The 67,642-nt window shown below is 47.4% G+C and overlaps 3 protein-coding genes, 2 long non-coding RNA genes and 2 pseudogenes across 51 annotated transcripts; 1 reads left to right on the plus strand and 6 right to left on the minus strand.

The window, feature by feature from the left end:
• Window positions 1-24,126: 24,126 nt before the first annotated feature.
• Window positions 24,127-24,927, minus strand: LOC147998757 (vinculin pseudogene; annotated as a pseudogene).
• A 2,114-nt stretch (window positions 24,928-27,041) lies between these two features.
• Window positions 27,042-32,069, minus strand: LOC102556677 (uncharacterized). Of its 2 annotated transcripts, none has more exons than XR_015645978.1 (3): window positions 31,967-32,069; window positions 29,046-29,124; window positions 27,042-27,275 (listed from the first exon to the last, which is right to left on the minus strand). It is a non-coding gene; the product is annotated as an uncharacterized LOC102556677 (long non-coding RNA). The 2 variants fall into 2 exon arrangements; XR_015645979.1 differs by lacking the exon at window positions 31,967-32,069 and adding an exon at window positions 30,303-31,172 and having other exon boundaries at window positions 27,069-27,275.
• Window positions 28,856-29,000, minus strand: LOC147998758 (5.8S ribosomal RNA; annotated as a pseudogene).
• A 3,116-nt stretch (window positions 32,070-35,185) lies between the features above and the next one.
• On the minus strand, window positions 35,186-38,999 carry LOC147998759 (uncharacterized). Its single transcript, XR_015645980.1, has 2 exons — window positions 38,363-38,999; window positions 35,186-37,272 (listed from the first exon to the last, which is right to left on the minus strand). It is a non-coding gene; the product is annotated as an uncharacterized LOC147998759 (long non-coding RNA).
• A 194-nt stretch (window positions 39,000-39,193) lies between these two features.
• On the minus strand, window positions 39,194-42,126 carry LOC103694460 (uncharacterized). Of its 26 annotated transcripts, none has more exons than XM_087598731.1 (9): window positions 42,039-42,126; window positions 41,588-41,725; window positions 40,801-40,848; window positions 40,668-40,694; window positions 40,511-40,573; window positions 40,297-40,377; window positions 39,951-39,974; window positions 39,618-39,740; window positions 39,194-39,429 (listed from the first exon to the last, which is right to left on the minus strand). In XM_087598731.1, exons 1-9 carry the CDS (start codon window positions 42,064-42,066, stop codon window positions 39,404-39,406), a joined length of 558 nt encoding a protein of 185 aa, XP_087454857.1. In that variant the 5' UTR covers window positions 42,067-42,126; the 3' UTR covers window positions 39,194-39,403. The 26 variants fall into 26 exon arrangements, with proteins under 26 accessions (XP_087454857.1, XP_087454855.1, XP_087454850.1 ...); XM_087598729.1 differs by having other exon boundaries at window positions 39,939-39,974; XM_087598724.1 differs by having other exon boundaries at window positions 39,951-40,016.
• Window positions 40,979-50,537, plus strand: Dhrsxl1 (dehydrogenase/reductase X-linked like 1). 15 transcript variants are annotated; one of them, XR_015645968.1, is made up of 8 exons: window positions 40,979-41,083; window positions 46,637-47,637; window positions 47,951-48,087; window positions 48,501-48,569; window positions 48,924-48,983; window positions 49,199-49,295; window positions 49,382-49,480; window positions 49,970-50,131. XR_015645968.1 is itself a non-coding variant. In XM_087598747.1 (7 exons), exons 2-7 carry the CDS (start codon window positions 48,072-48,074, stop codon window positions 50,268-50,270), a joined length of 615 nt encoding a protein of 204 aa, XP_087454873.1. In that variant the 5' UTR covers window positions 47,169-47,637; window positions 47,951-48,071; the 3' UTR covers window positions 50,271-50,537. The 15 variants fall into 15 exon arrangements, 4 of the variants coding, with proteins under 4 accessions (XP_087454873.1, XP_087454874.1, XP_087454875.1 ...); XR_015645970.1 differs by having other exon boundaries at window positions 49,260-49,295; XR_015645971.1 differs by lacking the exon at window positions 40,979-41,083 and having other exon boundaries at window positions 47,169-47,637; window positions 49,260-49,295; window positions 49,409-49,480.
• Cd99 (CD99 molecule (Xg blood group)) lies at window positions 42,213-46,811 on the minus strand. 7 transcript variants are annotated; one of them, XR_015645037.1, is made up of 11 exons: window positions 46,730-46,811; window positions 45,981-46,016; window positions 45,563-45,616; window positions 45,088-45,120; window positions 44,822-44,899; window positions 44,180-44,243; window positions 43,971-44,077; window positions 43,136-43,186; window positions 42,882-42,926; window positions 42,582-42,695; window positions 42,213-42,378 (listed from the first exon to the last, which is right to left on the minus strand). XR_015645037.1 is itself a non-coding variant. In NM_001100804.1 (9 exon segments), coding segments are annotated over 9 exon segments (498 nt in total). In that variant the 5' UTR covers window positions 46,800-46,810; the 3' UTR covers window positions 42,213-42,361.
• Window positions 50,538-67,642: the final 17,105 nt, after the last annotated feature.

The raw sequence follows: 67,642 nt of genomic DNA on the forward strand, positions 1-67,642 counted from the left end.
GAACACTAGAATTGAAGGCACAGGAAATTATCGATCAGATTAAGAGACCTAAAGATGAAAGTGAAGGTGGGAGACAGGAGCTGGAAAAGATGTTAGAACAAAAGATACAACAGCTCATAAATCCGACTGCGTAGCAAAGAGAAAATAATGAGGATTGGAAGCAAGACTTGGAGAATAACCTTTTATTGTTCTTTTTTTTTTTTTTTTTTTTTTTCGGAGCTGGGGACTGAACCCAGGACCTTGCGCTTCCTAGGTAAGCGCTCTACCACTGAGCTAAATCCCCAGCCCCGAGAATAACCTTTTAAAATTAATCAATCAAAATAAAATGGGCAGCAGAGTATGAGGATTGCAATATAAAGAAAAAATCAAAATGTAGAGGCAGAAACTTGAATAGAGAATACAGGAACTCACGGGACAGGAGGAGCAACAAAAGGAGAGGTTGAAGCGTGGACATAGGCCTTAAGGGAGGAATTTAAAATTTCAATTAAGGAAGATACTCAGGTAGAGATAGAAGATGAAATTAGAGAAAGCCAACCAAAGGTGATTAGAAAAGAAACTTTAGTCTATTCACTTAATATACAGCAAAGACCTCCAGACGATGATCATCCACAGGGCTATCAGGAATTTGAATGGCAACCCATGGATGTGTTAGAACTGAGGAAATTTAAGGAAAGTGTCACTAATTTTGGAATGCATTCACCATTTGTAGAACAAATCCTGATTTCTTGGGCTATTAAAAATAAAATAATCCTCCAAGACTGGAAAGATATGGCAAGAGCAATACTAGAGCCTGCTGCAAACTTACAATGGATCTCAGGGTGGAGAGAAGAGGCGAGGGGATAGCATGACAAAATAGAGCCAGGGGTAGAGAGATTTCCACAAACCAGCTGCTTAATGAAGGTCATTTTGCTGAGGTAGAGGTGCAGGCTGTATGTGATGAAGAAACGCTGGCATTGTGTTGATTGTCAGCCTTAAAGGCCTGGGACAAAGTCACAGAATCAGGGAAAAGACTTGAGCCATTCACTCAAGTCATACAAAGTCCTAAAGAAAACTTCCCTGACTTTTTACAAAGTCTAACCTCAGCTATGGAAAGGAGTGTATCAGATTTAGCAGCAAGAAAGGCAATAATTGAATCTTTAGCCTTTGAAAATGTGAGTACTGAATGCAAGGAAGTAATCAGACCACTGAGGGCAAGGTCAGCATCAATAGATGAGTGGATTAGACATTGTCTTAGTCAGGGCTTCTATTCCTGCACAAACATCATGACCAAGGAGCAAGTTGGGGAGGAAAGGGTTTATTCAGCTTACATTTCCACATTGCTGTTCATCACCAAAGGAGCACAAGTCAGCAAGCAGGAGCTGATGCAGAGGCCATGGAGGGAGGTTACTCACTGGTTTGCGTCCCCTGGCCTGCTCAGCTTGCTCTCTTATGGAACCCAGGACCACCAGCCCAGGGGCAGCACCACCCATAATGAGCCGGATCCTCCTCCCTTGATCACTAATTGAGAAAATGCCTTACAGCTGGGTCGCATGGCAGCATTTCCTCAACTGGGGCTCCTTTCTCTGTGATAATTTCAGTTTGTGTCAAGTTGACACACGAAACCAGCCAGGACAGATATACAGCTGATTTTGGATCTTGCTCGACTGAATGAATGTAATAGAAGAAGCTGCCACTAGAAAGCTAGAGGTGACCTGAGATTTCAAATGTTTTAATTGTGGTGATCAGGGTCATCTCAGAAATAACTGCAGGAAAAACCAAAGCAATACCAAGAAGGGGCCTATGCCTTCTGAAATATGTCAAAGATGTGGCAAAGGCCAACGTTTGACTAGGGAATGTAGAGCAATAACAGACAAATGGGGCCACACCCTAACAAAAAACTCCCAGGGGGGGCTCTCAAAGGCCCCAACACCAGGCAGGAAGAGTTCTCTTCCTCAGAACAATTAAATGTCAGTTTCAAAAACAGATGTTCTGAGACCAGACAAGGCTGAGGCAAGTTCTGTAGACAATTCCAAAAACCTCAAAGGGAGCCAAAAACAAATATTGTGGCAAACTTCTATTGATGATCAAAGGCCAAAACTAAAAGTACTAGTAAATAATATTGAAATCGAAGGAATTGGTGACACTGGAGCAAATGTCACCATCATCTCTCCAAAATCTTGCCCTGCTAGTTGGCCACTTCAAGACCTGGATATTCAATTTCAAGGAGTTGGGACTTCGTCTCAAATAAAGCAAAGCACCAGGTGGCTTAAATGTATTGGACAGGAATTCAGGTAGGAAAATTGAGACCATATGTGGCTGATATAGCCATATGGGGAAGAGATCTATTACAGCAGTGGAAATCCAAATTAATATCCCCTCGGTTGCAGTGTCTGGCCATGAAACCTGTCAGGCTACTAATAAAAATTTTAAATTAGTCAGGGTACCTTATCAAAGGCAGTTACAGACTGCCCAAGCTGTCCATGAACAAGATACAGCAGGGGCTGACGATTTAGCTCTACACAAAGAAACCACCTTTGATAAGACACCAACAGCCTTACCACTAAGGTGGTTGACGGACCAACCCGTTTGGATTGATCAATGGTCTGTGACAAAAGAAAAACTACAGACATTAGAACAGCTAGTCCAGGAGCAGCTGGAGGCTCAGCATATAGAGGAGTCAACCAGACCTTGGAATTCTCCAGTATTTGTCATTAAAAAAAAATCTGGCAGATGGAGGATGCTGACAGAGCTCAGAGAGATTAATAAGATTATTCAGTCAATGGGTTACTTGCAGCCTGGGATCCCATGGCCTTCCTTGTTGCATAAGGAATGGCCAATCACAGTGATTGATCTAAAAGATTGCTTTTTTCAATATTACTCAGCTATCAAAAACAACGACTTTATGAAATTCGTAGGCAAATGGTTGGAACTGGAAAACACCATCCTGAGTGAGGTAACCCAATCACAGAAAGACATACATGGTATGCACTCACTGATAAGTGGCTATTAGCCCAAATGCTTGAATTACCCTAGATGCCTAGAGCAAATGAAACTCAAGACGGATGATCAAAATGTGAATGCTTCACTCCTTCTTTAAAAGGGGAACAAGAATACCCTTGGCAGGGAAGAGAGAGGCAAAGATTAAAACAGAGACTGAAGGAACACCCATTCAGAGTCTGCCCCACATGTGGCCCATACATATACAGCCACCCAATTAGACAAGATGGATGAAGCAAAGAAGTGCAGACCGACAGGAGCCGGATGTAGATCGCTCCTGAGAGACACAGCCAGAATACAGCAAATACAGAGGCGAATGCCAGCAGCAAACCACTGAACTGAGAATAGGACCCCCGTTGAAGGAATCAGAGAAAGAACTGGAAGAGCTTGAAGGGGCTCGAGACCCCAAAAGTACAGCAATGCCAAGCAATCAGAGCTTCCAGGGACTAAGCCACTACCTAAAGACTATACATGGACTGACCCTGGACTCTGACCTCATAGGTAGCAATGAATATCCTAGTAAGAGCACCAGTGGAAGGGGAAGCCCTGGGTCCTGCTAAGACTGAACCCCCAGTGAACTAGACTGGTGGGGGGAGGGAGGCAATGGGGGGAGGGTTGGGAGGGGAACACCCATAAGGAAGGGGAGGGGGGAGGGGGATGTTTGCCCGGATACCGGGAAAGGGAATAACACTTGAAATGTATATAAGAAATACTCAAGTTAATAAAAAAAATATAGAAATAAAAAAAAGATTGCTTTTTTCACAATTCCTCTCCATGAATGTGATATGTAAAGGTTGGCTTTCTCAGTACTTACCTTCAGTAGAGGTCACCCAATAAGAAGATATCATTGTGTCAATATTTTGTACAACAGCCATTGGAGATGATTTACAAACAATTTCCCCAACCCATTACTTATCATTATATGGATGGCTTCCTATTGGCTGATCCAGATATAAATATCCTGGAAAGTATGCTTGATGAAGAGAGAAAAAAAAACCCTTGTCTCTCTGGGGATTGCAAATTGCCCCTGAAAAAATACAAAGAGGGGATTCTATTAATTATCTAAGGTATAAAATAAGTCTGCAAAGGGTTAGGCCACCAAAGGTGCAAATCAGAAGAAACCAATTAAGGACCCTTAATGATTTTCAGAAGCTACAGGGAGGTATTAACTGGCTGAGGCCTGTGATTGGCTTGGCCACTCAAGAGCTAAGCAATTTTTGTCAAACCTTACAAGGTGATAAAGATTTAAATAGTCCAAGGAAAGTATCATCTGAGGCTGAGAAGGAGTTAGGTTTGGTAGAAAGGATATTGCAGGATGCACATCTAGATCCCATTGATCCAAAGAAGACCTGTGTCTTGGTCATCTTACCTTCTACGCATTCCCCCACAGGAATCCTTGTGCAGAGGGAAGATTATATCTTAGAATGGATTTTTTTAGCACATAAACAGAGTAAGAAGCTAAAAAAACTACATTGAGAAGGTCTCTAAATTGGTACAAAAAGGAAAAATGAGACTTCAACAATTAGTAGGAATGGATCTGGCTGAAATGTGGAAACTTTTACTAATGCAGAAATTGCCTCATTATGGGCACCCGATGAACACTGACAAGGAGCAAGCAGTGATTTCTTGGGAAAGAATAACAAAGACATCCTAGAACTTATGGCTTCAGTTCATAAAAAATTTAATTGGATTCTCCCTCGTATAATAAAGGGAACGCCAATATCTGGAGCCCCTACATTTACACTGATGCCAGTAAATCAGGAAAGGCAAGATATAAATTAAAAGATGTAAGCAAGGTGGCTATAAGTCAGTTCAAAAATCTGAATTATTTGCAATACTCATGGTGTTGTCAGAGTTTCAAGAGTCTCTTAGTAAAGTAACTGACTCTCAATATGCAGAAAGGGTTGTTTTACACACAGAGACCGCTGAACTTATTCAGGATGATTCCGAATTGACTTCACTATTTATTCAGCTACAACAAATGATTATAAATAGAATATATATATATATATATATATATATATATATATAACACAAAAGACCTCATACAGGTCTGCCAGGCCCTCTGGTGCAAGGTGATAATGAAACTGACCAGATATTGATAGGAAGTATATTAGAGGCTTCAGAATTCCATAAAAAACGCCACGTTAGCAAAGGTTTAAAGAAAGAACCACTTGGCAACAAGTCAAGGAGATTGTGAGGCAATGTCCTATTTGCTCATTATATAACCAAACTCCATTGCCTACAGGAACTGACCCTAAGGGTACCCAAGGAAATGAAATTTGGCAGATGGACATCTTCCATTTTACAGTTTGGTAAAGTGACATATGTGCACCATACTATCGATGCATATTCAGGATTTCAATGGGCAACTGCCTTAACGTCAGAAAAGGCTGATTCTGTAATTACACATTTGTTAGAAATTATGGCCATTATGGGAACACCCATACAAGTTAAAACAAAGAATGGTTCAGCCTATATCTCTATAAGATAAAGCAGGTTTTTGCATATTATAATATAAAACATGTTACAGGCATATCACCCAATCCTACGGGACAAGCGATTGTGGAGAGATCTAATCGAACCCTAAAATAGATGCTAAATAGGCAAAGGGGGGCAACAAAAAAACCCCAAAGAGATTGCATAGTGCTTTATTGACCTTAAAATAAATGCTGATGAACAAAACACCACAGCTGCTAAAAGACAATGGATTGTGGGAAAAACTACTGAACTAAGTCAACCTGTTTATGTTAAGGATAATCTAACATCAGAATGGGAAGTGGGAAATGTGTTACGCTGGGGAAGAGGTTATGTCTATGTTTCCATAGGAAAAGAAAAGCTGTGGGTTCCTTCCAAGTGGATAAAATCAGACATGACAAAGGGAGACCTGAAGACCTTGGCGACAGAGAAGAAAAGGGAGATGAACATAGTCTCCCCACATATACGTCACCTATTTGTGGGGATGTTTATGTCTCTGTGTATGGAGACAGCTCTGGAACCCGCTGAGACTAAAATGTCTATACACAGCCAATAGCATTTATTGGGTACAAATTTCTCATAACTTGTGATTGCATACCATCGTTTAAGATGGCATGTATACAAAATTATATTACAGTTTGATTATGTGATCAAACTAACCTGAAGAAAGGCGGTCATCTTTCTTTATTGATCTTCTTTAATCTTTAATATGTGCACCCTGCACACTCCATGAGAATGTCTTTGCAGAACCATATGACGCTTGAAAGCTTTGTGTACTACAGGATGAAAGAAAAGAAAGACAGCCCTGAAAAGATCCACACTCCGGATGCTGAAGTTCTGGGACCTTCCATTCTAGCTCCGCATTTGATTCTACCTCAACTACATTGAAGCTACTTCTTTTAAAATTTGCTTCCATAACTTTTCCAGAACAGCTAGCTTGCCTGTACAGCCTTTCAGACTGTCACAGTCAAGATGTCAGCTAAGCCATGAACTTTCTCAGCACAGAATGACAGGAAGGCAAATGATGCTGCTGGCTCTCCTTTGACAAAGGCAATTTTCCTATATCCCTTTGTTCCCCAGATGGAAATTCTTTGCCCCAATTCAGCTGAAGCAGACAAAAGAAGATCATCATCTCAGTTCCTTATGTAGGGGTGGATGGTTCTGGTTATTTTATGAGTTATAGACATGTTGTCATTTTAAGGCATACTTTACAAAGGGGGTGGAAGAGAAAGGGGAGATATAGTAATATCATAGAGGTTAGAGAAATGGACAAAGAGGGATAGGTTAGCAAATTTACTCTTAAACAAAATAGTACATAGCTATATCTTACATCGGTAGAATTCTTTGTAATTGATACAAAGTTGAAGTTATAATCTCTCACATTGGTACAGAGTTTATTTGATACAAATTTAAGATTTTCATTGGTATAAAAATCTTATACCAATCTTATTCTTTTTATATAAAATTGGAATTAATATTGTTACTCTTTTATAGGCATTGTGCCTATACAACACAGTGAAGGATACAAGGCTTAGACCCAATCCTATAACTGCTATTATAAACTGTTTTTAGATGATTAAGCAATACGAGTTAAGGACCAGATAGCAAACTCATGGTTCCGAATTAATTAAAATGGCATTTTTGAGATAATTCAATTAGAAATGGCCTGGACTGGAGAGATGGTTCATTGGATAAGAACACTGACTGCTCTTCCAGAGGTCCTGAGTTCAATTCCCAGCACCCACATGGTGGCTCACAACCATCTGTCATGGGATCTGATGCCCTCTTCCATGTGTCTGAAGACATTGACAGTGTACTCATATACATTAAATAAATAAATAAATAAATAAGTCTTCATTAAAAAAGAAAGAAATGGTTGAGAGTAGTCAAAGCCTAACAGTTCAGAAATGCTTTGCAGAGAAAGATATCTTCAAAGGCATCAGAAGTCCACAGTCTATGACATTTATGGACATTTCTTTATTAAAGCTTATTTGACTTGAGACCTTTCTGCTCCTGACAGCATCCCTTCCTTGGATTCTAAGAAGAAATTGAACATCAATGGAGCTGCTCCAATTGTGGCGAGACAGCCACTAGGCAAGAATTGCCTCAATTCATCTACAGACAAAATACTGTCCAGAAAAAGAATAAACTATGCAGAATAGTCAACTGATAATCTCTTCCAAGACAGGGTAATCAATCAGCCCTTCAAAATTCTGCAATACAAAGGTCTGTCAGATGATCCTGGGCCATAAGGCTGAAGTCTGATGCTCCAACTTTTTGAGGAATGCGGGACTGTCCAGGTGATCAGTGGTCTCTATAAATTGGCTTAGTATTGGGAGCTATGTTTTATGCTTCACATATTTTCAGGTAATATTAGTTGTTCTTGAATTTCTGACGGGGTTGAAGACTGGTTGAAACCCAAGCTGTTTAGCATTGAGAAAGATGATATAGATTTAAGAGGATGGTTTTCAGGTGACATACAATCTAAAACCAGGACATAGGTCAGGTGTAGAATTCTAAGTCTTTTAAGTTAGGATAGATGGCAGATTGCTTTCTTTAACGGACAAAAATGACAGACTGGGTGTTAAGTGTATCTTATACTTTATAAATTATAGAATAGTAATAGTGGTACTGGATTTATATCTAAGGGAAAAGAGTCTTTTAACTGGACAAAAAGGGGGGAATGTGGGTTGCCCTGGTCTGTTTGTATTTTGATGCTAATTACACTTCCCCAAGAGAAGCTGCCTAGGACAAGGAGTCAAACACTACTCAGGTCCCTTCATCTGGACCTTCTCCCCATTTTAAATGCTCGAGCCGGTGATTGGGCTTCCCTCTGGGCAAAGAAAATATCTATGTTTGAACTACAGACAAATCTATCTAAAACAGACAAATGGATATAAAGAAGTTGACTGCCACGCTCTGCCAAGGCAGAGTAAGCAAGTTCTTCATATTCCCTGCTAGGCTGAAAATACATGCTCCAACATGATAGAGAATATTGAGGACTGTCCAGGTGATCAGCTGTCTCTGTCTCTTTCTATAATTTTTGGAAGCTGCATCCCTGTACTTCCTGCATACTCAATATTTATTCCTTCACAGGTCCTCTTATGGGGTTAAAGACTAGAGAGTCATAGTTTTACTATAGGTTTGAATTGTTTATGACTTTAAAAAATGTTCTAGATCTAAGAAGGTGGTTTTACAATGGTAATACAAATTAAGATAGAAATTGTGTTAAAAACAAAACTTTGAACGTACCAAAGTAGGATAGATGATAGAATATGTTCTAAAGTTCCAAAATACATTAGACTGGACATTGTAAAAGTATATTACACCTTATAGTTTTCATAATTGTTTCCTAATTATTATAATTGCATTCAACTTATATTTAAAAGAAAAAGGGTCTCTTTGGACTAAAGGGGGGTATTGTAGAGAAAATATCTTGTGTATTTTATGGATGCATCACCTGTCAATTTAAAACCCTATGACTTAGGCAGGAAATAGAAGTGGGGCATCCAAGAGGCAGAAAAGATTCTGGGAATGGAATGAGGCAGGGTATTTAGGAGGAAGATGTGACCAGATAAATTCATGTACCTGAGCACATGTGGCAGAATGTAGACAAGAATAAATGGGATATTTTAAATTATATCTAGTAAGAGAAGAACCTAGCTACATGGAAAATGTATTTGTAAATTATTTTGAGTCTGAGTCTTATTTCTGGGATCATGGGGCTGGGAAGAAAAATTAGGGTTTAACTTTAACAAAGAAACAAAGATATTCCATAATGAAACCAGCTTTAAACAGTATGTATCTACTAATTTAGACCTACAGAAGATACTAGAAGGAAAACAGGAAAACTCCAACAAAAGGAGGGTAACTACATCCAAGAAAACACAAATCCAAAAGAAGAGAAACAACACACACACACACACACACACACACACACACACACATACACACACACACACACACACATACACACACACACACACACACACACACACACACACACCACTACCACCACCACCATCAAAATCACAGGAACTAACCACATTGGTCATTAATACCTCTCAACATCAATGGACTCAATTCACCAGTAAGAAGACACAGGCTAACAGTGTGGATGCATAAACAGAATCTGTCACTGCTGCATACAAGAAACACAACTCAGCAACAAATTTAAATACTACCCCTAAGCAAAGAGCTGGAAATAGGTTTTCTAAGCAAATAGTCCTAAGAAACAAGCTGGAGTTGCCTTTCAAATATCTACTTTCAACCAAAAGTAATTAAAAGAGAAGAGAAAGGACACTTCACATATGTATCAAAGAAACAATCCATCAAAATGACATCTCAGTTCTGAATATCTCTGCCTCAAATGCAAGGCACATTCATAAAAGAAACATTTCTAAAGCTTAAGTCACACATCAAAACTCATACATTAATAATGGTAGAATTCAATATCCCACACTCACCAATGGACAGGTTATTGAGACAGAAACTAAATAGAGAAAAAATGAAACTAACAGATGTTATGAACCAAAATGGATCTATCAGATACCTATAGAATGCTTTATCCAAACATGAAAGATTATACCTTCTTCCTGGTGCCTCAAGGAACTTTCTCCAAAATTGTCCACATACTGTCACAAAGCAAGAGTCAACAGATAAAACAAGACTGAAATAACCCCTTTGTTGTGGATTTGCCTTATTGCTTTTACTATGTTAATTGGGTTCCCAAATATCACAGGAATTAACATGACTGTACGTGATATGCTGAGGGACCCTGCCCCTAGCTGGTTTTAATTGGGAAATAAAGGTGCCAGTGGCCAATGGCTGGGCAGAGTCAGAGGAAAGACTTCTAATTTTCTAGACAAGGGAACTATGGGAAGAAGAAGGATTGAAAATTGTCATGATGGGGAAGCAGGAAGATCGGGCTTGATAGCTGGAGAATGGAGAGTGTACAACTATGGAAGAGCCAAGGAAGAATGCTCTCCACCACATGTTTGGGTCTAAGGTTGCAAAAATGGAATTTAGATTTTAGTAAGTAATAATTCAGGAATAATGGAGGTGAGGTGTTAGCAATGTGGAAGTTTGAAAGTGGCCTAATCATTGAATTGTTTAAGGCATATTAAAATAGACTGTGTGTGTGTGTGTGTGTGTGTGTGTGTGTGTGTTTCATTTAAGAATTCAGCACATTTTGGCGGGTAGGGAGGAATTCACACTGCATCTGCTGGCAGGATGATTTGAGTAGCATTAAGATATGCAACTCCTTGCATTTTATCATATCACCATTGACAAAAGTTGGACTTCAACAACAACAGAAACAACAGAAAGCCTACAAGCTCAGAGATACTGGACAACCCTATATTCAATGACCACGGAAATAAGGAAGAAAGAAAGAAAGAAAGAAAGAAAGAAAGAAAGAAAGAAAGAAAGAAAGAAAGAAAGAAAGAAAGGAGGAAGGAAGGAAGAAAGAAAGAAAGAAAGAAAGGAAGAAAGAAAGGAAGAAAGAAGTCAAAGACTCTCTAAAATTCAATAAAAATGGAAGCACAAAATACTCAAACTTATGAGACACAATGAAAGCAGTTCTGAAAGGAAAGTTCAGAACACTAAATGCCTTCATAAAGAAATTGGAGAGAACTCATTCTAGCAAATTAACAGTACATCTGAAAGCCCTAGATCAAAAGGAAGCAAACACACACTCAAGAGGAGTAGATGCCCAGAAATAATCAAATTCAAAAATGAAATCAACCAATTAGAAACAAAGAGAACAATACAAATAATCAATAAAAATAAGGGCTTGTTCTTTGAGAGAATCAACAGGACAGACAAGCTCTTAGCCAAACTAACTAAAAGGCAGAAAGACAGTATCTAAATTAACAAAATCAGGAATGAAAAGGGAACATAACAACAGAAAATGTATTAGTCCTACTTCAAAAACTTGTACTCCATGAAACTTGAAAATTAAACAAAATGGAGGATTTTCTAGAGAGATGTTACTTACCAAAGTTAAATCGAGATTAGGTAAACTACCTGAACAGTCATATAACCCCTAAGGAAATAGAAGCACTCATTAAAAGTCTCCCAACCAAAAACATCCCAGAGTCAGATGGTTTTAGTCCAGAATTCTAGCAGACTTTTAAAGAAGAGCTAATACCAATACTCTTCAAACTATTCCACAAAACAGAGACAGAAGAAACATTGCCAAACTCATTCTGGGAGGCCACAGTCACACTGGTACCTAAACCACACAAATAGTCAATTAATTCCAGACCAATCTCCCTAATGAACACTGATACAAAAATACTCAATAAAATACATGCAAACCAAATCCTGTACTATAAAATACTTTGGTGCAACTCCAACGAAGCAAGTGAAAGACCTGCATGACAAAAACTTCAAGTCTCTGAAAAAAAGAAACTGAAGGAGACATTGGAAGATGGAACGATCACCCATGCTCAAGGAACAATAGGATTAACATAGTGAAAATGGTCATCTTATCAAAAGCAATCTACAGATTCAATGTGAGTCCCATCAAAATTCCAAAACAATTTTTACAGGCCTTGTGTGAGAAATCCTCAACTTCATATGGAAATAAAATCAAAAAACCCAGGATAACTTAAACAATCCCTTACAGTAAAAGAACCTCCGGAGGAATAACCATTCTTGATCTCAATCTGCTCTACAGAGCAATAATAATAATGATAACTGTGTGGTATTGGTATAGAAACAGACAAGTTTATCAATGGAATTGCATCCCACATACCAAGGGACAAATGATTTTGACAAAGAAGCCAAAACCAAACAATGGAAAAAAAGAAAGCATCTTCAACAAATGGTGCCGGTCTAACTGGCAGTCTGTAGGTAGAAGAATGCAAATAGAACCATATTATTCACCCTGCACAAAACTCAAGTTCAAGTGGATCAAATAAAACTGGATACATTAAACATAATAGAAGAGAAAGTGGAATAGCCTTGAAGGCATTGGCGCAGGAGACGATTGTCTTAACAGAACACCAAATGGCTCAGTCTGTAAGATGAACAAATGATGAATGAAACCTCATAAAACTGATAAGCTCCTATACGTCAAAAAACACCATCATTAGGACAAAATGTCAACCTACAGACTAGGGAAAGATCTTTACTAATCCTACATCTGACAGAGAGCTAGTATCAAAAACATATAAAGAACTAAAGAAGTTAGGCCCCAACAAAACAAATAACTCAGTTAAAACTGGGGTACAGAGCTAAACAGAGAATTATCAACAGAGGAATCTTGAATGACCAAGAAGCAACTAAAGAAATGTTCACCCTAAACATCAGGGGAAAGCAAATCAAAACAACCCTGAGATTCCACCTCACACCAATCATTAAGGCTAAGATCGAAACCTCAGGGAACAGCACATGGAGAGAAGTGAACTCTCTCCATTGCTAGTGGGAGTGCAAACTTGGACAACCACTCTGGAAACTAACGTGGTAGTTTCTCAGAAAATTGGAAATAGTTCTGCCTGAAAACACAGCTATATCGCTCCTGGGCACATGCCCAAAAGATGCTCCCCCATACTACAAGGACATGTGTTCCACTATGTTCGTAGCAAGTTCATTCATAATAGTCAGATGTCCCTCAAGCGGAGATTGGATGCAGAAAATGTGGTTCATTTACACAGTGGAATACTATCCAGCTATTAAAAACAAAAACAACGTGAATTTTGCAGGCAAATGGACAGAACTAGAAAATATCACCCTGAGTGAGGTAACCCAGACCCAAAAGGGCTTACACGCTATGTGCTCAGTTGTATGTGGATTTTAGCCATAAAATACAGGACACCCAGGATACACTCCACAGACCGAAACAAGAAGGAAGGGCCAAGTGAGGGTCCTTGACTCTCACTTAGATGGGATAGTAAAATAATCATAGGAGACAGATGGAGGGAGAGAAATGAGTGGGAGCTAGGGAGTGGAGGGGAATGGGTGTTCAGGATCGCTTGTGGGGAGAGACAGAAGAGAGGGCCAACGGGCTGTGAGAGCGAATGGATCTGCAGCTGGTGGGTCTTGGGGTGGAGTTGAGGGGCGTCTGTAAGATGTACCAAAATCTAGGATGGGGGAGGCTCCCGGGCATCTATGGGGGGTGACCTTAGCTAAATCTCATAGCAATGGGGATGTGGAACCTGAAGAGGCCACCCCTGTAGCCAGGAAGGACCCCCATTGCAGGGATACGGACATCAATCCACCCACAAAACTTTCAATCCAAAGTTTGTCCTGTCTGCATGAAATGCAGGGACAAAGACAGAGCAGAGAGCGAGAGAACGGACAACCAATAGCTGGCCCAACTTGAGACCCATCCCATGAGCAGGTTCCTGACACTGCAGAAAGGAGCCTGAGGGTTCCACCCAGCGGCTGACTCAGACTGATGGAGAGACGCACAGCCAAACGGTGGGTGAGCTCAGGGACCCTTTTGGAAGAGTTAGGGGAAGGATTGAGGATAGGAAAGACACAGGAAGACCAAAGAGTCAACTAACCCGGACCCCTGGTGGCTCTCCAAGGCTGAACCATGGACTGAGGCCTTTGGCAGTATGTGCAGCTCAGTCTTCGCATGGGTTCCCCAAAAACTGGAGCCGGAGCTAACCCTAGAGCTGTTGCTTGCCCGTGGAATCCTTGCCCCTAACTGGGTTGCCTGTGTCTGGCCTCAGTGGGAGAGTTTAATGCCTACCCCTGCAGAGACCTTGATATGCCAAGGTAGGGAGATGCAGGGGCTTTGGGGAGGAACCTCCATGCTCTCAAGGAGACTGTGAGGGGTACCAGGAAGGCAGGCAGTGATTGGGATGTAAAGTGAATAAATAAAGTGATTAATAGGAAACAGCAAAACAAAGAAACAAACAAAAAAAAGGTTAAGAGTTCAAAAATGTTTTGTTGCTCACAGAGAACACCAGTCCCACGTAATTAACGTTTCTCCCATCAGCACTACCAGGGCTGACCCCGTATGTAAATCACCTGCTGCTGTCAGCATTTGAGGGAAGGGATCGGCTGCTACCTGCGCTGACTCCAGTTGCCAACTCCACACTCCACTCTCTGCTGACTTCGATCTAAACCCAGGCCAATGGTGAACAGAGGTGATCCTAGAGAAAAAGTCTGCAGGTTCCACTGAGTCCTGCCTTCGGCTAGGAATCTGCGACCAGAGCGTCCTCCTGGGCTCAGGATCCAGAGCCCTGCCCCCGGGACAGAGGGCTCTAAGTGAGAAAGCAGGGGTGAAAAAGGAAAAACAAAAATAAAAACAAAAAACAAGCAAAAAAAAAAAAAAACAACTCCACAAATTCCAGGGCAGGACTTAGGCTTTCTGATGGACCTGGTCAAGCAGCAGCACCATCCCCTTATTTTTCCCAATAGGGCGCTTAGCAGCTACCACTACCCACATAGATCGCCAGGTGTAACCTCCTAGATAGAAACCATTCCCAAACAGGACACCATCTAAGGAGGAACACGAGCATTGCAGAAAATGTCACCACTAGGTGTCGCCCGACAACCACCTCGACCATCAAAGAAACAACACAGATGCCCCTCAGGTACTCATTCCCTCTGGATGGTCCTAGCTCAGGGGGACGAGCACACACAGTGGAGCGGGGGACCCACCACTTCTCTGAGTGGCACAGACAGTGGCTGTTGTCTTGCCCGAACAGAGTGGATACGGGCTGGACTGGCACTACCCCCCTCAGGTCTGCAAAACAAAAGTATGACCCGAAGCTGTGAAAACGGGCGAAGTCACTAAGAACAAGGCTCAAAAAGTATGTGACTAAGGAATCAGTGAGTGGGACAAGGGACAAGTAGGGGAAGGAAGCTTCCAAACCTGGTGTGAGGGTAGGAAGGTGGTTACTTATGCCAGTGGGAAAGGAGCGCGGGTCGGGAGTGAAGCAAAGGATTAATTGCTAGGTCTTTTTTTTCCCTCTCTCTTACCTGGAAGCCTCGCCTCTCACTCACCAGGTGAGGGAGAGAATTGGAGTGATAAATCTTTTATTGAACCAGGAGAAGAGAGTCACACTAGCAAAAGGAAAACTTTTTACACAAGCAAATATGCATACACACACACATACATACATACATTCATATAGACATTCACACACACACACATACTCATACAGTCCTGTTGGGTCCCAATACTTATATTTACACACACACACACACACACACACACCACAATCTCTACGTGCATATTCACATAGAGCAAAAGCCCAAGTGCAAAAGAACTCGTTCTTGATGAAAAATAAGCTCCAACCTTTATAGCATAGAGAAAGAAAAAGTTTCTACCCTGTTATTGCTGAATGAATTAAACCCAGATCTGTAGGGGAAAGGGCTTTGTTTTCTTTAATAAGACTGAGCCTGCTTTGCTGTTAAGAAAAGCCCTGTTTCATACAGAAAATGTGGTACATCTACACAATGGAATATTACTCAGCTATCAAAAACAATGCCTTTATGAAATTCATAGGCAAATGGTTGGAACTGGAAAATATCATCCTGAGTGAGGTAACCCAATCACAGAAAAACACACATGGTATGCACTCATTGGTAAGTGGCTATTAGCCCAAATGCTTGAATTACCCTAGATGCATAGAACACATGAAAGTCAAGACGGATGATCAAAATGTGAATGCTTCACTCCTTCTTTAAAAGGGGAACAAGAATACCCTTGGCAGGGAATAGAGAGGCAAAGATTAAAACAGAGGCAGAAGGAACACCCATTCAGAGCCTGCCCCACATGTGGCCCATACATATACAGCCATCCAATTAGACAAGATGGATGAAGCAGAGAAGTGCAGGCCGACAGGAGCCGGATGTAGATCTCTCCTGAGAGACACAGCCAGAATACAGCAAATACAGAGGTGAATGCCAGCAGCAAACCACTGAACTGAGAATAGGTTCCCTATTGAAGGAATCAGAGAAAGAACTGGAAGAGCTTGAAGGGGCTCAAGACCCCATATGAACAACAATGCCAAGCAACCAGAGCTTCCATGGACTAAGCCACTACCCAAAGACTATACATGGACTGACCCTGGACTCTGACCTCATAGGTAGCAATGAATATCCTAGTAAGAGCACCAGTGGAAGGGGAAGCCCTGGGTCCTGCTAAGACTGAACCCCCAGTGAACGTGATTATTGGGGGGAGGGCGGCAATGGGGGGAGGGTGGGGAGGGGAACACCCATAAAGAAGGGGAGGGGGAGGGGTTAGGGGGATGTTGGCCCGGAAACCGGGAAAGGGAATAACATTCGAAATGTAAATAAGAAATACTCAAGTTAAGAAGAAGAAGAAGAAGAAGAAGAAGAAGAAGAAGAAGAAGAAGAAGAAGAAGAAGAAGAAGAAGAAGAAGAAGAAGAAGAAGAAGAAGAGCCCTGTTTCATGCCATGGTAAGGAGAAGCCGGCTCTCTGTTCTCTCTGCTCTCTTTGCTCTCTCTGCAGCTTCTTTATCTCTCTTCGTCTGTTTTTCATGCTTTATTACATTTGGCACTGTTCTGCTGTCTCTGTCTTCTGCCTTAGTTTCTAATTCTCTCTCTGCATTGTGCTCTCTCCTGCTACCTAATGTCTTTGTTTCTATTGTTCTGTACCTTTCTAAAGGAGAGTAGATCTCGTGGGATCTATCTCAACAGTTCTCTGTAGGTATTGAACATGAATTCAAATCATAAATGGGATAAGAAGCTTACAACAGAGATGTTTACATGTGCTTCCACGAAGACTAGTTATCTAACTAGACATTCATTTCCTGTCACTAGCTCCACAGGTTCATTGAGAGTTAAAATCTATAATTCTCATGTCTAAGTTAAGAATGAAGTTTTGTATAGATAAATGCGGTCTTCTTTTCTTAAAGCTACAATAAATCATCTCTTCCCTTTTATGATCCTTGGTTAATTGTTTTACAGTCCCAAAGGGAGGTGTTCGTAAATCATAAATCTGTATCAATGCCTGCATTCTAGCTAAAAGGCAATAAACCAGTGACAAATGAAGATTAGCAGAGTTCTAATTGCAGTTTTCATATCATAAAAGGCTCTAATTGCAGCCCTTATGTAAAGGGCTTAATTACTGCTAGTATAATTGTAGGGATTCTTATAGATCATCATTCAGGATTAAGAAGTCATCCATTTATCTGTATATCATCACTAGAAGAAACCACATCTTTGTTGGTCTGCAGAAAATCTGCCCAATAGTGTGGACTAATGCCCGGGGATTGTATTTTAATTTAATAATGACATGAAAGGCATATCAATAGCAGAAATCGATCCTAAAATATCATCATTTGTACCTTTCTCCAAGGGCTCATTCAGCACAGTTCACAAGCCACAGTGAAACTATCTCAAGAATATCACCTGCTAGCTTTTAATCTCTCCTAGATGGCTTCTGACAATCATCATCATCGACATCGTCGTCATCGTCATCATCATCATCGTCGTCGTCGTCGTCGTCATCATCGTCGTCATCGTCAGCGTCGTCAGCGTCATCGTCGTCATCATCATCGTCGTCGTCATCATCATCGTCGTCAGCGTCATCATCATCATTGTCGTCAGCGTCGTCATCATCGTCATATCATCGTCGTCATCGTCGTCATCACCATCATCGTCATCATCATTGACGTCATCGTCGTCGTCGTCATCGTCATCGTCATCATCGTCATCGTCATCGTCGTCATCGTCATTTTCGTCATCGTCATCGTCGTCATTTCTTCCCACCAAAAAGTAGAGGGAAGGGGGGCAATCTGGCTAGCAGATAATATTAAATCAAATTAAAAACTGAAGTACAGAGTTTCCCCAGAAAGCTGAAAAGGGGCAATTTTGGAAAGCAACAAGGAAGCAGCTTCTCCCACACCCCACCCCAATTCAACCAGCACCTTATCTGCTTATGTCCACCTCCTGAGAGCTGGGGCTGCCCAGTTTACGCAGTACAGCGTGTGGAGCCCAGAACTTCAGACACTCTACCCCGGGTGTCTCCCCTCCCTAGTAAGCCCAGCACACAGCGCTACCTTCCTTTGTCTGTTTTCTTGCTTGATTTTTTTTTATTCTAATCCAATAATTTTATTCATTTAGCTTTTCTATTCACTTATTTAGTTGGAACATGGGTTTCTCTACATAGCCCTGGAAATCACTAGCTAGATCAGACCTCACCAGCTGCTCTGTCTCCTGCTCTGTCTCCTTCCTGACTGACGAAATTAAAGGCATGTATGGCTACACCCAGTTTCCTTATTTCTTTAACCCCAGAAAGGTTTTCCTGTCTGTTTTGATTTCTCCTTCTCTTATTTTATTGCATGTTTAGTTTTTTTTGCTTTGTTTTGTTTTTTAATTTAATTTAATTTAATTTTTTTACTCTTCAGATTTTATTCCCCTCCTGGTCCACCCTCGGACTGTTCCACATCTTATACCTCCTTCCTGCCCCCAACTATATTTTTTGGCTAATATGCACTTATTAGTACATACTATGCATGTCCTTTCGGGTCTGAGTTACCTCACTCAGGGTGATATTTTCTAGTTCTATCCATTTGCCTGCAAAACTCAGGATGTCCTCACACTTAATAGCTGAGTGGGATTCCACTGTGTAAGTGAATCACATTTTCTTTATCCATTCTTTTGTTGTGGGACATCTGGATTGATTCCAGCTTTTGGCTATCGCAAACAAGGCCACTGTGAGTATAGTGGAACACGTGCCCCTGTGGAATGATGGGGCATCTTTTAGGTATATGCCCAAGAGTGGTAAACAGACAGAGTGAAACTAATAGACGTTATGAATCAAATGGATTTCCAGAGTGGTTGTACCAGTTTGCAATCCCACCAGCAATGGAGGAGTGTTCCTCTTCCTCCACATCCTAACCAGCATGTGTTGTCACCCCAGGTTTTGATCTTACATTCTGATTGGTGTAAGGTGGAATTTCAGGGTTGTTTTGATTTTCATTTCTCTGACCACTAAGGACTTTGAACATTTCTTTGGATGCTTCTCAGTCATTCCTCTGTTGTGAATTCTCTGTTTAGTTCTATACCCCAGTTTTTGACTGGGTTGTTTGGTTTTTGTTTTTGTTTTTGTTTTGTTTTTTTGTGTGTGTGCTTAGCTTCTTGAGTTCTTTATATATTTTGGATATTAACCCTCTATCAGATGTGGAGTTAGTGAAGTTTTCTTCCCAATGTGTAGGTTGCCGATTTGTCTTACTGACTATGTCCTTTGCCTTACAGGAGCTTTCCAGTTTCATGAGGTTCCATTTATCAATTCTTTATCTTAGAGCTTGAGCCATTGGAGTGCTGTTTAGGAAATTTCCCACTGTGTCAATGAATTCAAGGCTCTTTCCCACTTTCTCTTCTATTAGATTCAGTGTATCAGGTTTTATGTTGAGGTCCTTGATCCACTTGGACTTAAGCTTTGTGCAAGGTGACAAATATGGGTCTATTTCAATTTTTCTGCACAGAGACAGCCAGTTAGACCAGCACCATTTAATGGTGTTCTAGTTACTAGCCTCCACGTAGGACCAGAACATGAACCCAATTTGCATGTGCAGAATTGTGAGGAGGCTTTCCTGATCCAGGTAATCCGTATTTTTTACATGAAAAAAAAAAAACATAAATGTTGGAGTGAGGAAGAAATGAAGAAAGAAAGAGAGAGGGGGGGAGGAAGGAAAGAAGGAAAAATAGAATATGGATTTACAGACAGAAAAAAACAACAACATAAACAAAGAATAGAAAAACAGAAAGACCCTGAAGAAGAGAACAACAGATTCCTGTTCATATTGTTTATGCTACTATTTGTACGAAAGAATAAACAAATAAGCAATGACAACAAAATCCTTAAGGAAAAAATGGGGGAGGGGAAGAAAGACAGAGAATTACTTTGCAATCAGCACCAGGCTTCTTCTCATCCTAACTTCACCCCCAAACCACCAGAACTAGCTCTGTTCCTGTGTGTGTGGCAACATCCCACTTTTATGCACTGTGGAGGATATAACCTTAGAGCCCAGCTCAGCCTCCTGACCCAATACCACATAAAATCCCAATTCCTGCTTTTCTTTGCTTTTATTGTCATTTGTTTGCTAATCCCAGGCAAATTGATTGCTTTAGTTTTAATTCTTACTATTTTTAATTGTGTACATGTATGTGTGTGTATGCTCACTCTTACTCAAGTGCAGGTCCTCAGAGAGGCCAGAGGCTTTCCTGGAGTAGGCAGGCATGACAGATAGATAGATAGATAGATAGATAGATAGATAGATAGATAGATAGATAGATAGATAGATAGATAGATATAACAGATAGATAGATAGATAGATAGATATAACAGATAGATAGATAGATAGACAGACAGACAGACAGACAGACAGACAGACAGACAGATACCTTGGAGTAACAATGGATAGAAGTGCTGGGAATCTGAATTATGAGGGAAGAGAGAAGCCCTGGCCTAGGTGGCTGCCTGAAGCCTTCCTCTCAGTACTGCACCATGAACTGTGGATGTTAGCCATGTCACCAGTAATCCCACCACTCAGGTTCACGAAAGATGAAAATAAGTCACACTCCTAACCCCTAACCCTATCTCCAGGAGTTGTAATTTTTCATGTCTTTTTTTCCAGCAGCATGATAGCTAATGAAGGGCACCTGCAAACTGTGGCAGAATGCCCATCTATATGTACAAATAATGGGGCTCACTGTCTTTTGATTTGTTTGATTCTTTAATATCCGTGTGTGTGTGTCTGTGTGTGTGTGTGTGTGTGTGTGTGTGTGTGTGTGTGTGTGTGTATGCATATGATGGAGGTACGGTAGGTAGGCGGCATCCAAACTCTGTGTGAGTATCATTGCAGCAAAGGCAGCTCTATGTCATTCAGTTGTCATTATTTGCTTATTGTATTGTGTATGCATGCATGCATGTATATATGTATGTGTGTATGCATGTACATAGTTACCGTTGAGGCTTGCTCCTTTAAATAAAATTATACCCATTTTGGATTCAGTCTCCATTTTGTTCATAAGGTGAAATTAAGTTCAAGTTCTCAGACTCCATTTCCCAGAAGTAATTATCCACAGCTGACAGTGAAGAGTATTACTTCAGTTACACTGAATAACCAGTAAACCAGTAAAGTTATGGCTGAATCACCCTTGGTCGGTTATCTCAATGCACTAAAGTTCCTCTGTTCGCCATCCATCCACCAGCCCCTGTTCTTCACTCAGTGCCATACATCTGAAAGGTTGGCTGATAATACTTCGCCTAGTAGGCCAACTGCTCCCTTCTTGCCTGTTGCCTTCTAAACTTCGAACTTTTTTTTCTAAAATGTTTGCTCTGAGAAATGTTTGATGTCAGAATTTCAGATGCAATTCAGGACTACGTCCCTGGTCTGACCTGTATTAAGCCTTCAATAAGCTAATCTTGCTTAACTGAGATCGGGTTTACATGGTTGATGTGGCCCCAACACTTACTTTCCACTTACTTAGGTTTTATTTATTGAGAAAAACTTGAAACAATTCAGCAGGAGACAGGAGGACTGGTGTCCACTGAATTCTCCCTATTCTCCAAGCATCATCTATGGGTAAAGTTGTTAATTATTTTTTGAAACACTGGAATTCCCTCAGAGGACACTTGGAAATTAGAAACTTAAGAAATTAGAACACGCATGTTCTGTAGTCTGACTATGGAAGGGCGATTGAGGAAAGGTATAGCAGTGGACACTAAGGAATACTTTAAGGGACCAGATGACTTATTAGACTAGTAGTTATATTGCTGAAGATATAGATACAGATAGTAAGGAGTCTGACTCCATCCTTGCCTGCTAAAAGTAATGGCAGTGGCCATGGATCAAGAGCACAAGAAATTCAGAATCCCAGTGCAAACCAAAACAATTTCTTTTAATGAGAATAACTAAAATCCAAAACAAAATTTCAGAACATGGGAATCAGATGCAAGTCCAACAGGCAGATGAACAGCATCCACAACTCCAATTTCTGTAGATATGACCACCTTGTCTGGGTTCTGAATGCATCAGTCATGTACAGAGTTCAAGACAGAAAAGTACTCAAAAAATATACTTGTGCCTTACATTCTAGGTTATCCTGGAAGATATCTATGGTGAAAGTATTCCATGGCCCCTATATACTTACACCCTGAGAGCCCTGCTTACTCCTTCCATGAGCCTTGAGTTGACCTTGAAGGTCTGGATAGAACCAGATGCTGCTGAACGCCTTCTCCAAATGACTGTTCCTTGACATCCTTTGATGGCGTCTGTTGATAACATTGACCTAAAAAGCAAAGCAGCTCTCACTGTGACTGCTTAGTCCCACCTCTTTTCTCAAATATCTTTGTTTGTTGACTACTTGGAGATCGGTATAAATGCATATGCCTCGACATAAGACAATAACTTGCAGGAGTTGATTTTTCCACCATGTGGGGCCCAGAGACTGAACTCGGGTATGCAGGTTTGTCAACAAATAACTTTATTCTCTGAGTCATCTCACCAGACTTTTTTAAAAAGTAGCATAAAGTCGGCTACTTTGACTTTCAAAATAGTGTCTGTAAAAATTAGCCTTGCATTTTAATATTATTGCTTTTATTATTTTGTCTTTTTCTTCTATTGAAGATTTTTTTATTATATGTATGAGTGGTCTATCTGCATGTACACCTGCATGCCAGAAGAGTGCTTTGGGCTTCTTGGAATTGAACTCAAGGTCTGGGGAAGAAGAATAGTCAATACTTAACTACTGAGCCATCTCTCTAACCCCATTACTTCTGTTCTTATATGCCTTGTTGCTCCAGTTTATTTTCTAATGAATGTTCTCTTGGCATAATAAAGGTGATCTTCCAATCTGCACCCAGAAGGGACACACATCTCCAATGACATGTTCATCTTGGGTATCAATTACTGAAAATCAGAGTTCGGAACAGAAGGTTTCTTTCTGTTTGTAGTTATCCTGGAACTATTTATATAAACCAGAACCTTCTGCTCCCTGATATTTACTTATCTCTGTCCTCCTTCTTGAGTTCTTGGACTACTAGTGGGCCACCACCATGACAATAAGTTTCTTCTTGGTGTCCTACAACCACAAACAATTAAGTTCCTATTAGTGCATATCGCATTAGCTTAGATGATTCAAGACATCTGACTTGGCTTCTAGACTAAGAACCTGTAGCTGGGTATGTAGAAGCAGTGTTCCATTGGGCCAGACAGAAGAGCCTAACCTGAGTTTCCCTATGGCATTCAGTGCCCTGGATTCCCTAACAGTTTCATGTGTTTGAAAGTCCTTTGGAGTTTTGGCAGGCTGAAAGATAAGCAGGAGACCCACTAAAGATCAATTGTCCCTTTCCTTTCAAACTGAAATTAGATTTCTTTTTGAGAGAGGATAGGTGCCTGTGGTGTGGGTGACTCAGGTCTCCTCCAACTTTTGGACTTGGAGCCCACCAAGTCAACTATGGGAGAAGGCACAGCTCAGGTGCAATAATACTTACTTCCACGAGGTGGCACCCCACACCTTGTATCCACATTCTTCAGGACAAGCACCTGATGATGTTTGTCCAGGAGAGGTCACATCCACACCACCCTTCTGTTTCCCTTTTTGTTGAGTGGGACCACTGAGTCCTACTAAGTGGAGATCACCCTTATAGACAGCACAGAGCTTTGGTCAGAATGCAGAAATGTGATGTTTTAAGTCCTGTCACTCGTATGAATTTCAAGTTGACATTGTGCTCTATTCTATCATATATGCTTTTGTTGATACTAATATAAAGGTTTACGAATTAAAAAGGCAGAGGTAAATCATTTTATCTACAGAGAGTATGATAACATTTATGAAAACCCCAAGGATATCAGTGAAAAAGCTATGGCCACAAATGATCTTGTTAACGTCAGCACTCATCTTTTCTACAGTAAAATTTCGATTTTTCAGAGCCTTTTCTATTCCTTGGTTTTTTTGAGGTTTTAGTTGTAACAAAACTCTTCATAGCTGAAATGAGAACAGCAAGCAGCTCTTTGACACTGTTGACTGCATCACTCGGTATTCCCGGTGAGTCAATGCCTGCTGTCTCTCAACAGTCATTTTGGCCATCTTAGTCATTCCTGGCCCACGATTTTTTGTGTAAGTGACCAAGTCTTCCACAGTCTCCACTACCTCTACCACTGTAAGGTATTCCAAAATTCTTTTGCAAATTCTAATAATCTTAGGAACCTCAGCCTCATCAAAGGTAAACAGTAGGTCAGATGAGCTAGAAAAGAAGCCCCTAGAACTGTGGATGAGATAATCCTGTGCAGGAACAGAGTGTGGGTCTGACTGATGCATCTGAGCTGCCTGGACAAGCTTGGTGCAAGCATTCTCAACTTTAACAAATGCTGGCGGCACATCTCTCTTCAAAATCTCATCTTCAGTGGTCTGAACAGATTCTTTTCCAACCTGCATGAGGTTGCTGACGATGCCTGCATGGTGATGGTCATTTGTAGGGCTGGGAGCCAGGACTGGCCCATTTTTCTTAATATTCCCTTTTTTTTGGATTCTGAGTCATGGTCTACAGGAAAGAAATGACACAAACTGATCAATGCATCACCTTCTGAGTTCTTTGTCTTGTCTTTGTTGTTGTTGTTATTGTTGTCTTTGTTGTTGTTGTCTTTGTTGTTGTTGTTGTCTTTGTTGTTGTTGTCTTTGTTGTTGTTGTTGTCTTTGTTTTTGTTGTTGTTGTTGTCTTTGTTGTTGTTGTTGTCTTTGTTGTTGTTGTTGTTCTCTATGCTTGCTCTCCTCTAGATGACAGTTATTTAAATCCAGTTTACGTGCAAAGAATTGTAAGCAGGCTCTTTTATCTAAAGAGTACCCTTGAAATAAAATGAGAGTCAAAATAAGAACTTGTTTTGACTTATAATATGTGGAAAATATATGTGTATGTTTGTAGACAGAAAAGAGAGCATGAGAACACAGAGAACCTAAGGAAGAGCAACTGATGCCCATTTTTATTGTTTAAGCTACTATTTGTTTGGGGGTAGAGTGTCCTTCCTACTTTGCTCTAACATGGACTAGAGGTTCCTTAAGCTTATCTCACAAAACGGTTCATTTTTTTAGATGGATTCCAGAAAGAAGGAAAGAAGGAAAGAAGGAAAGAAGGAAAGAAAGAAAGAAAGAAAGAAAGAAAGAAAGAAAGAAAGTCTAATTAGTTGTAATATCATGATTAAATTAGAGCTGTTCTGTGAATGAGAGGAAAAAATCTATTAAATGAGTAATGCAGGGATTAGAGATGAGCACCACCACAACCAGCTTAAAAAAAAAGAAAAAAGAAAAGAATAATATTTTCTATATTTGCAAGCAATCCTAATTTGTTATAATGTCCCCTTTGTGTACTTGAATTCAACTTTGCTTTATTATGGAAATTTTACAGAGTACTATCTTCAAAAAGTACTGGACAACCTCTTTGTGTGCAGGCAACTGTCGCCTGCTTTAATTTTTTTTTTCATAACACAGGACCTGCGACAGGTATAAACACAGCTCTAAGGAGAAAATGGAGGAAATTCTGAAATCCCAAGCACAGAAGTCAGCTCCAGTTGACAACCACAAGTAAAGGCAATATTGCTTTTCTCTAATGAAGTCTCAACTGGGGAAATAATGGCCGGCCTGGGTTGATTTCCGTGGGAAGGGAACATCTAGGGAGAGCTTAGAGATCGGAAACTATGATCAGAATCTAGTGTAAAAAAATACAATTTCTATTATTTAAAAAAGCCCCCCTCCTCCCTCCAAAAAATAGCAAAACATTATTGATTCTAACTGTTCCTTTTCTGTATATCAGACCGCTCCCAAACTTCTAGGTACTGTGAAATTCTATCCCAGTTGGACTATCAAAGATAAAAAAAGGGGAGCCACCTACATGGTTACAGGAATCCATCATCAATACTAGGTATACTTTCCAATATGTGTAGCTGTTCCTAGGCTGTTCCCAATACTGAGTCCTTTATGACTCAGGTAAACTTGGTTGGTAATTCTTAGAAATGTATGGGTCCTGTAGGGTGTGTGTGCTTTATTAAAAACCAAAGCTATGGTTGTTGTAAAAGAAATTAAAACGAGGGTATAGACATGACAAGAATTTAAGATGCTTGATTTTTGTGCAAGCTTTATTTACCTAAACATTCGGCATTAATTAAAAATAAAAAATCATGTGAATATTGTCCAGATTCAGCCTTGAAATTGCTGAGCTGTCAAGAGGCTGAGTGAGAGTGAGTGAAGTCCTTTTTCCGTTAGCGTGTGTTATCAACCCCATTAAAATTTCCTGAGACCTAGGTATGAGTGTATTGTTTTGTTTAGTTGGTTGACTCCAGGCAGGGACATCCTGAGTTGGAGCAATGGGGAGTGTGTCTGTGTCACAATACAAAGACCTCAAAGGACAGTGGGTTGTCAGACGTTCACACGGAAATCATGACTAATTTCATGCAGAAAACTTGGCACTGGAGAGTCATGGCTTACAGCACTGGTTTCTTCCCGTGGCCTCTGTGGGCACTTGGCATACTAAAATAATTCAGAGACAGACACAGGCCTTCAGACCCAACTCTTCTCAGTGGTGAGGGTGCTGGAGAAGCGAGCAGAGCTCTCGAGGGAGAATTTAGCTAGCTTGAAAAAAATAACTGGAAACTATATTCATTCATTTTCTTTATTTTATTATTGAGTGTACAGTTTTAGAGTGTACATTGGTAGTGGACTGGTTGGTACTTAGGGTAATATGTAGGTCAAGAAGAAGGGGCACCTTTCTTTGCTGGGATCATCCTTGCTCTGGGAGGAAGGGCAGTGAGTCCAGATGGGCTGGTATGTAGTCCTGGTGCTTTACCAAAAACACTTTGATTTTGGCTTCCCTTCTGATTTCCCAGGGCAACCTGGAAACCATGCAGGAAAGAAATGGAAATCATGTTAAACAAGTGAGCAAGCAGGAGAAAACAAAACTAAAATCTGTCCATTAAGTTGGGCCTAACAAAGCAAGCTCACAGTCCACAAAGTCTGATAGTCTGAGACTCATCCCTGGCTGGAAGAAGTGAAGTGAGTGTAGTACACACACAGACACACACACACACACACACACACACACACACACACACGCAGTCTATCATTTCAGAGTGCACACACACATAGCCACCAATGTTCACATCACTTGGCCACAGCCTCTAGCAACTTCCTTTGTTCCAGATTACAGGGTCGGTTATGGTGGCTCAAGCCTTTAGTTCCAAAATCAGATCTCTGGCTTTAAGGCCTTATGGTCTATGGAGTAATAATAAGTAGAAAGAGAAAATAAATTGAATATTGCTTTGTTAGAACAGTTATAAATTTTAAGGAACATTATGGCTTGATATTCAAATGCTCTGGTTCAGTAGCACCTTCCTCCCAGTTCTCAGCCAATGTTTCTCAATGCCTGCCTGCCTCCTCCTCCATGATGCACCCCATCTGAGGGTGTGTGTGTGTGTGTGAGAGAGAGAGAGAGAGAGAGAGAGAGAGAGAGAGAGAGAGAGAGTCCATAGCACAACCATCACTGGAGGATTAAATAAAGACAAGACAGGAAGGCCAGAGGGATCTGTTGACCTAGCCACATATTTTATTTCTTCACTTTATAGGAATAAAAAGTAACAAAACACTGCTGCTGTTTCCACAACCACCACCACGACCACTACTAACAACAATAACAACGACACCTCTATTACCTCCACCACCTCCACAATGGACCAGTGCTAGAGCAGACAACTCCCTGACTGGGAAGAAGGAGAAAACTGTGTGATCCGCCCACCATGCTCAGGCTGACCAAGACCTGGCTAACTGTGTGGTATGGGTGGTTTCAACAATGCTCCTGGAGGGAGAGGGGGGACATTCCAGGGGGAGTAACGAAGAGAACCAAGGAAGGGAAAAGAATGGCATTGGCAAGTGTCAACCTCCAAGAGCCCCAAAGGCTAGGGGTGACAAGCATTCCCTTGTTCACCACCAGTCATACAAATGAGCAAAGACTCCCCTGTCACAGACAGATGGCCACGCCTCTCTCTCCTCTGTGTTCTCCATGCATGCTGTGATGGCTGCAGCACTCCGGTGTCCCTCCTTCTCAAGGACAAACCAGGCAACCGATCAGCCTTTGGTGACTCCCCCCAGGCAGCCCAGAACGCCTCTGAAGAACCTCACCCAGGACACAGCCTAACACATCCCCATGTTCCATCAAGGTTTGATGCATTCCCAGAAGGCATGGACAGGCATCCAGAGGCAGGCAGCTCAGGAAGCAGAGGTGAAATAGATGTGAATGATTGTGAGCAGGATAAAGCAGAGAAGCAGGAAGACACTGGGAGAGCAGGAGGAGGAAAAAGGCTCCACCCATGTCTGCAGTTCAGGAGAAGAAAGGCCTAGGACAGGCCCTGCTAGTAAACTTCCATGTGCAGGAAACCCCTACAGTTGCACACATATGAGGGACTGATCAATGGGAGAGCTACACTGAGACAGTCATAGCCCCAGGAGGAACCTGGGGCCACAAGTGTGTTCGAAGTGACGAAAAATGTGTCCTGCAAGTCACACTCATTCTTGCAGCTAACTGCATTCTTAACCAATGCACAAGCCATAAGGATCTTTAGGTTGGGAGCGAGATGGAGGCAGGCAGGACCTCACCCTGGAACTCTTACCTCAAGTGCTAATGATGACCCAGTTCCCTGTCTGTCCTCTGGAGGGAGAGGATATAGAGAGAGTTTGCCTCAAGCTTCCCTGCACAAAAGATCAACAAAAAAGAAAACATAAAATGGCTCAGGAGCAAGAAAACAGTTTTACTGACACAGAGCTCCACAGCCAGCACCAGCAGATCACAGAAAGCATGCAAGGCAGGCACATGTGGCAAGGGCACCAAGAGGGAGGCTCCCAACCCAGACCACAGCCTCAGATGCAGCACTGGACTTGAGTCTGAGGGAACTGGACTGGGAGGAAGCCAGAGCCCTCCCCTCTACCCCTCTGGTAGAAATGCTGGTGCTCCCTGGGTCTTTAACCTCCCTGTGGAAATGTGACGCCAAGGTACACGAATAGGGGCAGGGTGCACACACGAGGTCAGATGCGTGGTGTCATGGGATGGACTGGATAACACACTGCACCAACCCACATGCTCTGCCACCGTAACCCAGAGCTGAGGTGGAGGTGGGGAAAAACCACTAGCACACACCGGCCAGAAAACAGGAAGGTCCGTGTGCCACCCAGTGAGGTAAGACAAGTAGAGAAGCTGGACCGGTAAGATTCAGACATCAACAAGCTGCGGTGACAGGAGGCGGTGGCAAAGATGGCAGATAACGAAGAACAGAGGTGAACAGGACACTGCCCCAAAACACACTGCCTGCCCCACACACCCTGTGTCACCAGAGCAGGTGGACTGCTATGGGTGCCCGGATGGACCAGACCAGACCAGACCAGGCCTACTTTGCTGCCCTGAATGCCAATGCTCACATGACATTCCTGGGCATGCCTCCCAGCAATGGGAGAAGAGCAAACTCAGGACTGCTGGCGGCAGACCTGGGAATGACAATTGATGCCTGCTGTCTCTCATTTAGGATCCTACCCCAGGTTCACAAACATAAACATGTAACAAATTTCACTTCCTCCAGATAGTCAAATTCTACCCTCTTCTCCCTGCTCCGACAGGGCCGTGGGCTGACCCGGGAGGGGCCGATCTGAGGGCCTCACTAAACCATCCAATCGAAAGGGCAGGGACTTAATCAATGCAAGCTTACGACCCGCACTTACTGGGGAATTATTGGGGAATAATTGCAATCCCCGATCCCCATCAGATCCCCATCACGAATGAGGTTCAATGGGTTACCCGCGCCGGCGTAGGGAAGGCACACGCTGAGCCAGTCAGTGTAGTGCGCCTGCAGCCCCAGACACCTAAGGGCGTCACAAACCTGTTATTGCTCAATCTCGGGTGGCTGGATGCCACTTGTCCCTCTAAGAAGTTGGGGGATGGGGGTTGCATAACTAGTTAGCATGCCAGAGTCTCGTTCGTTATCGGAATTAACCAGACAAATCGCTCCACCAACTAAGAACGGCCATGCACCACCACCCACGGAATCGAGAAAGATCTGTCAATCCTGTCCGTGTCCAGGCCGGATGAGGTTTCCCGTGTTGAGTCAAATTAAGCCGCAGGCTCCACTCCTGGTGGTTCCCTTCCGTCAATTCCTTTAAGTTTCAGCTTTGCAACCATACTCCCACCCCCCCCTCCCCGAACCCAAAGACTTTGGTTTCCCGGAAGCTGCCTGGCGGGTCATGGGAGTAATGCCGCCCCATCACCAGTCGGCATCGTTTACGGTCGGAACTATGATGGTATCTGATCATCTTCAAGCCTCCGACTTTCGTTCTTGATTAATGAAAACATTCCTGCCAAATGCTTTCGCTCCAAGAATTTCACCTCTAGCGGCGCAATACGAATGCCCCCAGCCGGCCCTCTTAATCATGGCCTCAGTTCCGAAAACCAACAAAATAGATCCGAGGTCCTATTCCATTATTCCTAGCTGCAGTATCCAGGCGGCTCGGGCCTGCTTTGAACACTCTTTTTTTTTTTTCCCAAAGTAAACGCTTCGGGCCCCAAGGGACACTCAGCTAAGAGCATCTGGGGCGCAGGACTGGGACGGGCTGTGACTCGCCTCGCTGCAGACTGCCCGCCCACTCCCAAGATCCAACTACGAGCTTTTTAACTGCAGCAACTTTAATATACGCTATTGGAGCTGGAATTACTGCAGCTGCTGGCACCAGACTTGCCCTCCAATGGATCCTCATTAAAGGATTTAAAGTGGACTCATCCCAATTACAGGGCCTTGAAAGAGTCCTGTATTGTTATTTTTCATCACTACCTCCCCAGGTTGGGGAGTGGGTAATTTGCATGCCTGCTGCCTTCCTTGGATGTGGTAGCCACTTCTCAGGCTCCCTCTCCAGAATCAAAAAACTCCATCGAAGTTCCTGGAAAGGCCACACCCACGAGAGAAATCAGTCCCGACCCCGAGGAGGGGAGGACTTCTGTTTTCTACCAGCCATAGGAGTGCAGCTGAGGAAGGGGTGAGGTGACACCACAGCCCGAGCATACAGCATGCACAACAGGCACCATAACCTCGATGTGGGAACTGCCAAAACCGGGATGAGAGCGGGAGGGATGCACAGATCAGACGTCACCTGGGGATGAGAGACAGGTGAACTGGGAGCCCATTGCCACCAGCGTTCACAATGAATGATCTTCGCAATGAATGTCCATTCCTGCTCTTGTTCAGCTAAGGCCACAACATGGATCCACCAAAAGCTAGAGCAGCCTATGCAATCTGAACAACAAGGGCGATCATAGGAGGACAAAACGTGCAAGCTGTGAAATGAAAGTGAGCATGGCGAGCGAGCACACCAAGAACAATGGAGAAAGCCGGACAAACTGCCAGGAGAAAAACTCACAGTGACATCAAGCAGGGGAGGTGGACCTTGCAGGACAAGCGTGGAGAACCATGCTGCTAATGCTGGCAAAAAGGCTTTAGGCACAAAGCCAGAAAACAACAACAGCAACAAAAACCCCAACCACTTCCCTGCTTACCTCCAAGAAAGCAACTCTGTGAGGTGGGCAAAGCAGTGCACTCGGGAGGCAGGTGGCAGAAAGACCAGGACACACCAAGCAGGGACTTGTACAGACTTGGGTACTCAACAACAAAACAAAACCACAAAGTCAGAAACTGATCACAGAGGAGCACCCCGCCCCTGGCTCCACAATTCCACCCAGTACAGGTGACAATGGCCGAGGAGAAAGCAGGTCCGAAAACAATAGACAGTCCCCAGTTGTCAGAAGCCACCCAGAGAGCGCACATGAAGTGAGAAGTATGTGGTGTGTGCAGGTGTAGTGTCTGGCACTCTGAGCCCCTAGGGCAGAAAACAGGTGGCCGGATAATCCAACAGCCTTAAGGTTCCTTTAATAACACCAACCACAGGACAGTGTGCCAGCACACACCTCCAGGTACAGATCGGACAGACTGCAAAGATCAAAACAATAACGGGACAGGGAGGAAATTCACAGGCCACATGGTAAACCTGGAAGTCATGCCTGGTACAGTGTCCCAAAAAAGTCCCCATGAACAGGAGAATGAACCTCCAAGGAAAAGTCAGTTGACCTCACAGCCATGAGATGTAGATAGACAGGGCCATGCTAGAATGTCCTCGCCACAGCATTATCTCAGTCTCAAAAATCTAGAGCCCTGGACCGAGGGACCAAAGGGCTCCTGGAAAAATTTTAAATAAAAAGACTCTGAAGCTCCGGAGAGACCAGGCTGGGCCCCAATGGCTTGGAAACCTGGGCCACATCATCCTCTTGGCCTCTGAAATCCAGAGCCCTGCCCTCCAGGGACAGGGAGAAAGGAGGGAAAAAGGGAAAAAATAAAATTCCCCGGGTGGGGCTTAATCCTTCAAGTTGACCTGATCCAGCGCCACCAACCCTGTAATTTGTCTCAATAGTGAGCACAGCAACTAACATTCCCCGCTTAGATCTCCCAGGACCACGTCTTAGAGAGAACGCACCCTCACGTGACACCATCTCCGGGACAAAGGAGGCGTTTGCTGGCTGGAAGGGACTCCAGACCTCTGGCCAGCTCAAGGAAGGGGCTTCCCGTCCTTGTCATCAACCGGGGAAACTTGTCACCGCTAGGTGTCACCCGACATCGGTCTCGATCAAGCAAACCAATGCAGACCACTCCTCACGCACGCACTCCGTCTCTCCGCAGGGTCCTCCCTAGCTCAGGGGGACGCTCACCCACGCACAGTGGTGCAGGTACCACTTCTCCCGAGTGGCACAAACGGTCCCTGCTCTCCCGCCCGAGCACAGTGAACGCGGGATGAACTCGGCCCGACCCCCTCAAGCACCCCAAAAAAGTAGGACGGCGCGGTGAAAACGGGCGACCTGTCTCTAAGGGGCAGGTTAGATGAAAGGTGGTGTGGTTATGAGCACTGACTGCTGTTCCAGAGGTCCTGAGTTCAATTCCCAGCAACCACATGGTGGCTCACAACCATCTGTAATGAGATCTGATGCCCTCTTCTGGTGTGTCTGCAGACAGAGACACTGTACATGAAATAAATTTAATAAATAAATCAGTTAGTGGGGCAATGAACAAGAAGAATTGGAGGAACGTGGTGTCAAAGTAGGGTGTGCCGGAGGGAGGGGGATGTCCATTCCAAATTATTCAGGTCTCATTTTCAAAAACACTTAGCCGCCTGGGGTTTGTTGTTACTTTCTGGGCTTTACTGACACTACTGATGCCTGGCCCACTTTTGGAAGATTGAACACAAGAGTTAGAGCAAATTAAAAGAGCAATGGAATGATTAAAATTCCCATTTGTATTTTATCTCCAGAAGTAAGTTTTTAATGGTGATTTGTTTTAAATGCTTTCACTTTGGCTAGGAAATAATTATTTTATTTTTCTAGAGGATAATCTGATCTTTCTCATTGTCTCCGAATGAAGCCTCCCATAGTGGGATTGGATCACATCTAACTGAATTATTGGGCATGGGAATTGTCAAACCGGTGGAACAATCTATTTGCACGTCAAGACTGCCAAGGACATCCCCCAGCGTTTCCTCTCGTTGTGCCCTTCCTCAGCATAGTTCACCATCTTTCAGGTCCTAATGCATGTGCATGTGCTCCACCTCCCTGGCATGGCCGAAGAAATGGGCCACTGCTGCACCCTCAGTGGACTGGAGAGAACTCAGGATCTTAGCCCGGCAAGCCCTTTTACCTTCATCGGGACACGATAATTTTTTAGAAAAACACCTGACTTGTGCACACCAACTTGGGGGAGTCCCACACAAGCCCCAGCCCAGGCTCTGCTTGCTCACCTTCGCCACTCCATGCCTGCCGCCAGAGTGCAGCCAACCATACCACACTGGAGGTAGAAGGGTTGGTGGAGGTGAGATGGGGAAAGGGAGAGGTGCACAAGGGAAGGAGTCTAGAGGAAGGGAGAGCAGGAAATACTGCCCAGACACTTTTGGACCATCCGGTCTCATGCTGGTATTTAGCCTTAGATGGAGTTCACCAGTGCTTAAGGCTGCATTTCCAAGCAATCCGACTCCTGGGAGATCCGGTCAGTGGACACTACTGCACTTGCACAATCCACTGGTCGGTGCCTTGATCAGAAGGACTTGAGCGACCCTTGAATGTCACGGGATTGGGGCTTCCATATGTGACATTTCTGGAGCCCTGTGGTGGGGATTTGGTACTGGGCTCTTCTCTGTTCACTCATCTTTACTGAGGGAATGTTGGTTAGTTTCTTTCTTCTGCTGACTAATATGATTAAATTCGGTGGGCTGTCACATCTGATCAGAGGTTGCAGTCCCAGAAGGGCACACTGCATAGTGAACATTGGGGGTGCAGGGTGGACATTTGGGTACATTGGTCTCCATGGAAGAGAGCGAAAGGAAAAAGTAGAGATCCCGTCCATCTGGAGCAAATGAGGTGAGAGGGCAACTGTGGATTGGTTTGGAATGCAGTGCCTCAGAGGGAGAGGTATTTTCCATCACCCACACGTCTGCCCTGGGATTCTAGGGACATTGCACACACCATGCACTTCACCAGGGCCAATGCACTCAGCCTTTCACGATTCACCCAGGAAACCCACGCATAGGAGGATGCACCACGGCATCCGACAGGCAGGTGTTGGCCTGGGCAACCCCCAGTCAGACCTGACAGAGAGCCCAAGAATGGGCCACCCACAGCACGAGCCTGGCCAACCTGCAGAGGACCAGCATGAATTGAGGAAGAAGGATGGAGGCAGCAGAGGTACAGAGGTTTTTAATGATTTCTTCTATTTCTTTTTGGGATATGGGCCTGTTTAGAAAGTTTACCTGCTCTAGAGTCTACTTTGGTGTATGATGTCTGTCTAGCAAACCATCCATTTCGTCTAGATTTCCCAGCTTGTTGAGTATAAGCTTTTGTAGTAGGATCTGATAATTTTTTTTAATTTCCTCTGTTTCTGTTCTTATATCTCCCTTTTTATTTCTGATTTTTATTAATTTGGGTATGGTCTTTGGGCCCTTTAATTTGGCTATGGGTTCATCTATCATGTTGACTCTTTCAAAGAACCAGCTTTTGGTTTTGCTGATTCTTTGTATTGTTCTCTTTGTTTCTATTTGGTTGATTTCAGCCCCAAATTTGACTATTTCCTGCCATCTGCTTCTCTTAGGTGAGTTTCCTTCTTTTTCTTCTAGAGCTATCAGGTGCTGTTAAGTTGTGAGATCTCTCCAGATTCTTTACCAGGGCACTTAGTGCTGTGACTTTTCCTCTTGGCACTGCTTTCACTGTGTCCCATAGGCATGGGTGTGATGTGTCAACATTTTCATCAAAGTCCAGGAAGTCTTTAATTTCTTTGTTTTCTCCCTCACCAAATTATCACTGAATGAGTTGTTCAGTCTCTAAATGTTTGTGGGTTTTCTGTTGCTCTTGCTGTTATTAAAGACCAGCCCTAGGCCATGGTGGTCTGATAGGATGCAAGGGATTATTTCAGCCTTCTTGTGAGGGTTGTTTTGTGATCAATTATTTGATCAATTTTGGAGAAGGTACCATGAGGTGCTGAGGAGGTGTATTCTTTTGTTTTAGGGTGAAATGTTCTATAGATATCTGTTAAATCCACTTGGTTCATAACCTGTATTTGTTTCACTGTGTCTCTGTTAAATTTCTGTTTCAATGACATGTCTGTCCATTGGTGAGAGTGGGACGTTGATGTCTCCCACTAATATTGTGTGGGGCTCAATGTGTTTTTGAGCTTTAGTGAAGTTTCTTTTATGAATTTGGGTGCCCTTGCATTTGGGGCGCAGCTGTTCAGAATTGAGACTTTCTTTTGGTAGACTTTTCCCTTTGATGAATATGAAGTGTCCTTCCTCATCATGTACGATAACTTGTGGCTGAGAGTTTATTTTACTGGATATTAGGATGGCGACTCTAGCTTTTTTCTTGGGACCATTTACTTGGAAGAGCTTTTCCCATCATTTTACTCTGAGATAGTGACTATCTGTGTAGTGAGGTATGTTTCTTGCATGCAGCTCAATGATGGATCTTGTTTGCATATCCAGTCAGCTTTTGCCTTTTTATACGTAAGTTCAGTCCATTAATGTTGATAGACATTAAAGACCGGTTACTGTTGGTTCCTGTTATATTTGCTTTTGTATGAAGCTTTATGTTCTCGTTATCCTGTCCTTTGGCTTTGTTGTGAGATGCTTAATACATTGCCTTCTCTTTGGTGTAGGTACCTTCCTTGTGTTGGAGATTTCCTTCTAGCATACTCTGCAGGGCTGTTTTGGTAGACAGATGCTGTTTGAATTTGGTTTTGTCCTGGAATATTTTGCTTTCTCCATCTATGTTGATAAAGAGTTTTGCTGGATATAGTAGCCTGGGCTGGCATTTGTGTTCTCTTAGAGTCGGCCTGACCTCTGACCAGGTTCTCTTGGCTTTCATAGTCTCTGTTGAGAAGTTTGGTGTAATTCTGGTATGTCTGTCTTTTTATGTTTCTTTTCCTTTGTAACTTTTAATACTCTTTCTTTATTCTGTATGTTTAGTGTTTTAACTATTATGTGACAGGAATATTTTCTTTTCTGGAACCATTTGTTTAATGTTTTGTAGGCCTCTTTAACCTTTGTGGCCATTTCTTTCTTTAGGTTGGAGAAGTTGTCTTCTATTATTTTGTTGAAGACATTTTCAGGTTCTTTGCTTCAATATATGAAAACCCACCAACATAATCATCCATGTGAACAAACACAAAGAAAAAAATCACATGATAATCTCCTTAGATGCAGAAAAAGCATTTGATGAAAATTCAACACTCCTTTGCGTTAACAGTATTGGAGAGATCAGGAATTCAAGTTCCATACCTAAACATAATAAAAGCAATTTACTGCAAATCAACAGCCAATATCAAATTAAATGGAGAGATACTTGAAGCAATCCTACTAAAATCTGACAAGGATACTCACTCTTCCATATCTAATCAGTATAGTACTCAAAGTGCTAGCTAGAACAAGACAACAAAAGATATCGAAGGGATACGAATTGGCAAAGAAATAAAGGTATCACTATTTGCAGATGACATGATAGTCATACATAAGCGACACCAAAAATTATACCAGAGAACTTCTTCAGCTGATAAACAACTTCAGCAAAGTGGCCCAATATAAAATTAATTCAAATAAATCACTAGCTTTCCTTTATAGAAATGATAAATAGGCTGAGAATGAAATTAGAGAAATGACTCCCCTCACAACAGCCACAGATAATATAAAATACCTTGGTGTAACTCTAACCAAACAAATGAATGATCTTTATGTTAAGAACTTCAAGTCTCTCAAGAAAGAAATCAAAGAAGATCTCAGAAAATGGAGAGATCTCCCATGCTCATGGATTGGCAGAATTAACATAGTAAAAATGGTCATTCTACCAAAAGCAATCTAGAGATTCATTGCAATCCCCATCAAATCCCAACAAAATTCTTCAAAGTCATGGAAAGAACAATTCTCAAATTTATCTGGAATTGTAAAAAACCCAGAATAGCAAAAACAACTCTTAACAATAAAAGAAAAGCAGGGGGGAATCACCATTCCTGACCTCAAGCTCTACTACAGAGCAATAGTGATAAAAACTGCATGGTATTGGTGCAAAGACAGGCAGGTGGATCCATGAAATAGATTTGAAAACCTAGAAATAAAACCACACACACGCACTTGATCTCTGACACAGAAGCCAAAAATATACAACGGGGGAAAAAAGCATCTTCAATAAATGGTATTTGTCTAACTGGCTGTCTCTGTGCAGAAAAATGAAAATAGACCCATATTTGTCACCTTGCACAAAGCTGAGGTCCAAGTGGATCAAGGACCTCAACAGAAAACCAGATACACTGAATCTAACAGAAGAGGAAGTGGGAAAGAGCCTTGAACTCATTGGCTCAGGGGAAATTTCACATACAGAACTCCAGGGGCTCTAAGATCAAGAACTGATGAATGGGACCTCATGAAACTGGAAAGCTTCTGTGGTCGCCTATGTTGTTGACGAGAGTTGTGTCTCCCAGCGCCGCACCATCACCGAGACTCCTCCCCGTCTATTGTGTGATGGCTCTGCCAGTGTCTGGTGTCGTGGGAGTATCCCGTGTCCCCGTTTTCCCTGTGTAAAACAAGAGTCTTTCCCTGAGATAGCCCAGGGCATCCTTAGCATAAGACATGGCTTCTGCCCCTATTTAAATTGCCCAGAGCGTAGCATGGGGTCCGGACCTAACCGCGCATCAGCCAGAGCTGAGTCCACGTTAAGGAGACTTTAAATCTTTAATCCGGTGGAGGGACTCCCCACCCCCACCCCCCGGGAAGCCATGTTAGTCCTCAGATGGATCTTCAGCCGTGCAGAGAAATCTCATCTCCGAGAAAAGCTGTGCTGACTCGTGTCGCCTCGCCGTCCATTGCCGAAACAAGAGAAAGAAGTGCGGCTTCTGCTCTCGGACCCGAGCACGAGGAACACACCTTATCCACTGTTGCTGGCCGTTATGGGGCAGGCTCTGAACGGCGGCCCCGGCAGCCTCTGCTCTGAGCTCTGCTTCCCCAGCCCCTGCTGTGGACCTTTCCGTTCCCTGCTAAGGGCGGAAGCCCCCGCACTGTGCTCCTCCTCCTCCCCGAGCTTCCTGTGGGCCGCGCATTGCATCCTGGGCAATTCAGTGAGTGCAGATGCACTCCAGGCGCGACCCCGCCCAGCTGATGCTATCACCAACCCCACTCTTATGGCCTCATCACAGACACACACTGAACCGTGTGAGGGGCCATGCCTTCGCTTTATTCCCACACCCGGGTCAGAGGACCCGAGGCAGAGCCAAAACAGGAAGTCCCCGCTCTCTCCTGGGCGGCAGCCATCTTGCCTCAGCCGGAGGTCCCAGGACCCCTGACCCCACCCGCCCCCATTCCACAACCCGGCGCGGCAACGTCGTCGTCCGAGAGTCGCGCAGAGGTCAGAGCGACGTCCTTCTCACACTGGCGCCGACTCCCGGGGCCCTAAGGGCGGAGCAGGAAAGATGGAGGCGGGATCAGAGCGGTTCGGGAAAGGGAGGCTCCGCCCAGCCGTAAAGTCCTTGGGCTCATTTCAGGTTTCGGGCGGGACTTCTTGTTTATGATTGGGACTTCCTGTTTGGGGCATGAGTTCCCTGTGAAGGCGGAGCGTCGGGGGAGGGGTGGGGCCTCACCGCGGTTCCCTAGGCACCAACGGGGGCCACGCCCCGAGCGGACGAATCCGACCCCCGCGCCGAGCAGCGCTAGGACCACAACCGAGACCGCAGGAGACAAGATGGCCGCCAGGGGGGTGGAGCCTGCGGGGTGGGACCAGCTTAGACAGGAAGTAAATGTGGGAAAGGCAGGAAGTGAGGGGCGAGAGCAGGAAATGATTGACAGGCGGGCGGGAGAGCGCAGCACTGACAGGAAGCGAGGGGGCGGGTCCACGACATGATTGACAGGTGGGCAAAAGTCAGAGCCCCATTTCCGGTGACAGGTGAGACCCCTCCCCTCACCATGAGAATCACCTGGTTGGTCCGGGTGGCCACCTCCTGCGGGGCGAGAGGAGGGCGGAGTTGGGTGAGGCCACGCCCCTACGGCAGCCGTCAATCAAGGTCAGGGTAGGAAGCCCCACCCCTGAGGCCACATCACCAAGTTCTCATTTATGTGATTTGAATATTCGCCTGCACGATTTGCATAAATCTAAAGAACGACGCCCACCGCGTGCCTTTGCATCTGATTTGCATAAAACCACAGCGAAGAAGCGAAGGTTTTGCTGATTTGAATATTCATAAGTGGGGGGACACCGGAAATGGCAGGAAACAGGAAGTCAGGGCCACACCCCGCAGCGGCCCGCCCACCTCACATCCTCACCTCCGAAGCCCTCCCCGTCCTCGTGCGGGGGGCGGGGCTGGGGGCGGGGCTGGGGGCGGGGCCTTGGCCTAGGGTCCACATCTGCAGAAACAGGAAGTGGATGGTGTTCAGCAAGAAGTCCTGCCCTCTACCACCCCTATACTGTGCTCCACTTCCCATCTCTGCCCCGCCCCTTGCTGTCACTTCCTACCTTTGCCCAGTCCCAAGCACTTACTTCCTCCTCCTCCTCCTCCGTGGGGATCATGGGCCCAGTCCTGAGGGAGCCTGGGGTAGAGGCCTGCGGGGGGCGGGGCAACAGGGCGGGGACGACGTCACCAAGTGTTGGGGCCAGGGCCCAAGACACTGCCGGGGGCGGGACCTGTGTCACTCACCACTGCTGGGCCTGGGGGTCGTGGGTCCTGGGAGAGGGGGACAGAGTCAAGATGGCCACCAGGCCACGCCCTTCACCCAGGATACGCCTTTGCCCAGGCCCCGCCCCTTGCCCCTCACCCCGCCCCCGCTCACCTGGCTCCTCCAGGGCGTCTGCGAGGTCGAAGTCGCCGCCATTGTCGCCTGTGGGGGGAGGGTGTAGGGGCCGGGGTCGCCGGTGGCGGCAACATCACTTCCGGTCCCGCGAGCCCGGCCTCTCACCCAACCCCGGCCCCTCCCACCGCCCAGGCGCTGAGGCAGGGGCGTGGCTGCCAGTGTGCGGTAGGCGAGTTGGTGTGCAGAGCCCGGGCAGCCCAGCGTCCCAGGCTGCTCAGGACCGGCTGGACCGGATTCCACGCCCGGGCAGAACTAGTTTGAGGTGCCTCAACCCCACCCGGGGGCGAAACCGGGATGAGGGTAGGGGGTGCCCCGAGGTCGCAACGATGTCCCTGCCTCAGCTCTGTCACTCGCGTTGCTGCTCCTGCCTCGGCTCCGTCACTCGCGGTGATGCCCCTGCCTCGGCTCCGTCACCCGCGGTGATGCCCCTGCCTCGGCTCAGTCACTCGCGGTGATGCCCCTGCCTCGGCTCCGTCACTCGCGGAGATGCCCCTGCCTCAGCTCTGTGACTGGTGGGTGACCCCCGGCCTCAGAACTGTCACCCGCGGTGATGCCCCTGCCTCACGCTAAGCCCGCGGCCCCCATGATCCCCGCGATCTCTGGCCTCAGCTCTGTTACTGTCGATGATGCCCCTCCCTCAGCTCCATCACTCACATTGATGCCCCTGCCTCACGCCATTCGCCACAGCTTCCTCCCCACCCTCCGCCCTTCTCGCGGACCCCCGACCCCAATCCGCTCGACCCCGACCCGGCCACGCCTCGCTCACCCCTGACTCGGACGAGGACCCCAAGGAACAGCAGCAATGGCAGCGGCAGGCGGGAGGCCGGGCTGGCTCTGGGGTCTCGGCGCGAGGTCGCCATGGCCGGGGGTGTAGGGACCACTGGGTCGGCGTAGGCTCCAGGTTCTGGGGTGCAAATGGGGAGTCGGGGACTGGGGCTCAGCGGGGGTCAGGGGTCAGCCACGCCCACTCCCGCGAAGGCCACGCCCACCGCACTCAGATTTTTCCAGCCCGACTGGCTTGAGCACTTGTGGTTCCCATGCGTCCGGCCCTGCCCGGACAGGCCCCCACCAGGACGTCAACGCCTGCGAGGCCCCGCCCACCCGATCGTGATGCTCCGAGAGAGGATAAAAATGGAAAATCTACGGCAGGGGAATGACCGCGAGTGCGGTGCGCGGGGCTTGGGAGCCTGAGGGGCGGGGTGACGAGTTTCACTGACCAGGGAGTGGGTAGGGCTTGAGATTCATTGGAAGTGGGTGTGGTTCAGGCCGCAAGTGACTTGAGGGAACGAGGCTTGCGCGTTGACTGACTGCTGAGTCAATCCCCGCCCCTCGCCCACCTGAGATTCCACACCCGGCCGCGGATGATTGACAGGCACTGTGCGGAGTCAAACTCAAGGGCAGAACTGGTTTATTCTGATCCCCGGCCCCGCCCCACCCTCCGGCCCGACCCTGCCCTCTACAGGCGACCCGCGTGGATTCTGGGACCTGGGGGGCGGGGCCGGGGTCCAGGCGATGTCATCTGGGTCGCAGGTCAGTCAGCCTAGACGGGGGCGGAGCCTGTGGGGTGGGGGCCAGTGGGAGACTCCGGGTGAGGGGCAGGGCCTGGGCGAACAGGAATCCCCGCCCCTTCCACCACTGCCAGTAGGGGTCATGACCCTGGTCCCCTCCCTCTCCCCTGACTCCCGGTGACCTCGCCCAACTCCGTGACCCACCCGCCAGGACCTCGCACGAACGCCCCCAACCCCTACGACCCCTCTCACCGCCTTCCCGAAAGCACAGGCGCCGCTTCTGATAGGCTACAAAGCTGGACACAGCCCCCGCGAGCGCCGCCAGGACTGCAGCGACCACACCTGGGATTAGGCCCTGGGGCTGGCCTGGGGGGAAGGGAGAAGGGGTACTTGGGCTAGACATAAAGCTGGACTTCCTGCCTTCACATGATGTCATCAGCATACAAGGGGGGACTTCCTCTTATGATGTTGGACAAACTTCCTGTGCCCAAGGGATGACGTCATCCCTGTCGCGGGTGGGTGGGGCGCTCCCTTAGGGGCGGAACTTCCTACCTTCCGACTCCGCCCCATCAGTACCGCGGTCACCCGCTCCGCCTCCTGTGGGAAAAATTCCCATGATGCACAAGGTGGGCGTGGGGGCGGGACACTCAGCCCCCAGGCCACGCCCACTCCAGCCTTGTGGCTAGACTTAGGGGGTGCATAATGGAAGGGGCGTGGCAAACACAAGAAAGGGAGTGGGAGATAGAGCAGGCAGTGCCACAGGGTGAAGGGCGTGGTCTCCCAGAAAGGAAGAGGCAGGGCCTCACCTCGTCCCCCATGTCCAGCCACATCCTCCAGGTCTCGGTCAGAGATTCCTCCTGAGGAAAGGGCGGCAATGCCAGCATAGATTAGTACAAACTAGCATAAATTAGGGTGGATTTAATAGGGGTTGGGTGGGGCGGCTAACTACCTGGCTTGTATAAATGAGCATAGATTAATAATGCAAAGGCCTGCAAGAAGAGAAGGCATCAAGTTTACATAAATTTGCATTAATTTGAATGCACCTTCCTCCTCTCCCGCCCAATCTTCCTCTTTGGCCAATGAGTGACCTGGTCCTAACCTGTACCCACCCACACCTGTGACATCATCCCACAGATCATGTAAGGATCAGGGAGGTCCTGAGTGGGGCCAAAGGATGCTGCATTTGCATAGAATACCAAATGTGCAAGGAAAGGCAGTGAGCATCTTAGCATGAATCTGCATAAATTAGCATAGATTATTTTTACAGTGAGGGAAGGCCTCCTAATGGGAATTACCATAAATTAACATGGATTACAGCACAGCGCAAGTCCAGTTATTTGCATAAATTAGCATGAAAATAGTGAACATAAAAACAAATGGTGCTATGAAGAGCAAAGGAAAGGCTTTTAGTTTGCATAATTTACAATGCACACAGGGCCAAAGGACCCGATTTACATAAATTATAATACATCTTGAGGTACAATAAGGAAGGGGGAGGTCATCCGATTTTCATAAATCAGCTTGACACCCAAATCCTCATAGGGTAGAGACCAAGATGGGCCACGCCTAATTTGCATATATTAGCATACACACAAGGAAAGACATTTATGGGTAAGTCGCTCTTAGCATGGGTCAGCGTACCTGGCTTGGGTGAGTGGGGCCGGGATGAGTGTCATGACCATAAATTAGCATAGGCGTTTGCATGCGTTAGCATTGAGGGTGGGGCCCCAACGGAGGAGCTGAGCAATCTGCACAAGGGGAGGGGCATTGGCATAGTGCTGTGTGATTTCATCGCCAAGACGTCATCAATGATCCAGGTGACCCGATTAGCATAAAGGTTGGATGCCAACCCTCATTAACATAGACGGGCAGGTAGTTAGGTCAGCAAGCTGTGGGTCATTAGCACGAGAAGGCCTAGGGCAGGGTTCATAAGCATACATTAGCATATGTGCCCTGTTACCAGATCTGCATTACCGTGGTTCATTAGCATAAATTGCAATAAGCATCCAAGGACCATAAATAAGCATGCACATGAGCTCATTAGAGTAAAATAACCAACTAATGTAAATTAGCATAAGTCATGAATTAGCATGCATGCTCTCAGTCAACACAGATCCACCATCAGTGGCATATTAACATAAATCATGACAACCCTAAAATTATCATAAACCAGTGGATGATTACCATAAGTTACCATATACTCTCAGTGCATGCTGGCTTCCCTTTTGGCTAATTTGCATGAATAAATATACACTTGGTACAACAGTCAGCATAAGCACTCTCCTCTGGCAGATTAGCATAATCAGGCTAATTAGCATAAGTGAGCATACAGTGCCGTGTTCACCATAGATTAGCACTCTTGTGGCTAATTACCATAAACTTGTGTATTTCCTCCCACACAAGCCCCAGGCCCCGCCCTTTCAACCTCATTAGCATGCAGTTCCCTCATTAGCATGTACTCGCCCTCGTTAGCCTGTACCAGTCATGCCCACCTGAGTCTCTGGGTGGCCCAGGTGGCTTCGGATCAGGCTTGGGCCGGCTTCCTGGCCTCCGGGGATCCTCATCAGCACCTGGGTGGGCAGGGCAGGAAGTGAGGCCGCCAGGGACACCCCAACTCCTTCCTAGGAGGTCCTGCCCTCATCCCAACATGGGAAAGTCCCAACCCAGGCCTGTCTTGGGGACCCTCGGCCTCGCCCCCATTGCCATCGCCTTCCCCTCCCCCGGGCCACTTCCTGTTCCAGCCTGTTTCTGCCCTCACCGCCAGTCAGTGCCTCCTCCAGGTCAAAGTCTCCTGTGGGGTGGTGGCAAGAAGTGCATGAGTCAGACAAGAAGTGACAGGAAGTAGGTACAGGTCACAGGAAGTGTGAGTGAAAACAGGAAGTGTGTGAGGAAACAACAGGATGTGACAGGAGGTGTGTGCAGCTGACAGGAAGAGCTTCCTCATCAGAGGCAAGTGGTTGAAGGACAAGAGGAAGTGCTTGGGTAGGAAACAGGAAGTGCAAGAGGGGAAAGGGGAAGTGCGTTGCCTCAGGCTGAAAGTAGGTGTGCAGGCGACAGGAAGTTCATAGCTGTACACAGGAAGTGCCAGAAGAAAGTGTGTGAGCAGGACAGGAAGTGGGGTAATAAAGAGAGGAAATGCATGTACCAATAACAGGAAGACCAAAAGCAGCAAACAGTGAGAGTCAGTGCCCCACAGTCCTCGTGGGCGTGGCCTCCCTGACTCTGGGCCTCACCTGAGGATGGCTTCTTGGGTGTCGGGGGCTTGGGCGTTGGCTTCTTGTCAGTGTCTGAGGACAGGAAGTCAGCGCAAAAAACAGGAAGTCAGCCGTGTGGACAGGAAGTCAGGGTGAAAATCGGACGTTGAGGCAAGAACAGGAAGTCAGGGCGGGAACAGGAAGTCGGGGTCGGGTAAAATAAAGCCATTTTTAAATGGAGGCCATTGTCTGTCGGCCGATTTGCATATTCTTGAGGTCACTGCACATTAATTTGCATAATTGGGGTGAGGACAGGACTTTCAGATCGAAATTTTCAGATTTATGCAAGTTTATTTACATATGAATTTATGCAAATCTTAATCCCCGGAAAACTTATGTAAATAAGGCATAGATCATGAAAGCCCCGCCCACCCGAAGCCGGGTCCCAACCGCTCACCCTCCAGGGCATCATCCAGTCTGAAGTCACCATCACCTAAGCAGTCATCAGGGCGGAGGAAACAAAAAGTAAATCATTAGCATCTCATTAGTATCTCATTAAAATATCAAAATAAAGTCCTGGTTTCAGAATATCTACTCCCACTGACCTCACTTCCCATTTCACCAATCACGCCCACCGCCACGCCCTCGGGTCACGTGGTGCCTCCCTGACCCATCCCGGGCTGTGGAGATGCTCGGGTCCCGCCCGTGTGTGACTCGCCAGCGTCGCCCGGGGGATCACAGGCGTCGCCCAGGGGTTCGCAGGGGGGTCAGAGGTCACCCCCCCGGGCTCCGCCCTGGGCACTTAGAAAACCCAACACTCTATCCTCGCCCGGCCGTGCTAGGGAAACAGAAAGTGATGTCATGGGCACCGTGCCGTCAGGATGGATGCACGGGGTCGGGGGTCCTGGTGCGGCCAGGGATTCTGGGAATCGGCCCCGACTCCCGACCCCGTACCCAGCCCCGTAGGGAGACTGCCCTGCCTCCGTTGATCCCGCGGAATCGCGGTCATTCCTCTGCCTCGGGTTCCGCACCCCGCTGCGGCCACGCCCGGGTCCGCAGTAAACGGCGGGGAGAGGGCTACAGCAGGGGAGTGGCCGTGTGTTTTCGTTTTAGGCCCAGCCCCGCGACCCCCAGTCCCACCCGCGACCCCGGGCCCCGCCCCGAGACTCCCGACCCCTGCGCGTGACCCCGGCCCCGCCCTCTCACCTGCGCCGAGCGCCAGGACCCCGAGTAGGGCCAAGGTTATCGCCGCTGTGATTCCCGCCGCGCGCGCCATGTCTGAGTGAGTGACGGGCCGGTGGAGGGCGGCGCCCCGCCCGAGGAGGCTACGCCCACCCGAGGAATCCCCGCCGGGGGCTGGAGTGATGGGCCGGCGGGGCAGGGCAATATAACGGGGAGGCCACACCCACCTTGCAGAGGCCACGCCCCCAAGGCTGGTCCACCGCACTCATACCTCCCCACACACACCCCGCCTCAGACTACTCGTCACTCACGGTCATCCCCCTGCCTCCGCTCCGGCCGGTATTCGCTCCCGCCCTCCAGGTCTCCAGTGAGGCCCCACCCACGGCTCCGCCCCCGCGTCGCGTCACCGCCGCAGACACTGCCGCCGCAGGCCCCGCCCCCCGCGCTGCAGCGGCCGAGCCGCAGTCCCGGGTTCGCTCTGTGCCGCGCCGGGGCCTGGGGCCGGGGCGGGGTCGGAGGTCGCCCTGAGGTCACCGGGCGACCCCGCGGCCTCCCGATCCTCACTTCCGGTCCCGGCGCTCGGCTCCGCACTCACGGTCATCCCCCTGCCTCAGCTTTTCCCTGTTTTTCGCTTATTTTCCGTTCCTTCTCCGCCCCCCCGGGGTCGCGGCGGGGTCGGGGGTCGCCCCGGGGTCGGTGGGCGGGGCCATGCAGCCGCTGGTGTCGCCCGTGACGAAGGCGCTACTGGTCGCGCTGTTCGTCTTCGCCATCCTCCTCATCCTGTACGTCATCCTGTGGTACATCTGCCGCGACGCGGACTGCGACCACGGCCTGTGACCCCGGCCGACCCCTAACCCCGGCCTGTGACCCCCGGGAGACCCCCGATCCCTGACCCCCGACCTCGGAGGACACAGGCGGCCACATCCACTGCGGTGAGCGAGCGCGTTGGGCGCTGGGGGGCGGGGCCGGGCCCTGGAGGGGAGCGCGGGGGTCGTGACCTTGGTTGTGGCTCCGCCCACCGACCTGTGACGTCGTCCAAGCCCCGCCCCATGGACTGCGAGCGACTGTCGAGGGCTCAGAGTGACATCACGGGGTCGCGACCCTAGCTTTGACTCCACCCACAAAGGTGTGAGTGAAGGGAGGACAAGCTGTGACATCATGGGAATGCCTGGGGTCGTGACCTTGTCTTAAGCCCCGCCCACAGGACATAATAGACAGCGACCCTTCCTTGGCCACGCCCCCTAGGTTGTGAGTGATGGGTGGGAGAGGCTGACACTGTAAACCCCGTCCCCTCACCCTCCACCCGGGCCCTGTGGCCATCGTGACCTGGGCAACCCCTGACTGAGCTGAGCCCCGCAGGCTGGGCATGCGGGTCATCGTGGGTGAGTGGGGCGACCTGGGCTAACGGGGAAGGATTAGTGGGGTGGTTTGGGATGATGGGGCAGGGGGAGGCATGGGCTAAATGGGGGACAGGGTACTGGGGGTGGTGGGCTAAGGCCTTGGCTAATTGGCTCTACCCTGGACTACCCTGGGGTGGAGTGGGAGGTAGGGCAGCCCAGGCTACTGCAGGTCAGGAGGGCAGAGCCTGGGCTACCTGGATGCAGGGGCGGCCTGGCTTAGCGTTGTGGTCAAGGTTGCAGCCTGGAGGGGTGGGATGTGGGGGTGGCGGCCTGGGCTGCCCCGGGGTGATGGAGCCACCTGGGAACAACACAGGGGTCCCGCCTGGGGTAACCTGGTATGGCCTAGGCTACCCTAGAGGGTCGGCCGCCATCTTGTCATGCCCACCCCCCTGCAGCTGGGAAGGAAGTGTGCAGAGGCCGTGAAGTCATCGCCAGCATCTGGGCAGAGTCTGGTCCAGACAGTGGTGAGGGGCGGGGCCTGGGGACAAGGGCGGGGCCTGCAGGGTAAGGGATGAAGCCGGGGCAGGCCTAGCGTGGAGTGGGCGGGGCTTGGGTGATGGGTGGGGCTAATGGTCCAACTAACTGGCTTGAATGGGGCGGGGCCTAGCGCACTGGTGGGCGGGGTCAGGACAGTGCCTTGGGGTGGGGACTTTGGGCCAGAGGCGGTGCATGGGTAGAAGGGGGTGTGGCTTCGCAGACAGGTGGGCGGGCCTTGATCGATAGGTGACTGAATGCCAACTGACACCTGGGGGCATGGCTGGTGCGTTCCTGCATCGCTACAGGAAGTGACTCCACCTTGAACCCTCTCTCACCCCCAGCGCACTTCCTGTTCTTGGACCTGGCGTCTCTGTCCTCCATGTGCAGCTACGTCAAGAAAGGTGAGGGAGGGTCCTGGGGGCGGGATGCATGGGTGGGGCAGGGCATAAACAGAGTAGCTCATTTGTAGTCAGCGTTGGCCGGGTTTGCTCTGGTATGCAAATCACCTTGTGAATATTCATGATTGCGGTGGGTTGGTCTGTTCTGATATGCAAATATGTTCATTAATATGCATGGTTATAGTACTAAGTTAATAATCATGCCCTGCTTTAATTAGGTATACAAATTGACACGGAAATATTCATGGAAATGTTGGTTTTATTGGATATGCAAATCAGGTCATTAATATGCACGGATCACCTCACCACGTTCTGGTATGCAAATAAGGTCGTGAATATTCATAGAAAGAATGAGCCAAGTTTCACATCGATGTGCAAATCAGCTCCATGAATATTCACAGCCAACACTCGTCTCTTATGTGAGTCAGCGCTCATTTACATATGCAAATCATCTCGTGGATTCTCGGTGCCTACCAGCGCTTCCTGGTTATGCAAATCAGGTCATTAAAATACACGGTGAAGAGTACTTCATGCAAATTGGCTCCATGAATATTCACGGTTGACAACGCATTCTTGACATGCAAATGAGCTCCTAAGTATGCATGGCCAACCTCACTCAGTCCAGACATGCAAATGAGCTCACAAATATTCACAGTGGTGTTCATTTACATATGCAAATAGTCCCGTGAATATTCATGGTTCTGGTGGCTGCTGTTCAAGGTGGGTGGGGCCTTTTCCCTGTGTGACCCCCTTTTACTCCTGTGACCCCGCATGACCTCATGTGTCATCCCTGACCCCATGTGATCCCCATGTCCACTTGAATCCTCACGACCCTAGCCGACCCCACAGTGATCCCAAGGTGACCCCAGGAATCCCATTGACCCTGAGTGACCCCGATTGACCCCAACATGACCCCGACTTACACCACAGTGACCCCATTGACCACGAGTGACCCCATATTGACCCCAACCCCCTGCCCGCCTTCACAGAACCTGCAAGAGGGTGCCTGGGCCTCACCGTACCCAGCGGCGTCACGGGAGCTGGAAGAGGTTGGAGGTCTCCACCTGTGGAATGAGGTGGAGGCAGAAACAGAGCCGGGATGGGGGGAGGGGCAGGGGGCGGGGCCAAGGAATAAAGGCTTCGTCATCATCTGCCTGCCTCAGATCCTCTTGTTCTTCACTCGGGGTCATCCCCCTGCCTCACATTTTACTACGGTTCATCCCCCTGCCTCAGACCCTCCCTCCCCGTGACCCAAAGAGGGAGGTGGGGCCGGGACATCACCCCAAGTAGACATGGGCATCGTCTGTCACTCACCCCACACAGGAGGGGGCGGAACTCGACCGGTGAAGGATGCCCGACTTAACCCCATCCCGAGAGAGACTCAGATGCCCGGGTCACCCGGCCGCGTTCATTGTCCCCCGAGCCTCGCTGTGACATCACTTTCTGCCCGGGTGATGGGACTTCATGCCTGAGATTCACTGATGTTTTGGTTTTAACATCACTACCTGTTTAACACGATGTCACTTCCTGTTCAAACTAAAAGATTTTCACCCATGATGTCACTTCTTGCTGATGTCACTTCCTGTGCTAAACTCACTAATTCCCGGCTGTGACGTAACATCTAATAAGGGTCAGAGTCGGGGATTGGGGATCAGGGTTGGGGTCAGCGGTCGGGGCCGGGAATTTAGTCTAGGGGTCGGAGGTTGGGGGTCCAGGGGTCAGGGGAAAGATTAGGGTGGGGGTTGGGGTTTAGGGTTAGGGGCTAAGGGCTTAGGGGTTAGGGTCAGGGTTAGGGGGTTGGGGCTGGGGCAGGGTTAGGGGTTAGGGGCAGGGTTAGACTTGGGGTTGGGGTTAGTGTTTTAGGGTTAGGGTTATGGGTAGGACTAAGGGCTTAGGGGTTAGGGTCTGAGTCCGGGTCGGGGTTAGGGTAAGGGTAGGGTTAGGGGTTGGGGTTTGGGCAGGGTTAGGGTTAGGGTTAGGGCTCAGGGTTAGGGTTAGGGGTTAGGGTTAGGGTTAGGGCTCAGGGTTAGGGTTAGGGGCAGGGTTGGGGTTAGGGTCGTGGTCAGGGTCAGGGTTTAGTGGTTAGGATTAGGGCTTAGGGTTAGGGGTTAGTGGTCAGGGTCAGGGTCACCCTGCTGTCCCATGTCTAGCCAGGGAAGCGAACTTGGAAACCAGACAGCAGCAGCTGAGCGTAGGCCGTGTCTTCCGGTCTCCCGACCCCCATCACTCGGGAAAGCCAAGGACCCGGTTCTCAGGCTACTGTGCAGCCTCCGGGCCTCACGGTCCAGTACCAGGATAACAGCAGTGAAGCCATCGATGATGTTCATTGTTTTCACCCTCCACGCTCAACTCTTAGCGAAGCAGAGCCTATACCACATCTTCCGCCCAGGATGTCGGTCCGTCCGTCCGTCTGTCCTTCCATCCTGAGCCAGGACCAGGGAGAGAAGTTGCCTCAGTTGGCGGCAGAGGAGGCATCCGGAAGCTGCCGATGCGTTCCTGAAACAGGAAGGGCTTTTACCCTTGTATTACAACATGAATTAAACCCTCATTTGTGAGGAGAAAGCTTTGTTCTTTTTAACGACGCTGACCCTGCCTTGTGATTAAGAACGGACCTGTTCTGTCCCGCGCTAAGGAGACGCCTGCCTGCTCCTCTCTCTGCAGCTTCTTCTTTCCCTCTGCGTCCTGCACACTGCGCTCTTAGTTTTTTATGTCACCGTACAGTCTCCAAGTTACCCCGCTCTGCATTCTCCTCCTAAGCTTGCTCTCTCCATCTGCTCTGATGCTACAATGCTGCCCTTCCTCAATGCCTTTTCTCCCAACACTGTGCCTGTACCTCCAAGTTCTTCTTGAGTTCAATTCTGTCAAAAAAAAAAAAAAGTTCTCTTGTGTCCTGACTAAAAAATTATCCTCAGTCCTGTTCTAAAAAGTTCTGTTCAGATCTGACTAAAAAGTGTTCTGTCTAAAAGTTTCTCCTCAGCTCAGTTATATTTCTTCTCTTTGTCCTCAGCACTGACCATATTTCAGAACACATGATCACACGGTAAAAAGTTCATCACAAGTTTATGCATAACTGAAATCATACATTGAAGTGGAAGTTTGCAACAGAGAATGTTTACATGCATATCATTAGGAGCAGTTATCTGGCTAAACATCCATCACCTGTCACAGCTCCAGAGGTTTGTGGAGAGGATAAAACCATGCCTAAGTTATTAGTGAAGTTCTGTATAGATAAACCCAGTCAGCATTTTATCATCTGTCCTAGCATCCACAGTAAATCATTAGTTCCCTTTTTATGAACTTTGGTTTTATAACCTCTTTGGATGTGCTCTGGATAGTAGAAGCAATTAACTGGGGACAGAGACTGGCAAAGTTCTCACTGCAGTTGTGACTATCGGAAAGGACCTAATAGCAGTCCCACTATAAAAGAGCTTAATAATCACTGATATAAATTTAAGAATTCTTTTTTTTTCTTTTTTTCGGAGCTGGGGACCGATCCCAGGGCCTTGCGCTCGCTAGGCAAGCGCTTTACCGCTGAGCTAAATCCCCAACCCAATTTTAGGAATTCTTATAGGATCATCATTAAGATTTAAGTAATCTATTTGTCTAGACAGCTTCGCTACAAGACATCTCCATAGATCTGCAGAGATCTGCTCTAAAGGGTAGACTAATACCCTGTGATTATGTTTGTAATACTAACAGGAAAATCATATTAATAACAGGAATCTACCTCAGAATTCTGATAGATACTGAAGACCAGCTGAGACACAACAACACAGACTGAAACACTATTAAATAGCCATTGCTGGGGGCTGGGGATTTAGCTAAGTGGTAGAGCACTTGCCTAGCAAGCACAAGGCCCTGGGTTCAGTCCCCAGCTCTGAAAAAAAAATAGCCATTGCTGGAGTGAAATAGTCTAATAAATCCACTTTCTACAGACAGACTCATCCTATCAGGTTCATCCAGAGAACCTTTACTAATTCAGCTCAAGTGTGGATGTGTGCCACCTTCCTGAGGGAGACGAGGAGACGAGGAGACGTGCTGGTTAAGGACAGTGCTCCATGGGGGTTTGTCATCTGCTTCCTGTATGTCTCCCAGGGTTCTCACCTACCAGGTGAGAACTAGCTGCAGTTTACCTAAGCCCGCCATGAAGGACTCAATCCAAGTCAATTTAGAGTATTTGGGGCAGCTATCTAGGGGGTTCAATGATCCCAAGGATCGCTAGTCCCAAGGAGGTCGGAGAAGTTGCTATAGGGAGGGAGAATGAGGAGACAGAGAGAGAGAGAGACAGACAGAGAATGACAGAGACAGACAAAGAGCTCGACATGTCTGGATTACATAGGAAGTGCTTCTGGAGGAGGGAAAGCCCAGCCCCTGGGCTGGAAAGTGCAGGGTACAAGCTAGGGTACTAGGGTTAGGGTTAGGGTTAGGGTTAGGGTTAGGGTTAGGGGTTAGGGTTAGGGTTAGGGTTAGGGTTAGGGTTAGGGTTAGGGTTAGGGTTGGGGTTGGGGTTAGGGTTAGGGTTAGGGTTAGGGTTAGGGTTAGGGTTAGGGTTAGGGTTAGGGTTAGGGTTGGGGTTAGGGTTAGGGTTGTTAGGGTTAGGGTTAGGGTTAGGGTTAGGGTTAGGGTTAGGGTTAGGGTTAGGGTTAGGGTTAGGGTTAGGGTTAGGGTTAGGGTTAGGGTGAGGGTTAGGGTTAGAGGGTTAGGGTTAGGGTTAGAGGGTTAGGGTTAGGGTTAGGGTTAGGGTTAGGGTTAGGGTTAGGGTTAGGGTTAGGGTTAGGGTTAGGGTTAGGGTTAGGGTTAGGGTTAGGGTTAGGGTTAGGGTTAGGGTTCGGGTTCGGGTTCGGGTTCGGGTTCGGGTTCGGGTTCGGGTTCGGGTTCGGGTTCGGGTTCGGGTTCGGGTTCGGGTTAGGGTTAGGGTTCGGGTTAGGGTTAGGGTTCGGGTTAGGGTTAGGGTTAGGGTTAGGGTTAGGGTTAGGGTTAGGGTTAGGGTTAGGGTTAGGGTTAGGGTTCGGGTTAGGGTTAGGGTTAGGGTTAGGGTTAGGGTTAGGGTTAGGGTTAGGGTTCGGGTTAGGGTTAGGGTTAGGGTTAGGGTTAGGGTTAGGGTTAGGGTTAGGGTTAGGGTTAGGGTTAGGGTTAGGGTTAGGGTTAGGGTTAGGGTTAGGGTTAGGGTTAGGGTTAGGGTTAGGGTTAGGGTTAGGGTTAGGGTTAGGGTTAGGGTTAGGGTTAGGGGTTAGGGTTAGGGTTAGGGTTAGGGTTAGGGTTAGGGTTAGGGTTAGGGGTTAGGGTTAGGGTTAGGGTTAGGGTTAGGGTTAGGGTTAGGGTTAGGGTTAGGGTTAGGGTTAGGGTTAGGGTTAGGGTTAGGGTTAGGGTTAGGGTTAGGGTTAGGGTTAGGGTTAGGGTTAGGGTTAGGGTTAGGGTTAGGGTTAGGGTTAGGGTTAGGGTTAGGGTTAGGGTTAGGGTTAGGGTTAGGGTTAGGGTTAGGGTTAGGGTTAGGGTTAGGGTTAGGGTTAGGGTTAGGGTTAGGGTTAGGGTTAGGGTTAGGGTTAGGGTTAGGGTTAGGGTTAGGGTTAGGGTTAGGGTTAGGGTTAGGGTTAGGGTTAGGGTTAGGGTTAGGGTTAGGGTTAGGGTTAGGGTTAGGGTTAGGGTTAGGGTTAGGGTTAGGGTTAGGGTTAGGGTTAGGGTTAGGGTTAGGGTTAGGGTTAGGGTTAGGGTTAGGGTTAGGGTTAGGGTTAGGGTTAGGGTTAGGGTTAGGGTTAGGGTTAGGGTTAGGGTTAGGGTTAGGGTTAGGGTTAGGGTTAGGGTTAGGGTTAGGGTTAGGGTTAGGGTTAGGGTTAGGGTTAGGGTTAGGGTTAGGGTTAGGGTTAGGGTTAGGGTTAGGGTTAGGGTTAGGGTTAGGGTTAGGGTTAGGGTTAGGGTTAGGGTTAGGGTTAGGGTTAGGGTTAGGGTTAGGGTTAGGGTTAGGGTTAGGGTTAGGGTTAGGGTTAGGGTTAGGGTTAGGGTTAGGGTTAGGGTTAGGGTTAGGGTTAGGGTTAGGGTTAGGGTTAGGGTTAGGGTTAGGGTTAGGGTTAGGGTTAGGGTTAGGGTTAGGGTTAGGGTTAGGGTTAGGGTTAGGGTTAGGGTTAGGGTTAGGGTTAGGGTTAGGGTTAGGGTTAGGGTTAGGGTTAGGGTTAGGGTTAGGGTTAGGGTTAGGGTTAGGGTTAGGGTTAGGGTTAGGGTTAGGGTTAGGGTTAGGGTTAGGGTTAGGGTTAGGGTTAGGGTTAGGGTTAGGGTTAGGGTTAGGGTTAGGGTTAGGGTTAGGGTTAGGGTTAGGGTTAGGGTTAGGGTTAGGGTTAGGGTTAGGGTTAGGGTTAGGGTTAGGGTTAGGGTTAGGGTTAGGGTTAGGGTTAGGGTTAGGGTTAGGGTTAGGGTTAGGGTTAGGGTTAGGGTTAGGGTTAGGGTTAGGGTTAGGGTTAGGGTTAGGGTTAGGGTTAGGGTTAGGGTTAGGGTTAGGGTTAGGGTTAGGGTTAGGGTTAGGGTTAGGGTTAGGGTTAGGGTTAGGGTTAGGGTTAGGGTTAGGGTTAGGGTTAGGGTTAGGGTTAGGGTTAGGGTTAGGGTTAGGGTTAGGGTTAGGGTTAGGGTTAGGGTTAGGGTTAGGGTTAGGGTTAGGGTTAGGGTTAGGGTTAGGGTTAGGGTTAGGGTTAGGGTTAGGGTTAGGGTTAGGGTTAGGGTTAGGGTTAGGGTTAGGGTTAGGGTTAGGGTTAGGGTTAGGGTTAGGGTTAGGGTTAGGGTTAGGGTTAGGGTTAGGGTTAGGGTTAGGGTTAGGGTTAGGGTTAGGGTTAGGGTTAGGGTTAGGGTTAGGGTTAGGGTTAGGGTTTAGGGTTAGGGTTAGGGTTAGGGTTAGGGTTAGGGTTAGGGTTAGGGTTAGGGTTAGGGTTAGGGTTAGGGTTAGGGTTAGGGTTAGGGTTAGGGTTAGGGTTAGGGTTAGGGTTAGGGTTAGGGTTAGGGTTAGGGTTAGGGTTAGGGTTAGGGTTAGGGTTTAGGGTTAGGGTTAGGGTTAGGGTTAGGGTTAGGGTTAGGGTTAGGGTTAGGGTTAGGGTTAGGGTTAGGGTTAGGGTTAGGGTTAGGGTTAGGGTTAGGGTTAGGGTTAGGGTTAGGGTTAGGGTTAGGGTTAGGGTTAGGGTTAGGGTTAGGGTTAGGGTTAGGGTTAGGGTTAGGGTTAGGGTTAGGGTTAGGGTTAGGGTTAGGGTTAGGGTTAGGGTTAGGGTTAGGGTTAGGGTTAGGGTTAGGGTTAGGGTTAGGGTTAGGGTTAGGGTTAGGGTTAGGGTTAGGGTTAGGGTTAGGGTTAGGGTTAGGGTTAGGGTTAGGGTTAGGGTTAGGGTTAGGGTTAGGGTTAGGGTTAGGGTTAGGGTTAGGGTTAGGGTTAGGGTTAGGGTTAGGGTTAGGGTTAGGGTTAGGGTTAGGGTAGGGTTAGGGTTAGGGTTAGGGTTAGGGTTAGGGTTAGGGTTAGGGTTAGGGTTAGGGTTAGGGTTAGGGTTAGGGTTAGGGTTAGGGTTAGGGTTAGGGTTAGGGTTAGGGTTAGGGTTAGGGTTAGGGTTAGGGTTAGGGTTAGGGTTAGGGTTAGGGTTAGGGTTAGGGTTAGGGTTAGGGTTAGGGTTAGGGTTAGGGTTAGGGTTAGGGTTAGGGTTAGGGTTAGGGTTAGGGTTAGGGTTAGGGTTAGGGTTAGGGTTAGGGTTAGGGTTAGGGTTAGGGTTAGGGTTAGGGTTAGGGTTAGGGTTAGGGTTAGGGTTAGGGTTAGGGTTAGGGTTAGGGTTAGGGTTAGGGTTAGGGTTAGGGTTAGGGTTAGGGTTAGGGTTAGGGTTAGGGTTAGGGTTAGGGTTAGGGTTAGGGTTAGGGTTAGGGTTAGGGTTAGGGTTAGGGTTAGGGTTAGGGTTAGGGTTAGGGTTAGGGTTAGGGTTAGGGTTAGGGTTAGGGTTAGGGTTAGGGTTAGGGTTAGGGTTAGGGTTAGGGTTAGGGTTAGGGTTAGGGTTAGGGTTAGGGTTAGGGTTAGGGTTAGGGTTAGGGTTAGGGTTAGGGTTAGGGTTAGGGTTAGGGTTAGGGTTAGGGTTAGGGTTAGGGTTAGGGTTAGGGTTAGGGTTAGGGTTAGGGTTAGGGTTAGGGTTAGGGTTAGGGTTAGGGTTAGGGTTAGGGTTAGGGTTAGGGTTAGGGTTAGGGTTAGGGTTAGGGTTAGGGTTAGGGTTAGGGTTAGGGTTAGGGTTAGGGTTAGGGTTAGGGTTAGGGTTAGGGTTAGGGTTAGGGTTAGGGTTAGGGTTAGGGTTAGGGTTAGGGTTAGGGTTAGGGTTAGGGTTAGGGTTAGGGTTAGGGTTAGGGTTAGGGTTAGGGTTAGGGTTAGGGTTAGGGTTAGGGTTAGGGTTAGGGTTAGGGTTAGGGTTAGGGTTAGGGTTAGGGTTAGGGTTAGGGTTAGGGTTAGGGTTAGGGTTAGGGTTAGGGTTAGGGTTAGGGTTAGGGTTAGGGTTAGGGTTAGGGTTAGGGTTAGGGTTAGGGTTAGGGTTAGGGTTAGGGTTAGGGTTAGGGTTAGGGTTAGGGTTAGGGTTAGGGTTAGGGTTAGGGTTAGGGTTAGGGTTAGGGTTAGGGTTAGGGTTAGGGTTAGGGTTAGGGTTAGGGTTAGGGTTAGGGTTAGGGTTAGGGTTAGGGTTAGGGTTAGGGTTAGGGTTAGGGTTAGGGTTAGGGTTAGGGTTAGGGTTAGGGTTAGGGTTAGGGTTAGGGTTAGGGTTAGGGTTAGGGTTAGGGTTAGGGTTAGGGTTAGGGTTAGGGTTAGGGTTAGGGTTAGGGTTAGGGTTAGGGTTAGGGTTAGGGTTAGGGTTAGGGTTAGGGTTAGGGTTAGGGTTAGGGTTAGGGTTAGGGTTAGGGTTAGGGTTAGGGTTAGGGTTAGGGTTAGGGTTAGGGTTAGGGTTAGGGTTAGGGTTAGGGTTAGGGTTAGGGTTAGGGTTAGGGTTAGGGTTAGGGTTAGGGTTAGGGTTAGGGTTAGGGTTAGGGTTAGGGTTAGGGTTAGGGTTAGGGTTAGGGTTAGGGTTAGGGTTAGGGTTAGGGTTAGGGTTAGGGTTAGGGTTAGGGTTAGGGTTAGGGTTAGGGTTAGGGTTAGGGTTAGGGTTAGGGTTAGGGTTAGGGTTAGGGTTAGGGTTAGGGTTAGGGTTAGGGTTAGGGTTAGGGTTAGGGTTAGGGTTAGGGTTAGGGTTAGGGTTAGGGTTAGGGTTAGGGTTAGGGTTAGGGTTAGGGTTAGGGTTAGGGTTAGGGTTAGGGTTAGGGTTAGGGTTAGGGTTAGGGTTAGGGTTAGGGTTAGGGTTAGGGTTAGGGTTAGGGTTAGGGTTAGGGTTAGGGTTAGGGTTAGGGTTAGGGTTAGGGTTAGGGTTAGGGTTAGGGTTAGGGTTAGGGTTAGGGTTAGGGTTAGGGTTAGGGTTAGGGTTAGGGTTAGGGTTAGGGTTAGGGTTAGGGTTAGGGTTAGGGTTAGGGTTAGGGTTAGGGTTAGGGTTAGGGTTAGGGTTAGGGTTAGGGTTAGGGTTAGGGTTAGGGTTAGGGTTAGGGTTAGGGTTAGGGTTAGGGTTAGGGTTAGGGTTAGGGTTAGGGTTAGGGTTAGGGTTAGGGTTAGGGTTAGGGTTAGGGTTAGGGTTAGGGTTAGGGTTAGGGTTAGGGTTAGGGTTAGGGTTAGGGTTAGGGTTAGGGTTAGGGTTAGGGTTAGGGTTAGGGTTAGGGTTAGGGTTAGGGTTAGGGTTAGGGTTAGGGTTAGGGTTAGGGTTAGGGTTAGGGTTAGGGTTAGGGTTAGGGTTAGGGTTAGGGTTAGGGTTAGGGTTAGGGTTAGGGTTAGGGTTAGGGTTAGGGTTAGGGTTAGGGTTAGGGTTAGGGTTAGGGTTAGGGTTAGGGTTAGGGTTAGGGTTAGGGTTAGGGTTAGGGTTAGGGTTAGGGTTAGGGTTAGGGTTAGGGTTAGGGTTAGGGTTAGGGTTAGGGTTAGGGTTAGGGTTAGGGTTAGGGTTAGGGTTAGGGTTAGGGTTAGGGTTAGGGTTAGGGTTAGGGTTAGGGTTAGGGTTAGGGTTAGGGTTAGGGTTAGGGTTAGGGTTAGGGTTAGGGTTAGGGTTAGGGTTAGGGTTAGGGTTAGGGTTAGGGTTAGGGTTAGGGTTAGGGTTAGGGTTAGGGTTAGGGTTAGGGTTAGGGTTAGGGTTAGGGTTAGGGTTAGGGTTAGGGTTAGGGTTAGGGTTAGGGTTAGGGTTAGGGTTAGGGTTAGGGTTAGGGTTAGGGTTAGGGTTAGGGTTAGGGTTAGGGTTAGGGTTAGGGTTAGGGTTAGGGTTAGGGTTAGGGTTAGGGTTAGGGTTAGGGTTAGGGTTAGGGTTAGGGTTAGGGTTAGGGTTAGGGTTAGGGTTAGGGTTAGGGTTAGGGTTAGGGTTAGGGTTAGGGTTAGGGTTAGGGTTAGGGTTAGGGTTAGGGTTAGGGTTAGGGTTAGGGTTAGGGTTAGGGTTAGGGTTAGGGTTAGGGTTAGGGTTAGGGTTAGGGTTAGGGTTAGGGTTAGGGTTAGGGTTAGGGTTAGGGTTAGGGTTAGGGTTAGGGTTAGGGTTAGGGTTAGGGTTAGGGTTAGGGTTAGGGTTAGGGTTAGGGTTAGGGTTAGGGTTAGGGTTAGGGTTAGGGTTAGGGTTAGGGTTAGGGTTAGGGTTAGGGTTAGGGTTAGGGTTAGGGTTAGGGTTAGGGTTAGGGTTAGGGTTAGGGTTAGGGTTAGGGTTAGGGTTAGGGTTAGGGTTAGGGTTAGGGTTAGGGTTAGGGTTAGGGTTAGGGTTAGGGTTAGGGTTAGGGTTAGGGTTAGGGTTAGGGTTAGGGTTAGGGTTAGGGTTAGGGTTAGGGTTAGGGTTAGGGTTAGGGTTAGGGTTAGGGTTAGGGTTAGGGTTAGGGTTAGGGTTAGGGTTAGGGTTAGGGTTAGGGTTAGGGTTAGGGTTAGGGTTAGGGTTAGGGTTAGGGTTAGGGTTAGGGTTAGGGTTAGGGTTAGGGTTAGGGTTAGGGTTAGGGTTAGGGTTAGGGTTAGGGTTAGGGTTAGGGTTAGGGTTAGGGTTAGGGTTAGGGTTAGGGTTAGGGTTAGGGTTAGGGTTAGGGTTAGGGTTAGGGTTAGGGTTAGGGTTAGGGTTAGGGTTAGGGTTAGGGTTAGGGTTAGGGTTAGGGTTAGGGTTAGGGTTAGGGTTAGGGTTAGGGTTAGGGTTAGGGTTAGGGTTAGGGTTAGGGTTAGGGTTAGGGTTAGGGTTAGGGTTAGGGTTAGGGTTAGGGTTAGGGTTAGGGTTAGGGTTAGGGTTAGGGTTAGGGTTAGGGTTAGGGTTAGGGTTAGGGTTAGGGTTAGGGTTAGGGTTAGGGTTAGGGTTAGGGTTAGGGTTAGGGTTAGGGTTAGGGTTAGGGTTAGGGTTAGGGTTAGGGTTAGGGTTAGGGTTAGGGTTAGGGTTAGGGTTAGGGTTAGGGTTAGGGTTAGGGTTAGGGTTAGGGTTAGGGTTAGGGTTAGGGTTAGGGTTAGGGTTAGGGTTAGGGTTAGGGTTAGGGTTAGGGTTAGGGTTAGGGTTAGGGTTAGGGTTAGGGTTAGGGTTAGGGTTAGGGTTAGGGTTAGGGTTAGGGTTAGGGTTAGGGTTAGGGTTAGGGTTAGGGTTAGGGTTAGGGTTAGGGTTAGGGTTAGGGTTAGGGTTAGGGTTAGGGTTAGGGTTAGGGTTAGGGTTAGGGTTAGGGTTAGGGTTAGGGTTAGGGTTAGGGTTAGGGTTAGGGTTAGGGTTAGGGTTAGGGTTAGGGTTAGGGTTAGGGTTAGGGTTAGGGTTAGGGTTAGGGTTAGGGTTAGGGTTAGGGTTAGGGTTAGGGTTAGGGTTAGGGTTAGGGTTAGGGTTAGGGTTAGGGTTAGGGTTAGGGTTAGGGTTAGGGTTAGGGTTAGGGTTAGGGTTAGGGTTAGGGTTAGGGTTAGGGTTAGGGTTAGGGTTAGGGTTAGGGTTAGGGTTAGGGTTAGGGTTAGGGTTAGGGTTAGGGTTAGGGTTAGGGTTAGGGTTAGGGTTAGGGTTAGGGTTAGGGTTAGGGTTAGGGTTAGGGTTAGGGTTAGGGTTAGGGTTAGGGTTAGGGTTAGGGTTAGGGTTAGGGTTAGGGTTAGGGTTAGGGTTAGGGTTAGGGTTAGGGTTAGGGTTAGGGTTAGGGTTAGGGTTAGGGTTAGGGTTAGGGTTAGGGTTAGGGTTAGGGTTAGGGTTAGGGTTAGGGTTAGGGTTAGGGTTAGGGTTAGGGTTAGGGTTAGGGTTAGGGTTAGGGTTAGGGTTAGGGTTAGGGTTAGGGTTAGGGTTAGGGTTAGGGTTAGGGTTAGGGTTAGGGTTAGGGTTAGGGTTAGGGTTAGGGTTAGGGTTAGGGTTAGGGTTAGGGTTAGGGTTAGGGTTAGGGTTAGGGTTAGGGTTAGGGTTAGGGTTAGGGTTAGGGTTAGGGTTAGGGTTAGGGTTAGGGTTAGGGTTAGGGTTAGGGTTAGGGTTAGGGTTAGGGTTAGGGTTAGGGTTAGGGTTAGGGTTAGGGTTAGGGTTAGGGTTAGGGTTAGGGTTAGGGTTAGGGTTAGGGTTAGGGTTAGGGTTAGGGTTAGGGTTAGGGTTAGGGTTAGGGTTAGGGTTAGGGTTAGGGTTAGGGTTAGGGTTAGGGTTAGGGTTAGGGTTAGGGTTAGGGTTAGGGTTAGGGTTAGGGTTAGGGTTAGGGTTAGGGTTAGGGTTAGGGTTAGGGTTAGGGTTAGGGTTAGGGTTAGGGTTAGGGTTAGGGTTAGGGTTAGGGTTAGGGTTAGGGTTAGGGTTAGGGTTAGGGTTAGGGTTAGGGTTAGGGTTAGGGTTAGGGTTAGGGTTAGGGTTAGGGTTAGGGTTAGGGTTAGGGTTAGGGTTAGGGTTAGGGTTAGGGTTAGGGTTAGGGTTAGGGTTAGGGTTAGGGTTAGGGTTAGGGTTAGGGTTAGGGTTAGGGTTAGGGTTAGGGTTAGGGTTAGGGTTAGGGTTAGGGTTAGGGTTAGGGTTAGGGTTAGGGTTAGGGTTAGGGTTAGGGTTAGGGTTAGGGTTAGGGTTAGGGTTAGGGTTAGGGTTAGGGTTAGGGTTAGGGTTAGGGTTAGGGTTAGGGTTAGGGTTAGGGTTAGGGTTAGGGTTAGGGTTAGGGTTAGGGTTAGGGTTAGGGTTAGGGTTAGGGTTAGGGTTAGGGTTAGGGTTAGGGTTAGGGTTAGGGTTAGGGTTAGGGTTAGGGTTAGGGTTAGGGTTAGGGTTAGGGTTAGGGTTAGGGTTAGGGTTAGGGTTAGGGTTAGGGTTAGGGTTAGGGTTAGGGTTAGGGTTAGGGTTAGGGTTAGGGTTAGGGTTAGGGTTAGGGTTAGGGTTAGGGTTAGGGTTAGGGTTAGGGTTAGGGTTAGGGTTAGGGTTAGGGTTAGGGTTAGGGTTAGGGTTAGGGTTAGGGTTAGGGTTAGGGTTAGGGTTAGGGTTAGGGTTAGGGTTAGGGTTAGGGTTAGGGTTAGGGTTAGGGTTAGGGTTAGGGTTAGGGTTAGGGTTAGGGTTAGGGTTAGGGTTAGGGTTAGGGTTAGGGTTAGGGTTAGGGTTAGGGTTAGGGTTAGGGTTAGGGTTAGGGTTAGGGTTAGGGTTAGGGTTAGGGTTAGGGTTAGGGTTAGGGTTAGGGTTAGGGTTAGGGTTAGGGTTAGGGTTAGGGTTAGGGTTAGGGTTAGGGTTAGGGTTAGGGTTAGGGTTAGGGTTAGGGTTAGGGTTAGGGTTAGGGTTAGGGTTAGGGTTAGGGTTAGGGTTAGGGTTAGGGTTAGGGTTAGGGTTAGGGTTAGGGTTAGGGTTAGGGTTAGGGTTAGGGTTAGGGTTAGGGTTAGGGTTAGGGTTAGGGTTAGGGTTAGGGTTAGGGTTAGGGTTAGGGTTAGGGTTAGGGTTAGGGTTAGGGTTAGGGTTAGGGTTAGGGTTAGGGTTAGGGTTAGGGTTAGGGTTAGGGTTAGGGTTAGGGTTAGGGTTAGGGTTAGGGTTAGGGTTAGGGTTAGGGTTAGGGTTAGGGTTAGGGTTAGGGTTAGGGTTAGGGTTAGGGTTAGGGTTAGGGTTAGGGTTAGGGTTAGGGTTAGGGTTAGGGTTAGGGTTAGGGTTAGGGTTAGGGTTAGGGTTAGGGTTAGGGTTAGGGTTAGGGTTAGGGTTAGGGTTAGGGTTAGGGTTAGGGTTAGGGTTAGGGTTAGGGTTAGGGTTAGGGTTAGGGTTAGGGTTAGGGTTAGGGTTAGGGTTAGGGTTAGGGTTAGGGTTAGGGTTAGGGTTAGGGTTAGGGTTAGGGTTAGGGTTAGGGTTAGGGTTAGGGTTAGGGTTAGGGTTAGGGTTAGGGTTAGGGTTAGGGTTAGGGTTAGGGTTAGGGTTAGGGTTAGGGTTAGGGTTAGGGTTAGGGTTAGGGTTAGGGTTAGGGTTAGGGTTAGGGTTAGGGTTAGGGTTAGGGTTAGGGTTAGGGTTAGGGTTAGGGTTAGGGTTAGGGTTAGGGTTAGGGTTAGGGTTAGGGTTAGGGTTAGGGTTAGGGTTAGGGTTAGGGTTAGGGTTAGGGTTAGGGTTAGGGTTAGGGTTAGGGTTAGGGTTAGGGTTAGGGTTAGGGTTAGGGTTAGGGTTAGGGTTAGGGTTAGGGTTAGGGTTAGGGTTAGGGTTAGGGTTAGGGTTAGGGTTAGGGTTAGGGTTAGGGTTAGGGTTAGGGTTAGGGTTAGGGTTAGGGTTAGGGTTAGGGTTAGGGTTAGGGTTAGGGTTAGGGTTAGGGTTAGGGTTAGGGTTAGGGTTAGGGTTAGGGTTAGGGTTAGGGTTAGGGTTAGGGTTAGGGTTAGGGTTAGGGTTAGGGTTAGGGTTAGGGTTAGGGTTAGGGTTAGGGTTAGGGTTAGGGTTAGGGTTAGGGTTAGGGTTAGGGTTAGGGTTAGGGTTAGGGTTAGGGTTAGGGTTAGGGTTAGGGTTAGGGTTAGGGTTAGGGTTAGGGTTAGGGTTAGGGTTAGGGTTAGGGTTAGGGTTAGGGTTAGGGTTAGGGTTAGGGTTAGGGTTAGGGTTAGGGTTAGGGTTAGGGTTAGGGTTAGGGTTAGGGTTAGGGTTAGGGTTAGGGTTAGGGTTAGGGTTAGGGTTAGGGTTAGGGTTAGGGTTAGGGTTAGGGTTAGGGTTAGGGTTAGGGTTAGGGTTAGGGTTAGGGTTAGGGTTAGGGTTAGGGTTAGGGTTAGGGTTAGGGTTAGGGTTAGGGTTAGGGTTAGGGTTAGGGTTAGGGTTAGGGTTAGGGTTAGGGTTAGGGTTAGGGTTAGGGTTAGGGTTAGGGTTAGGGTTAGGGTTAGGGTTAGGGTTAGGGTTAGGGTTAGGGTTAGGGTTAGGGTTAGGGTTAGGGTTAGGGTTAGGGTTAGGGTTAGGGTTAGGGTTAGGGTTAGGGTTAGGGTTAGGGTTAGGGTTAGGGTTAGGGTTAGGGTTAGGGTTAGGGTTAGGGTTAGGGTTAGGGTTAGGGTTAGGGTTAGGGTTAGGGTTAGGGTTAGGGTTAGGGTTAGGGTTAGGGTTAGGGTTAGGGTTAGGGTTAGGGTTAGGGTTAGGGTTAGGGTTAGGGTTAGGGTTAGGGTTAGGGTTAGGGTTAGGGTTAGGGTTAGGGTTAGGGTTAGGGTTAGGGTTAGGGTTAGGGTTAGGGTTAGGGTTAGGGTTAGGGTTAGGGTTAGGGTTAGGGTTAGGGTTAGGGTTAGGGTTAGGGTTAGGGTTAGGGTTAGGGTTAGGGTTAGGGTTAGGGTTAGGGTTAGGGTTAGGGTTAGGGTTAGGGTTAGGGTTAGGGTTAGGGTTAGGGTTAGGGTTAGGGTTAGGGTTAGGGTTAGGGTTAGGGTTAGGGTTAGGGTTAGGGTTAGGGTTAGGGTTAGGGTTAGGGTTAGGGTTAGGGTTAGGGTTAGGGTTAGGGTTAGGGTTAGGGTTAGGGTTAGGGTTAGGGTTAGGGTTAGGGTTAGGGTTAGGGTTAGGGTTAGGGTTAGGGTTAGGGTTAGGGTTAGGGTTAGGGTTAGGGTTAGGGTTAGGGTTAGGGTTAGGGTTAGGGTTAGGGTTAGGGTTAGGGTTAGGGTTAGGGTTAGGGTTAGGGTTAGGGTTAGGGTTAGGGTTAGGGTTAGGGTTAGGGTTAGGGTTAGGGTTAGGGTTAGGGTTAGGGTTAGGGTTAGGGTTAGGGTTAGGGTTAGGGTTAGGGTTAGGGTTAGGGTTAGGGTTAGGGTTAGGGTTAGGGTTAGGGTTAGGGTTAGGGTTAGGGTTAGGGTTAGGGTTAGGGTTAGGGTTAGGGTTAGGGTTAGGGTTAGGGTTAGGGTTAGGGTTAGGGTTAGGGTTAGGGTTAGGGTTAGGGTTAGGGTTAGGGTTAGGGTTAGGGTTAGGGTTAGGGTTAGGGTTAGGGTTAGGGTTAGGGTTAGGGTTAGGGTTAGGGTTAGGGTTAGGGTTAGGGTTAGGGTTAGGGTTAGGGTTAGGGTTAGGGTTAGGGTTAGGGTTAGGGTTAGGGTTAGGGTTAGGGTTAGGGTTAGGGTTAGGGTTAGGGTTAGGGTTAGGGTTAGGGTTAGGGTTAGGGTTAGGGTTAGGGTTAGGGTTAGGGTTAGGGTTAGGGTTAGGGTTAGGGTTAGGGTTAGGGTTAGGGTTAGGGTTAGGGTTAGGGTTAGGGTTAGGGTTAGGGTTAGGGTTAGGGTTAGGGTTAGGGTTAGGGTTAGGGTTAGGGTTAGGGTTAGGGTTAGGGTTAGGGTTAGGGTTAGGGTTAGGGTTAGGGTTAGGGTTAGGGTTAGGGTTAGGGTTAGGGTTAGGGTTAGGGTTAGGGTTAGGGTTAGGGTTAGGGTTAGGGTTAGGGTTAGGGTTAGGGTTAGGGTTAGGGTTAGGGTTAGGGTTAGGGTTAGGGTTAGGGTTAGGGTTAGGGTTAGGGTTAGGGTTAGGGTTAGGGTTAGGGTTAGGGTTAGGGTTAGGGTTAGGGTTAGGGTTAGGGTTAGGGTTAGGGTTAGGGTTAGGGTTAGGGTTAGGGTTAGGGTTAGGGTTAGGGTTAGGGTTAGGGTTAGGGTTAGGGTTAGGGTTAGGGTTAGGGTTAGGGTTAGGGTTAGGGTTAGGGTTAGGGTTAGGGTTAGGGTTAGGGTTAGGGTTAGGGTTAGGGTTAGGGTTAGGGTTAGGGTTAGGGTTAGGGTTAGGGTTAGGGTTAGGGTTAGGGTTAGGGTTAGGGTTAGGGTTAGGGTTAGGGTTAGGGTTAGGGTTAGGGTTAGGGTTAGGGTTAGGGTTAGGGTTAGGGTTAGGGTTAGGGTTAGGGTTAGGGTTAGGGTTAGGGTTAGGGTTAGGGTTAGGGTTAGGGTTAGGGTTAGGGTTAGGGTTAGGGTTAGGGTTAGGGTTAGGGTTAGGGTTAGGGTTAGGGTTAGGGTTAGGGTTAGGGTTAGGGTTAGGGTTAGGGTTAGGGTTAGGGTTAGGGTTAGGGTTAGGGTTAGGGTTAGGGTTAGGGTTAGGGTTAGGGTTAGGGTTAGGGTTAGGGTTAGGGTTAGGGTTAGGGTTAGGGTTAGGGTTAGGGTTAGGGTTAGGGTTAGGGTTAGGGTTAGGGTTAGGGTTAGGGTTAGGGTTAGGGTTAGGGTTAGGGTTAGGGTTAGGGTTAGGGTTAGGGTTAGGGTTAGGGTTAGGGTTAGGGTTAGGGTTAGGGTTAGGGTTAGGGTTAGGGTTAGGGTTAGGGTTAGGGTTAGGGTTAGGGTTAGGGTTAGGGTTAGGGTTAGGGTTAGGGTTAGGGTTAGGGTTAGGGTTAGGGTTAGGGTTAGGGTTAGGGTTAGGGTTAGGGTTAGGGTTAGGGTTAGGGTTAGGGTTAGGGTTAGGGTTAGGGTTAGGGTTAGGGTTAGGGTTAGGGTTAGGGTTAGGGTTAGGGTTAGGGTTAGGGTTAGGGTTAGGGTTAGGGTTAGGGTTAGGGTTAGGGTTAGGGTTAGGGTTAGGGTTAGGGTTAGGGTTAGGGTTAGGGTTAGGGTTAGGGTTAGGGTTAGGGTTAGGGTTAGGGTTAGGGTTAGGGTTAGGGTTAGGGTTAGGGTTAGGGTTAGGGTTAGGGTTAGGGTTAGGGTTAGGGTTAGGGTTAGGGTTAGGGTTAGGGTTAGGGTTAGGGTTAGGGTTAGGGTTAGGGTTAGGGTTAGGGTTAGGGTTAGGGTTAGGGTTAGGGTTAGGGTTAGGGTTAGGGTTAGGGTTAGGGTTAGGGTTAGGGTTAGGGTTAGGGTTAGGGTTAGGGTTAGGGTTAGGGTTAGGGTTAGGGTTAGGGTTAGGGTTAGGGTTAGGGTTAGGGTTAGGGTTAGGGTTAGGGTTAGGGTTAGGGTTAGGGTTAGGGTTAGGGTTAGGGTTAGGGTTAGGGTTAGGGTTAGGGTTAGGGTTAGGGTTAGGGTTAGGGTTAGGGTTAGGGTTAGGGTTAGGGTTAGGGTTAGGGTTAGGGTTAGGGTTAGGGTTAGGGTTAGGGTTAGGGTTAGGGTTAGGGTTAGGGTTAGGGTTAGGGTTAGGGTTAGGGTTAGGGTTAGGGTTAGGGTTAGGGTTAGGGTTAGGGTTAGGGTTAGGGTTAGGGTTAGGGTTAGGGTTAGGGTTAGGGTTAGGGTTAGGGTTAGGGTTAGGGTTAGGGTTAGGGTTAGGGTTAGGGTTAGGGTTAGGGTTAGGGTTAGGGTTAGGGTTAGGGTTAGGGTTAGGGTTAGGGTTAGGGTTAGGGTTAGGGTTAGGGTT

This window comes from Rattus norvegicus, chromosome 20 (assembly GCF_021556685.1).
Source record: "Rattus norvegicus strain SHRSP/BbbUtx chromosome 20, alternate assembly SHRSP_T2T, whole genome shotgun sequence".
Classification (NCBI taxonomy): Eukaryota; Metazoa; Chordata; class Mammalia; order Rodentia; family Muridae; genus Rattus; species Rattus norvegicus.

What these genes read in the sequence shown, in the direction of transcription:
- Dhrsxl1 (XM_087598747.1), top strand. An exon ending in AGAGTCTGGTCCAGACAGTG is followed by an intron (nt 48,570 to 48,923) that starts GTGAGGGGCGGG and finishes TCTCACCCCCAG; the next exon opens with CGCACTTCCTGTTCTTGGAC. An exon ending in GATCACCTCACCACGTTCTG is followed by an intron (nt 49,296 to 49,408) that starts GTATGCAAATAA and finishes TATGTGAGTCAG; the next exon opens with CGCTCATTTACATATGCAAA.
- LOC103694460 (XM_087598720.1), bottom strand. Translation starts at nt 42,066, where the DNA reads ATGAATCTCAAGCCCTACCCACTCCCTG. An exon ending in GGACGGGGAGGGCTTCGGAG is followed by an intron (nt 40,017 to 40,296) that starts GTGAGGATGTGA and finishes CGGCTGCCGTAG; the next exon opens with GGGCGTGGCCTCACCCAACT. An exon ending in CCAACCAGGTGATTCTCATG is followed by an intron (nt 39,741 to 39,938) that starts GTGAGGGGAGGG and finishes CCCACCCCGCAG; the next exon opens with GCTCCACCCCCCTGGCGGCC.
- Cd99 (XM_087598287.1), bottom strand. Translation starts at nt 46,799, where the DNA reads ATGGCGCGCGCGGCGGGAATCACAGCGGCGATAACCTTGGCCCTACTC. An exon ending in ACTGGATGATGCCCTGGAGG is followed by an intron (nt 45,617 to 45,980) that starts GTGAGCGGTTGG and finishes TCCTGTCCTCAG; the next exon opens with ACACTGACAAGAAGCCAACG. An exon ending in TGGGCCACCCAGAGACTCAG is followed by an intron (nt 43,187 to 44,821) that starts GTGGGCATGACT and finishes CCCTTTCCTCAG; the next exon opens with GAGGAATCTCTGACCGAGAC.